The sequence below is a fragment of the Amphiura filiformis genome, chromosome 7 (genome assembly GCF_039555335.1).
Source record: "Amphiura filiformis chromosome 7, Afil_fr2py, whole genome shotgun sequence".
Classification (NCBI taxonomy): domain Eukaryota; kingdom Metazoa; phylum Echinodermata; class Ophiuroidea; order Amphilepidida; family Amphiuridae; genus Amphiura; species Amphiura filiformis.
In genome coordinates, this window is record NC_092634.1 from 19,151,552 (window position 1) to 19,223,640 (window position 72,089).

The 72,089-nt window shown below is 36.9% G+C and overlaps 5 protein-coding genes and 1 long non-coding RNA gene across 6 annotated transcripts; 1 reads left to right on the forward strand and 5 right to left on the reverse strand.

Annotated features, from left to right (window-relative positions):
• Positions 1–3,006: 3,006 nt before the first annotated feature.
• LOC140156292 (cytochrome P450 2U1-like) lies at positions 3,007–10,068 on the reverse strand. The gene is made up of 3 exons (XM_072179274.1): positions 9,639–10,068; positions 6,203–7,147; positions 3,007–3,315 (listed from the first exon to the last, which is right to left on the reverse strand). The coding sequence occupies exons 1-3, from the start codon at positions 9,997–9,999 to the stop codon at positions 3,134–3,136; spliced, it is 1,488 nt and encodes a 495-aa protein (XP_072035375.1). The 5' UTR covers positions 10,000–10,068; the 3' UTR covers positions 3,007–3,133.
• Positions 10,069–23,161: 13,093 nt separating this feature from the next.
• LOC140157694 (uncharacterized) lies at positions 23,162–23,806 on the reverse strand. The gene has a single exon (XM_072180934.1). It carries the CDS (start codon positions 23,804–23,806, stop codon positions 23,162–23,164), a length of 645 nt encoding a protein of 214 aa, XP_072037035.1.
• A 638-nt stretch (positions 23,807–24,444) lies between these two features.
• LOC140157695 (uncharacterized) lies at positions 24,445–25,215 on the reverse strand. Its single transcript, XM_072180935.1, has one exon. The coding sequence runs from the start codon at positions 25,213–25,215 to the stop codon at positions 24,445–24,447; it is 771 nt and encodes a 256-aa protein (XP_072037036.1).
• A 1,937-nt stretch (positions 25,216–27,152) lies between these two features.
• Positions 27,153–33,023, reverse strand: LOC140156842 (cytochrome P450 2U1-like). Its single transcript, XM_072179840.1, has 3 exons — positions 32,020–33,023; positions 29,814–30,758; positions 27,153–28,717 (listed from the first exon to the last, which is right to left on the reverse strand). The coding sequence occupies exons 1-3, from the start codon at positions 32,378–32,380 to the stop codon at positions 28,536–28,538; spliced, it is 1,488 nt and encodes a 495-aa protein (XP_072035941.1). The 5' UTR covers positions 32,381–33,023; the 3' UTR covers positions 27,153–28,535.
• A 4,749-nt stretch (positions 33,024–37,772) lies between these two features.
• On the reverse strand, positions 37,773–41,476 carry LOC140156843 (cytochrome P450 2U1-like). Its single transcript, XM_072179841.1, has 3 exons — positions 40,455–41,476; positions 38,652–39,596; positions 37,773–38,329 (listed from the first exon to the last, which is right to left on the reverse strand). The coding sequence occupies exons 1-3, from the start codon at positions 40,837–40,839 to the stop codon at positions 38,148–38,150; spliced, it is 1,512 nt and encodes a 503-aa protein (XP_072035942.1). The 5' UTR covers positions 40,840–41,476; the 3' UTR covers positions 37,773–38,147.
• Positions 41,477–49,487: 8,011 nt separating this feature from the next.
• LOC140156844 (uncharacterized) lies at positions 49,488–62,706 on the forward strand. The gene is made up of 6 exons (XR_011859598.1): positions 49,488–49,720; positions 51,951–52,049; positions 54,642–54,832; positions 56,712–56,889; positions 58,665–58,776; positions 61,681–62,706. It is a non-coding gene; the product is annotated as an uncharacterized lncRNA (long non-coding RNA).
• The last annotated feature ends 9,383 nt before the right edge of the window (positions 62,707–72,089 follow it).

The following is a 72,089-nucleotide window of genomic DNA, read 5'->3' on the forward strand; positions in this document are numbered from 1 at the left end:
GCAACCAGATAGAGGGCAGAGCAGTACAGTAAACTCACTTCAAAAGAACCAAAGACAAACTAAACAGCCTTAAATAAAATGACCTTTTATTCCAAAAAGAAAAATTATTTATGTTGTCAATAAAAAGAAAGCAAGAAACAATAATGTAAGAAAGTAAGAAACATAATAAAACAAAAAGGCATAAAATAACCGAGAAAACATAAGTAATTTGCAAGTATAGCAAAAGAGGTCCTATCCCACATCAATTTCGCCCAAATTAATGACACTTAACAAAATCCATAACCCATAAGCCCACCGGTGAAGCCCATTCCCTAAAATAAAGTTGTTATTTTATAAAGTTATCATCGAGGAATGTTTTATATTCATGCATGGTATATGCACTTTTCAATCTTTGAAGTATCCAAACCTCCTCCGTGGACAGAGTGAAAAACGGATACATTTCTTTAAAAGGGCATATCGTCAAAAGTTATGAGCCGATTGAAATAATTGTTTCGGTTTATTAAAGCTAACGGGTAAAGGCTTCTTTACATACCAACATATACTTGATCAACTTTTCTAAAATAGGAGAAAAGGAGGACGCAATGAGGGGCCTCTTTTTTTTGGACACCCTGCATTATACCATGTCTGTAAATATGATACTTTTAAATATTGGTACTTTGTTTTTGTATATCCTAATTATGTTGTTGAAGTAATATTTGACTCAATATACTCGTGAATGTAATTTGGTTTTGTATTATCTTGCTTATCTTAAGTTATTATCTTAATATTTTATTCGTTAATTGAATCAACTCCCATCTTGTTTACGTTTTCATGGTGCTGGCCACGCTCTCTTTGTATCTATGATATTTTAACTCTCTCCACGCGGGTGTCGACTGCAGACGACAAGTTTCAAATTTTATTTGAATTTTCAAAATTTCAGAATTGTAAATTTTCATGACCATATTTGAAATCAGCATGAAAAATGCATTAAAAAGAGTACAAACAAGCCTAGTATTGGTTCAGTGGTTCTTCAGATAGCTCTTGTTATTTTGAGAAAATTTCTCAAAACTTGGACTTTTTATGTTGAAGCTTAATATGACTAGCACGCAGAGCATTAAACTATGCGCTTTAATCTTTTATAATGTTTTGCTTGTGTCAGATATTATTATTATTATTATTATTATTATTATTATTATTATTATTATTATTATTATTTATTATTATTATTATTATTATTATTATTATTATTATTATTATTATTATTCATACAGTATTTAATATTACCAGTACGTGCAATTTTAACTTCCTTTTTTTACACCAACTTTCGTAAAAACATTTCATTTTCTAGCATAGCATAACATTAACATCTCAATTTTGAGATGTTTCATTTTCAATGATTTACTCTATATGGATATCATAGAACCATGTTGTAGTGAACGGAGTTCACTGTGCAACCTTGTTCGACGTTCCCGAGCCTGATATTTCATACAGTTTAGTTGTGGACATGCGACCTGAAAACGTTCATTCAAAGACAGAATCGAATCATACTCCAAGAATTGATTATTGCATAGATACAATTGGCAATGCAAAATTTGTTAGCAAATTTGATCTTTTGAATGGGTACTGGTAGATTCCACTCGCAGACCGTGCCAAAGAGATTTCTGCATTTTTGTATTTTGTACGCTTTTGGTTTGTACCAGTACAAAGTTATGCCATTTGGGTTGAAAAATGCGCCTGCAACTTTCCAGGTTTCCAACTTTCCAAGATCATTGTTTATTCAAACCCTACTTTTCAATAAAGATTCTAATTTTGTTAACTCAAACAAAAGTATATTTTTAAATTTAATTAATTAATTAATTAATTAATTAATTAATTAATTAATTAATTAATTAATTAATTAATTAATTAATTAATTATTGTTCAAAATACTTTGGTGGGGGGAATTGGAAAAGTTGGAACCTCGGAAGTCAAAAATGGTCTGTGAGTTCGTAAGTTATGGTATTATAAAATTGGAAATTGAGATATCGGCCTTAAACAAATAATTGCAATTGCACCCAGAGGTGTATTGGACAAAAACACTGTCAATTTATGTGTACGGGGTGGGTCTGTGAGAAGAACAATGAGAGGGGGGTACCTCGACCAACAAAATGCTGATGAAATACCCAAACTGTGCTGGTTTATTTGCAGCAGGATACTAGCTGATACTGAATCACACTGTAATGAACTATTTGGATGTTTGCACCACAAAATTTGGTCATTTTCTTAAAAATGCCATAAAACTTTGACCCAGTTCAACATTTCAGTAGTGCATTGTACTCCTCGAGATGGTCAAACCAGCCTCCTTCATTGACTAATCACAGTCGCTGTAATAAAAGGAAGTATTAGGGAAAGTCTTTGACCCAGTCCAGTAGATGGTAGTGATTATAAACATAGACCCTGGAAAACCTTATCAAAGCAACTGGCCTTATTATACTCCAGTCCCACATGGCTTAGGGATGAAATCAAAACTCGACCGGCGGTTCCGCCCGGTTCCGTCCGGTTCCCATTGTTTACAACAGTAGCAACCGGACGGAACCAGACAGAACCGGTGGTCAACCGCCGGTTGAGTTTTGATTTTATCCCAACCCAGATTTCCCGTTTTTGGGATTTAAACGAAAATGTATGCATGTAAAATATGCAGTTTGTTGGCCAAAAGTAGATTGAGTTTGATGGATATTACGGCATGTATAGCGAATGTAGAATCAACTGTTTAAGGGCAAAAGGAATATTTAATTTGACTGAAAATAAAACCCGAGCTATTAAAGCGAGAGGAAAAATTTGCAATTTATTTACAGATTTTGGTGCAATAATAATTTTAAAAAAAAGATATATGCCCCACCCAATGATCATAGTGACTAAAATATATGGTCAAAATGGCTCCAATCATATTGCTACGATGGCTCATTATGAGACTGACAGAAAAAAGAAGAAAGAACATTACAGAAAGAGACCCTTAGCCAAATGGTTGACGGGAAATGCCCGAAGTACGTCCTTCCGTAGAACAAGGTGGTTTTTTTTATCTTCGTCTCCGTAACATTTTGCTCTGGCATGATCAGCTTGATTTAACGGAGCAATAGTCATTTTCCAGCCTGTTGCCATATAGTTGCTCGATAATTCAATTTCTGGGAAGAAATATAGCCGTAAATGGCTTTGGTGCAAATTGAAATCCGTATGTTCCTTCAAAGGTTACACGTGGCACATCGTCTGGTTTGACAAGTGAAAATCGGTGAAGGAGATGGGAGAAAAAGACATATAGCTCCATTTTGGCAATGTTTTCCCCTGGACATATGCGACGACCTGTTGAAATAAAATGAAACACACAACAGTGGTAATAATCCATTACACATGTTATGTATACTTGCTGATAGGTAAACATATTTTGTGATTATCAGGTATATTTTAAAACTGGTCAACAACACTCACTTTTTGAACCGAATATTTCAGAGAAAAGTGCAAGTTTTGATATTTTCCAAAAATCAAGAGCTATCCGAAGAAGCTCTGAACCAATACTAGGCTTGTTTGTACTCATTGTAATGTATTTTTTATGCAGATTCCAAATATTGTCATGAAAATCTACAATTCTGAACTTTTTTGATTGATTTTAAAAACTCTTGTCGCCTACGGTCGATGATGTGGCATAGCATAGGAGGATTCAACTGGTCATCCAATTGTATGCCTGTTAACATAGTTAAAGCAGCGAAAACGAATTTGTTTGTTAATCGGTCATTTTAAATGTTTAGTTTTAGTTTTGGTTTTGGTCACGTGGTTTCCTATTATCCTGCCTAACCACTTGACTCACAAGATATCGAATTCTTTGTTTCTACCTTTTGTTAAAAACTGAACATTTGTATCAGGCAGATTCGGTTTTCGTTTCAGTTTCTTATAAGTGGTGTGAAGAAGAAAATTATTTGGTTAGAAGTTACCTGATCTAAGTATACAAAAGAAATGTTTAAATTTCGCAGTGCAATATTCACGAGGAGAGAAACCGAGCATGTCGATCTACATTGAAAAGCGTGGTTTAGAAAAACAATAAGCTAGGGCTATTTTAACTGTGAAAAAAAATGTAGACCATCGAAATGTTTGCATTCGACATTACAAAAGCGGCGACTGAGTTGTTATAAACAAAATCGCGACATTTCAAAAGCGGCGACTAAAGTGTTATAAACAAAATCGATCCATGTCCTTAATCCCATGTACCAGAATCAATGGAAAGCTATTATATATGACTTCCAATATAAGCTAATGACTTAAGGGTACTTGCCCATGAATTTCATTCAGGGGCGCGTTTGAAAAACGGCACAGCGTATCAGTAAAAAGAATAAAATATACTAAAATTTACACCAGGGTTCGAACCACTGCCGATACACTATGGATGCTGAACAGTGAACGATGCCACTGTGCCACGGCGGTACCTGTGGTTAATGTCTGACGATTTTCAAAGATATACATATCAACACGTTTCTAGTGTATTGAAAAGCAGATTTTGGTAGGAATACAGTCATAGTTAGATATTGGACTCTACTTGTCTGGTTTTTTTCATTTAATACAAATTAATTTGAATGAATTGAACTGGTATGACTCTTAGGACTCGTAATAAACGACGATTAATTTTCTAATAAATATATTAAAAACGCTGGGTCATGCAAGACGTCCTTGTAATTTATGTCAAAACCAGGGGAGCGACAACACACCCCTACGTGTATAAGCCTACTTGCGCGATCGGTACTCAATGATCCAGACAATAGCATTTGAATATACCGCCCTTATGTATGCATCTGCTTGACATGCCTGGTACCATAGGCCTAATAGCTTCCAATAGCCTACCCCACCGTAAATAGCTCTCTTCATTTCCTCGCTGTGCCAATATATACGTGTCATGTACGTCATTTCGAGGCACATTTTGTTCAAAAATGATATGAAGGGACTGTTTCAGCCAAAATATTGGCTGTCACCAGATGCGCAATGGTACCGGAAAGTGTTGCAGAAAGGTAAGCGTACTCATTATTTATTCAAAATATCATATTTTAATGAATTCGGATGCGAAATCCGAAAAGGGATTGACAGGTCAAAATTCTCACACTAGAAATATTGTGAAATAAAATAAAATCAAATTTAGGCTCCGCAAACAACGTCCAATTATTCCCATTGGTGTTTGCTACACGTGTATATAATAAATTAAGATTTGGGGCTAATTTGAGAAGCGTTATGGCCTCGAATTTCAAAATACACTACCGAGTGACGTTTTTTGATTATAAACCTCGTCAATTCAAGACTCTGTAAAAACAAATCAAGAATTTTCTGGGATAATTGCAACTAAAGTATATGAAAGTTATGATCTAAGCTACCAGATGCAACATTAATTTCCTGACTATGATATTTAGTTGTGGGAAAAGATTACTTTAATATGTGTGTGGGGTTATTTCCCGCCAAAATTTCCCGCCAAAAATTTCAACCAAAAAGAGCATGTAGCCTTAAAGAGAGAAGATAGAGGGGGGGGGAAGAGAGTTTGTGTGTGGGGGGAGAGAGAGGGGGTGTGTGTGTGGGTTTAAGGGCAGGGAGAAAGGGAAACAGATGGGAGAGAGCATTGGAAGTGAAAAGGGAAGAGGAGGAGAGCTCGAGATAGAGGAGATATCGAATATAGGGGAAGGAGGAGGGGAGAAGGAGACACTTGGAGAAGAGGAGGTTATATAAGTGGGGGAGAGGGGAGCCTAGGTAAGAGGTATGGGTTGTGCTTACCGGGGATAATAAACTAATTCATAATCAAATCATCTCCATGCATCGTATATGTTCCATACAAACAAACAAAGCCCCCACCCCACCCCTCAATATACGCGCTTGTGTATATGATTTCTAGGCCTAGAACTCAGAGTGTAATATGCCACCTTCGACAGAGAGCATCAACTGTCGTCCGCGGGGATAGATTTCCGATATTAATCATGATAATAATTATGTTAGCACAATAGGCTATTGTATACTTCTGGTTATATACCCTATACTGTGTCCTCCCAGCATAATAGTGTTATGATTGCAGAGCAGATCTGCTCTACCTTTTAATCCCTTGATTTTTGGTTTCTGAACAAAAGAGAAACCAGAACTAATGATTTGAAATGAGGGAATCTTAAACGTTTACTCACAAACTCTTGTATATTAAATGAAAGTAAAATTTAAATTCGGCAATACTTACCGAGTCCAAAAGGAACAACTCCGTTCTTTTCAAAATACTCTCCATTTTCATCAATGAACCTTTCAGGTCTGAACTGGTTTGGTTCTGGAAATGCAATCGGGTCTCTCATCACGGCATAGCCGTTTGGAACGATCGTCGCACCTTTCGGAATATGGTACCCAGCAAGTGATGTCTCATTACCAGCCGCGTGAAAATCAATGAGTGGAAACAATGCCACATGGCGTTGGATCTCCAGCAAAGCAGCTCTGGTGTATGGCAGGTTGTTTCGATCAGAAAGCCGTGGAAGCCGATTACGGCCAACAACTGAATCCATTTCTTCCTGAATCTTCAGCTGGATATCTGGATATGCCATCATGTATAAGCAACACCATTCTAAGGTAGTAGACACCGTGTCCCCTCCTGCTTTGAACAAGAGATGCACTACAGCTTTCATATTGCGGTTGTGCAGGTACGAGTACGGGTCATCTGGTTTTGGCTTTTCATCCATTTCTTTCAAACATAGATCAATAAAATCAAGTGGGTTTTCGGCATCGAAGTTTTCGCGGTGTTCCTCAATAAGTTTGTCGAGAAAGGCGATTATTTCTTCTTGAAGCTTTAACAATTCCTTGCTGCCTTTACTTGGAAAATAGTATGGGAGAAAAACAGACCAACCTCCTGATCCAGTAAGTTCCATACTTCTGTGATTAAGATCAAGCAGATGACGAAATTTGTCATCATCGTACTCATGACGCTTCCCAAATAAAATCTTAAACAGAACGTTGGCGGAGGTGTTCGCCAAATAATGATGTGGATTACACGCCTTTCCTTCTTGGGCGTCTAACTCATCCCCCAGAGCCTTAGATTCATCCACGATATCGGCTTCATAGCTACGTTTCCCGATACCCAAACTTCGAAAAGCGGTGAAGAGAAATTTCCTTAGCACATCGTTGTGTTTGTAAGAATGCACTTTTAAAACGACGGGAATCAAAAACAAAAAAAACATTAGCAGTTAAAAACAACTGAACATAATTATGTCATTTTAATGTGGAGACATCTTAGCCAATAATTGGGCGTTGGCAAGTTGACAAGGTAAACATAACAGTTACTGGCATAAACAGAATTTTTGATGTTGACGTTGTTTGTAATTTTCTGTTTCTTTCTTTGTTTACGAATTATGAAGTTAGGCCTCGGAGTTAGGCTACAATGGGTTTTTGTATGTATTATATTCCCGTACTTATTTAATGCTAGTAAATTGAACTAAGGATGGCAGTTTTAAAGCAATACATATTATTTGCACATTAAAATCTTGTGACAAATATACATATTATTTGTTTTGTTTACTGTTACGAGTCGTAAAATGACTCAAGACCAAAATCACCTTTTACCCATATTCCTAGGGCGTAAATTGGATGAGAGACAGGGAGACACGCCCTCCACTTTGCAAAGTGGGAGACACAATATCAATGCAGAATAATCATGATTACAAAGTAGGATCTCATGTACAAAGTAAAATCCTATGACATTGTACAACTGTGTGAGTTTACGCAAGTTATTGGCGTTTGAAAGTTTCGGATTGTTTAGTATAAACAATATTAATGCTTTGATGGTGGTAAACCATTCGTTCCGGATTCCAGGATTTGATGGATCATCGGTTGTGAACCCTGGTATCATATGGGTATTGAATGAGGATATCTCGGAGTGTTCCCATGTCCTTGCATTTCGCTGTATGGACCCTTCCGGTGATCCGATGGTGATTTCTGAAAGCATCTAGGAATGAATGGATATGCCTACCATATAAAGTGAAGCGTTAATGATTCATGAGGGTGGATCAATCATTACGGAATTTGGAATCAGTTGATGTGGAACACGCGAGGAAGCTAGATCCATAATGTGAAGGATCATTCGTTGCCAACTCCTCCTGTCACAGTATGTGCCCTTCTGCCAGAGGTTCTGGTGATTCTAGAAACGGGGATGATTGGTATACCTACTACAGGGCACACCGACATCGCCTGGTTAATAATTACTTTGTACAGCAGAGACACTAAAATTAATACCCGGGATCGATACACGTGAATGTGCTATGCACGATTTGATATTCAGACGATAAATCTTTGGATACCGGGGTAGAAAATGATGAATATCTCCGTAATTTGTTTATTCTAAAGAAGCCATATTTTATGCTTGGACTTGAATATATGTGTTGAAAGGATATGATAGTCGTTAGCTTGCGTATTGCGAAAGAACCGTGCGTATTGAGGTCAAAAACTGACAAAAATGTTGATTTTATATGTGCCGAACTATAGCGCAGCGTAGGCCACTCGTGGAGGCAGTCTAAAAGCAGATGACCTCGTGGCGTATACCATGCTCACTCACACACAGAGAGGTCAGTTACCAGGCTATTGTCAATAGCCTTAGTCGGATGTCCCTCGGCCCATTATGCGTCTCAAAAGTATTAAACAGGTCGGAACAAAATGGTCATGCGTGGCTGTGGATTCAACCTACCATGACGATTTCTGCCATGAAGATATCGGGGCGATGACACTGTGCAGGGTGTCCCAGAAAAAAATTACCGAGTGAATAAAATTTAACGTAAGTCGAGAAATAGACATCAGAATCAAAACATTTAAAATGTAGCGCATAGCTTATTTTATTGGGCATCACATACGAAAATTTTATTTTATTCGGTTGACTAGTTGCGAAGACATTAATGATCACATAATGCGCGCATCAATGCGGATTATTCCAAGTTTGATCAACAGACGCTTAAGCGCGCTTTTTCATACTCGATCACCGCACACTGCTTCCTAAAGCCATATTATAACATTTCTGTAAAAATAGATTAGTATTTATTTTCCATAAAATGTTAGCTTTTACTGTCAGATATGTCCCTTTTAATTTTGAGCCGAACAAGTGAGGTAAAGCATAGAAAATTGGAATTTACTACTAGCGCCCATGCATGTTACTCCGGCGGTTGTAATACGGTACGATCCGGGGGAGGGGGGGTGTATGTGTATCCCGCACGCCGTGTACGTACTGTGCATACGTGTTCGACTAATATTTCCATCGTAATAATAAAACGTCGGTTCCATCGTTTTATTCGAAATCTCGGATTTTGACAAAACTACAGCACGTAAAGTCTTGATTTTTGCAGAGTATCTTTATTGACTAAAGTACATTACAATCGTGTAAAAACCAGAATTTAACATTTTTGAGGCCGTTCATCTCAGCAAATGTTATAATATGGCTTAAAGTTTATGTATCTCATCATTTTAGTCCACATTATCTATTTTATAATCCCACGGTGTTATGAATTATGTTATTCATGCTTTCACTGAAGATGAATAACAGTTCGTCCAAGAAAACCTTGATTTCTGCACTTATTTTTTCTGCAAATATTATTTTTATTTTTATTATGAGCTGGTCGGGCTACATTAATCTTATATATCTAATAGCTTACCGTGACTACCCATCAATTGGGATTGCAAGAAGTTATTGTATCCCTTGTTGTTCAACGCAGGGTCATTCAAGCCTTCTTGCATAATGAAGAAATCGTTGATAACCACAACAACCAGTCCGAATAGATTAAAGCTGTAAATCTTTCCATATTTGTGTCCAAGTCGTGTCAATATCATATGCAACTCTTCTCCTTTGTACATATACCACATCAATTGTGGAAAGAAACCCAGTATTGGGAAACGCCATGGTCCTGGTGGCAAATTGCGTGATCTTTGCAGCCACCACGCAACCATAAGGAATACCAACACCAGCAATATGATTGACTTAACATTCAACCAATCGATTAAACTACTAAGTGTCATGTTGAACACTTAATTGTGATAGAACTCCTTATAAAGTTTCATAAAGTATCAACCATAAAGTCTGTAAGTTCGACTTGATACATGATCAGAGAGAAGACATCCTTGAGAGGGCACACTATTCACGTGGTTTCTTTTCCAACGCAAAAAGATTACGAATTTTGATGGTTTGCAAGTGAAAAGTGTCCATGCACACTATCGACTGACTACGTAACTGTTATGAATAATTTATTTGTTTTTCAATCCAATCACCTCGACCCATTAGTACATATTATCTGTATTATCAAAGTACTTGGAATAGCAGTCCGATGAGTTCAATGAACTACGCCCTAATACCGATGGAGTTTCAATGGCGTTCTACTCTCCATACACAGATGAACAAATACAATAGAAGAAGGTCAGCACATAATGACCTGCTTTAGTGACATGTTATATGAATTGTACAAAAAGCTCAATTTCGAAAAGACTAGTATTCGTTTGTGCATATGGAAACAACAGATGGGATTTTATATACGGTAAAAACATGGAATAAAACGACTAATATATTCTGCCATGGCGTCAGGTCAATGGTTCATTATATCCCGTATATTTCTTTTACTTCCTTAATATTCAAGACCAATTGTGACGTGTCGTGCCAAAGACGCTTTGGGCAGGTTATCAATTTTGAGGTTTTTACAAATCTTAAATATAGAGATATTTTGCTCCACAATGCCGTTTTTGCCAATGTAATCAGACATTCCTAAGAGAAGATATTGAGTTCGTAACTTATCATGGAAATTGAGATATCGGCCTTTAAAAATATTATTGACAATGTTGAGAGTAGGCATTACCTTGAAAAATGTCTAAAAAAATACAAGATGCCAGTTATATTTGGGTCTGAAACTACCAGATAATATTTTTAACATTAATAACATCACAAATTCGCAACAAACCCAAATTGTGAAAAAATCACCCCTGGCTGATTTTTGGCTTTTTCTCTATTTACGATCCTGCCCAAAAGTGTCTGCTTTTGACATGACACGTCACAATTTTGCAACCCATTTATATGTACACAGGCGGATCTGTGTTTGTTTGTATTTTCGTTTCTTTTTAAATAACAAGTTCTGGTTTTCCAGTGCAGGGGCCGCCAGGAGTATACTAATTTAATGCTTTTAAAAGGTATTTCTAGTATAATGGTTCTCCATACACAAATGAACAAACACAATGGAGGGGTCATTTTGCCATGCAAATGAGCGAGTGTAGCACGCCTGCATGTATGTACAGACCACAGAGCAGTTCCAACATTATGCAGATTGGCTGGGCAGACTGGGTGGCAGACTGCATTGATGCATTACTAATTACTTGTCTTAATTCTGTGCAAATGTATACGCTTGATTAGACTACATTATGCAGACTGCATTGATTCATTACTTTTCTTAATTCTGTCAAGGAACTTATTATACTATCGGGAATTGCCTGTCACGCCTGGTCGCTCAAATTCACGCGTCCATAGTTCATCAGGAGGGTGAAAGTGCATAGGAACAATGCCGGAAACTACGTCACGCTATTGTTCGACCTAGGCTACATATTTTTTAACGCATGCGTATTCGTCAATACAGCTTTAGTCTCCTCCACCTTCGCAACACGGTACGTGGAGTGTCTGCATGGAATCACACTGACGGCGGAGGAGAATACTAGCTGGTCAGACAGTTTAATTTTATCAAGCATATAATACCTGAACAATCACCGTCATTTGATCGATTTACTACAGAATATATTGTATATTCAAAATATAATTTTAATATTGTAAACCTGTTAACTTATATATTTGTGTACTAAAGTAAAGTCTGCACAAAAAGTAACTCAGCTGTTATAAATACGCCTATAGATTCAGAACAAATAACTGTTTTCACAATGTTTCAACATAGAGAGAAGGATGATTTATTTACACGCATTTTGATACCCCATTCGTCAAATGTCGTTCAATATTAACAACACAGTTAGTAGTGTTTTTACAGAAAAATACCCGAATTTAAAAGTTGCAGTTTACAGCGATCAATGCTTATAATGCCAGCACTGTAAACACGTAAAGCCCGCCATTATCGTCGCGCTCAACGCTCTGCAGGGTCTATTGTTCTATTGTTTCCGATTAGAGCGCTGACATATTGGAAAATGTTGCCAATCAATATTCATGAGAGTGTACATTCAACGTCCGGTTTGCGAAATTGGGTGAGTTGTGTTTGGTAGGTGTGAAATACATCTGACTGGGCGTTTTAATTACGTAAAGAATAAAGGCATTGACATCATCGAATGGCTGCCCAGTGCTGTTATGTGTTTAGTTATTATATAGGCCTAATAATTATTATTAAATGTATTCATCATTCCTTTCTTTTCCCTTCTCTGTACTTATTTATTCTTTCCTAGGCCTACACTTCTCTCATTCTCCATATCCCTCCTCCCTCTTCCTCCCTCCCAAGACTTCTCACAGAGGTGAATCTGTCCTCCCATCCCCTCCCCTCTTTGGGTACGCCACTATTTCTATACCAATCTCCTTCTTAAAATAAAATTAAATGGAAATTTCTTTAAAACAACCTTTATAGGCCTATACTTATACTTACATGTATACGTATAGCGATTACCATTATAGTGTAATATAGATATATGGACTGGACATGGCAGCCTTCATACATTCTAATGTGTAATCGATCAGCAAGAGCATTCAATTTATTTAAATGAAACCCCTAACGTCAGGTGGGTGGTAAAGATGATTGAATCGACAGCTAAAGCCTCCTTATAGACTTCAGACCCACACAAGCACACATTTGGGATACGTGAGTACAATGGTTCCACTTTACACATGACTGCCCTTACACATGACTGTAGTGTGGTCACTTATTGATACTCGCCTGTTGTGTAGAGCGTTAATATGATGCCGGATCAGTGACCAATTTAATGGCGGAACCCTTTATTCGAAACAATGGTACCACTTTTATGAATAGCCTGTCGCAACTTCTAATCGGCATCAAACGAACTAAAGATTATATAATCTATTGCGACTCTATTTCTATTTAAAAGCTCTTTGGTTGCGCTTACTTCAAATCAATACAAATAACTGCAACTTTTAAATTGGGGTATTTTTCTTTCAAAACACTGCTGTATTGTCAATATTGAACAAAATTGAACAAATGGTGTATCAAATTGCGCGTAAATAAATCATCCTTCTTTTTATGTTGAAATATTTTGAAAACAATTATTAGTTCTGAATCTATAGGCGTATATATAACCACTTCTAACGTATCTTGTGAAACAGTGCTTTGTTGATCTTGTTCCTTTGATCAATAAGTCCCGTATGAGTGGTATTGTTCCTATTCAGTTTAAGCGTGCTATTGTTGTACCCATCCGTAAAAAGTCCGGTCTTGATAATAACTGTCTTAAGAACTTTCGGCCAGTTTCTAACTTACCTTTTATTTCTAAAGTTCTTGAAAAGGTCGTCGTTAAACAGCTCCAAAAACACCTCTTTGACAATGATCTTATTGAAGTTCACCAATCCGCGTGTAGAAAAGGCCATAGCGTGGAGACCGCGGTGCTGAGTGTCTTGGACGGCCTTCTTAACAACACCGATGTGAAAAAAGTTTCTCTTGTGGCTCTCCTTGACCTCAGCGCCGCGTTCGATACGCTCGACCATTCTATTCTCATTGAGCGGCTGGCGACCACTTTTGGTGTCCAAGGAGTTGTACTTAAGTGGTTCACTTCATACGTGACTGAGAGGTTTCAATCTGTTAATATTAATGGAGTGGTTTCGGACCCATTTCCATTACAGTACGGAGTCCCTCCAGGTTCCGTACTTGGGCCGGTTTTATTCACTCTTTATTCTCAACCTTTATCTGACATTATTACCATGCACAAATGTAATTTCCACAAGTACGCCGACGACACGGAAGTCTCGCAATCTGACTCTCCCATGAACTTTGAGCTCACCATATCTTCTATTCAAAACTGTATTAGTTCCATCTTGAGTTGGATGAATAGTAACAAACTTATGTTAAACACCGACAAGACTGAGATCTTAACCGTTGGTACGTCCTCTCGCATAAAACAAGTTGACAGAGAAGAAGATGATACCATCCAGATTTTGAATTCTGACATATCTTTCCAACAATCTGTTAAATACCTCGGTGTTCGGCTGGACCAAACGCTGTCCATGTCTGACCATATAAGTGATATATTATGTCGCTCTCTTTATTTATCTTTAAGACAACTTGGCACAATCCGTCCATATTTGTCTGAGAAAGCGACGTCGTGTCTTGTTAACTCTCTTATCACGTCTCGCCTTGATTTCTGTAATTCCACTTTGGCTGGTATCACTTCTGATCAAATTCTCCGCCTCCAGAGGATCCAAAACTCTGCCGCCCGACTCATTGTTAAAAAACGTAAATATGATCACATCACCCCCATACTTTATGAGCTTCATTGGCTACCCATAAAATTCCGGATTCAGTTTAAATTATGTGTGTTTGCATACCGGCACTTTGAGGGTTCCCTTCCGTCTTACCTCTCCGCGGTTCTCTGTACTTATGTTCCTCAACGCTCCCTCCGTTCATCATCTGAAAAGCTACTCAGGACCCCGCGTGTTAATTTATCTTCTGCCGGTATGCGTTCCTTTCGTTATGCTGCCCCTGTAGCTTGGAATTCCCTTCCCAACAACATCCGCAATATGTAGTCTAAAAACTCATTTTTTCCAACATGCTTTCCCTGATTCCTAAGGTTTTTTGTGTTTCACTGTGTGTCCTTTGGTTCTTTTTTGTTTTCGCGCCCTGAGATCTTTTTGATGATTTTTGCGCGGTATAAATACGCTCCATCATTATTATTAGCTGGGTTACTTTTTTGTGCAGACTTTATAAGGACACGTGAATAAAATCAAAAATCAAAATGGCCGCTAATCCGCCTATTGTCTAGACCTAGGATACATATTCCGAATGAGGGCAGCAGACTAGGATGCTTATCCCTTCCTCTAGATCCCTGATATCATGTCTATGAGCTCAATCAGGAACTTCTATTATTATCGGGAATTGCCTGTCACACATGATCGCACACAAGGTCGTAGGCAATTGGTCGGACCTCATCTGCCCAGAACATATTGACCCAGGTCAGCATACCGCCATATCCTTCCCGACATGCTTAGTAGCCAAGTCCGTAGAAGAGTGGATCACACACTATACATTTGGCCACATTTTATTATACGAGTAATACGAAATTATTAAACATGGTAACAAATATTCTCTAGTAAATCGGTTATAGATGGAACTGGTAGGCATATTATAAATTCCGGATATTAAATATCTTCCTGACCAGCCAGATCTGCGCATGGTCAAAGATTAGTATCAGGCCGACGCAAACTGGGTTAGTCTCCACATCAGCCAGTTTAGTTCCGCCCCTCCACAGGGAGCGTAACCTGTGTAGGAGACTCGGTCGGACCTGGTCGGACCTCATCTCTCCCCATCGATTGTGACCTATAATCCCCGACATTGCCCTTATGAACTCACATCCGCCTGGCTCAATTGACATAGGTCAGTCCTTCTTGGCATAGGTGCCATTTTGTTTCCTACATAATGTTATTCCCGTGTTGTAATACTTAGATGTAAAGAAACATTTGTCAACATATTTACCATTTAAAATTATAAGAAGATTATGCAATATGCCTATATGCTATAGTAAATTGATGGGATATGACGGTGATTGTTGAGGTATTATATGCTTGAAATAATCAGAACCCTGCATCAGACCGTGATCAACGGATCTTGAAGATAGTGTGTTCACATTGTCGGACGTACGCCCGGCGGAACTTGATCGGCGTTAAGTTGCTAGGAGTAGCGGTAGGCGCTGCTAGGAGTAGGTGCAGTGTGAACGATGGGCAGCGTAAGTTCCGCCAGGCGTACGTCCGACGATTTACTCCTGACATTTTGTCAGGAGTAAATCGAATGTTAAGTATTCAATTGTGTACTCTCAACAAACTGTGCGCACTTAAGATGTAACACTATTACTCCAATGAGTATTATAAATAAATCCAAACGGTAATTTTTAGCTAATGAGTTAATGACCATAGGTGTAGATCCTGGGGGATGGGGGATAAATGTTGACGCCTGTATATGGGTTTCTGACCAAAATTAACCCCATTTTAAACTAAAAAGTGGCAATTTCATAGCCCTTCGCGCAAATTCATTCCAGTTTTGTACCATATTTCACCAGTTTAGCTTCAATATGGCAAAATTGTTTGCATTTAAAGGTGCTGGATTTACTGGACTTCAAGACATTTTCTCCAATCCCAATGTCAAAAAGAAATCTATGCCACTGTTAATGACGTATATTTTTGGTTTCTTTTTTAGGACATGAAAGGGGGGTGGGTAAAAAATAATAAAAAAATTTAGACCATAAAAAGGCTATAAAAAATCCACCATTTTTAAAAGGGAATAAAAATTTTGTATCGAATACTTTCAGACAAATTTCATGAACCTGCAAAAATCTATGGCGATCTATGGATGACGGTCGATGACCCCAAAATGATCTTAACATTTTTGTCTCGCTTCGGGGGTTGTTTCTACCAAATGTCATGAACCTGCAATTATCAAGATCATGTCGAGGTCATCCTGGGTCAAATTGCCATAGATTGTTGCAGGTTCATGAAATTTGATGGGACGGTCCCCAAAGCGAGACAAAAATTTCATGGTCCCTTCGGCGTCATCTGGGGTCTAATTTTCATAGATTGTTGCTGGTTCATGAAAATTGGTGTAAATGATCCATAGGAATAGACACTGGATGGTTAAAAGTTGTAAGTGAGACATGACAAATCATAGAGATCATAAAGACTAACCCTATCACAGATACAACACACACTCTTAGAAAAAAGGTTCTTCAAGGGTTCTTCAAAATGATATAGGGTTCGTTCACGAACCATGTGCGCTTGATGAACATTGAAAGTCTGAATGGGGTTCTCGCAGTGAAAATAAGGTTCTTCGCAGCTTTAGGTTTCCACAAGGAACCCCTAATTTACTTGAAAAGGGTTCCAAGTGCACGTATTACATACTGCTGAAACGCAGGGAAAACGCTATTTAACACCGCGGATTTTATATTTTCAAGCAAATACATAGAATACGGTATTCTGCCCGTTCACCTTCAAGGCCGTACTTTTAAAGATAATTTCTAGAGTACGTGTCAACATGCTTTAAAGAACCTTATTGCAAAGGATCTTTGAAGAACCATAGGGTGCCATCATGGGGACAAACTCGAAGAACCTTTAAAAGTTCAAAAAAGAACCTTTTTGATAGGGTTCTTCAAAGAACCCTATGAAGGTTTTTTGTATAACCGTAGGGTTCCATATACGGGACAAAATTGGAGACCATTTAGAGATTCCTTTTAGGAACCTTTTTGATAGGGTTCTTCAAAGAACCAAACTGCAAAGGTTCCTTGGAAGAACCCTTGAGGGTTCCATATACGGGACAAGGTCAAGAACCCTTGGGGGTTCCAACTTGCACCGCTTTTTTTTTATAAGAGTGTATGGCTGAGTTAGCAACAGATGTATTACCCTTGGTCTCCCACTTCTTGTGACTTTGTTGGTCACAGAAAATATTATATTGAACTTGTCATGTTTCACAATTATTATCACTAATGTGAATAATGAACAGTTTTATTGATTCGCGCATGTTTTGACCTTCTCAAAAATCCCAAAACAAAAAAGAATAGTCCAATGAGAGCCGAACACAAGTTCTTCGCTACTGCTCTTGCCCTTTGAATTATTCCCCAAGTTTCGTTATAAGAGTATTTATTTATTTTTTATTTTATTTATTTATTTATTTAATTATTTATTTATTTATTTATTTATTTATTTATTTATTTATTTATTTATTTATTTATCTATTTATTTATTTATTTATTTATTTATTTATTTATTTATTTATTTATTTATTTATTTATTTATTTATTTATTTATTTATTTATTTATTTATTTATTTTTTATTTATTTGTTTATTTATCACCGCGCGAAGGCCTTGTTACGCTTTGAATTTTGATTGGAAGTTCGCGGCACATTGCGATTTTAAAACTTCTACGTTGTTGTCAATGCTTGCTTTATTTCGAACGTGTTGAAAATGTTTACAATGCTTTGCCATCCAATTTACCGAAGAGTATTTAAGCAGGAACAGTAGATGTATATCAGACGACTAATATGCATTATAGTTATTACGAACGGAAACTAAATCTTGTGTTCGCAAAAGTCATCTGATTTACAAAGGCATTACATACAGCTACATACCGTTATTATGAAGCTAAATTGGGGAATTAGCAGAGCGAGGCACCGGATTTGGAGTCCCAATGGATGAGGGAATGAACGGGAACGGGAATAACTAACACAAAATGAACCAGGTGAACAGAAATACATTTAAGAAATTTATTATGAATTTATATCATCATACAAACGGATCAAACTAACATAATGTATGAGTTAAATAATTCTTACCAGAGTCACATTGCAGCATAATAAGTATAATTGAATATAATTTACGTGCAAGACATGATAGCAATATATTCGCCATCATGTTGACCAATCTAAACCATTACATCAGGAGATGAGGCTGAACACGTCTGTACCTGTAAGAGTGAAGTCTTTAACGCACAAAATATCGCTTCATGGATAAAACGTTCACTTCATGAATGGGTATCATGGCTTACTGCATGATGAATATTCAATTATCAAATGAATTATCGTTACAACACCGTCTATAAAGTTGTCAGAAAACATAGTCTTACAATGCAGAAAAGCATTTTTTCGTTCACATAATTACTAGTTCAAGGGATTTATACAACGTCTATATCGAGGGTTCAGTGCAACAAACTCTCATGATTTGATATTATCTCCATTAGCTCCTCTGGTTAAGGAATCGGATAGCACCGTTTGCACAGTATTTTTGTGGGACCTGAGAACACATCAGACATATCGAATAGCATTCTGAATGCGAGGAATGTCCTTCTGATATCTTGGTGGGTTTTTTTTGTTTTTTGTTTTTTAATTCGCAACATATTTCAAATTTTATGGAAAATTATTACTTTGCCGAACTTGAAAAGTACGTCCTCCCGTAAAACAGGATTATTAGAGAGTTTGCGGAATGAAGTTACTTTAACCACAAACTTTAACGTCTAGAGGATTATAGAGGATTATGATCATTATGTATTCAAAACCACTCTGCCATTAAAGCCGCTTGAAGTTAAAGTTAACGCGAGAATATATAGTGTGCCGTAAATTATGATGAAATACGTCATAATTTAGAACAATAGTTTGCCTATTTCCTCATAGACTACATAATTACCACTTATGTATTATCCAGTTAATAGACCAATTATTGGAAATCTAAGTTGGTTGGGTAAAAAACATGCTACATGTTGCTGAAAATTATTGATTGATTTAGATCAAAATAATTTTTGTTCCAAACGTCACACTTGATATATACTTTTGTGTGTGCTCATGGCGTACACCAAATCAGTTTGTGGAACCAAGTTTTGAGCTTGACTTCAACGCCAAGGGGATTAAGTTCCCGTAAAATGGTCTGGTTTTACTTGAGCCAGCAGTATACGATACTTCTGGAAGAGTAAAGCAGGTGCATAACATTTTTATATATAACATGTCATAGGTTGTGCCTGGTAAGAGAGGGGGTAAGGAGGAGGAGAGGGAGGGCATTGGAAGCGGACAGGGAGGTGTTTTGGTGGTAGCCAAGGGGGGGGGGGCTCCCCCGTGGGACATCTTGTCTTCCTTCTTGACCCTCCCCTTTTGGATGCTGGCCGCCGTGATATTTTACGCTTTTAGGCCTTTTTCTGCCATTTTAAGCCCATTTTTGTAAAAACCTTTCCCTTTGAGAATCGGCCCACGCCCTCCTAACAGAAAAACCCTGACAAAATCACTGGGGAGGGGAAAACAGGAGTGCGAGTGGGTAATTATAGGAGGGTCAAGTTTGAGAGAGCGAGTACAGATAGAGGGGAGAAGGTTGGGAAAATAAGGAAAAGGTAGGGAAGGGGGAACAGGAGGGGAAGGGGGAGAGAGATTCAGAAGGAGGGGAAAGAAATAAAGAATATGTATTTCATTAGGCTTTGCGAAGTAAATTGGAATATGAAATTGACCAAGCTGACGAGCCTTTATTAAATAATATTATATAGGCCTATAACTATCGTAAGAATATTAATTGAAATGTATAGCTAGTTTCAAAATAATATGATAAGGAGATTAACGCTGGGTCCCGACATAATCCATGTTGAGTGGTATCGCGAGTTCATTCATGTTTACTCAAACGAAGCTCTTAAGGTAGAGTCTTTTGTCTTGAAGTGGGACTAATAACCACTTGACTAAACAAAAGAGAGACATTTGGATGTAGTCGTTACAAGCTCTTACACATGCCCTTCTTTTGAACGCACATTGATACACATGTCCCGAGTTTAAGCGACAAGACGCTGTTGTTGCAATAACCAACCATACGTTCGCGTTGGAGTAAATTTGAGCAAGAAATCCAATCGATATTTCTGAAGTTGCCGTTCCAGTTGAAGTAACTTCATTCCGCAAGCTCTCTATTATCTTGGTCTCCCATACTGCAGTTACTGTCCGTTTTCCTATACACAATACACAGTGCTCTTTCCCATTGACGCGTGACCTTTACAAATAGCCCTACGTTAAAAGTATGGGGATATGACTAGTTAACGTCGCTGTGTGAAAAATAACCGGCCAATATTAAAAGTACTCTTCTAAAATTCTAGACAATATAGTTTTGTAACATGTCCTAAATTTTTAGCTAATTTAGATGTTTGGAAATATTCGTACTTTGGTGTTTTAGGAAGGATATGTAAACGACAGATAACACCAAAAATATGAAGAAATTATTTCCAAACCGTGTTAAGTCAAAAATCATTATGTTGCTCATTTTCAAGAATGCTGGTTTACAAAAAGCAGGCAATTGTCTCATTTCGTGAACAAAGCTACACATACCATTGTTTCCTTTCGTTTCCTTTATTATTCCCAACTGAAGCTATAATACCAGCTTTATTGTGATATCGCACATGAAAACAGACACTTGTGCACAACCAGAGAAGATCCGATTTAATCAGTTGAGCTGTTTCAATGAGTGTTATCTTGGTTTAATAGCTTTTAATGGGGTTAAGTCCTGCAAAGGTCGAGATGAATTCTACTGTAGACATGACTGCATCATGCGTAAGGCACAACATCTGTTTTGGTCCTATCGGTGCCTGAAGAGGTACCGATGACACTTTTTATCGTGCCTTGAACATTTGTATAGTGCATTCGTTTTTAAATGAAAAATAATAACACTATGCAATTGTCAATTATTATGCTTGATACAATTTACTATATCTCCAGGGAGTGATCTTAAGAATCATCGGTACCTAACCGGGCACCGATAGTTATATAGGACCAAATTCGATGTGATGCCTAACATCCCAGGCTGAAATTTGATACACTTTTGATACATATGAAAAATGTATGAAATAAAAAGTATTTGAATTGGAACCCTCATTTCATACACTTTTACGTATCAAAACTGTATCAAATTAACATTGCATACACATTTTATACATATCAAAAGTGTATTAAATGCCAAGATGATGTATCAAAAAAGTATCAAATAAGTTGGGTGTATGAAATGTATGAAATGGATCATATCAAAACTGTATCAAATGAAATGTATCCTTTCATTTCATACATATTTATATCAAAAGTGTATCAAATATGTCACTGTATCAAATCAGCGTTCCAATTTCAACTGTATCAAATTAGCGTTGAAATTTTATCCTTTCATTTCATACACATTTCATATATAATTATATCAAAAGTGTATCAAATATGTTACTGTATCAAATCAGCGTTCCAATTTAAACTGTATAAAATTAGCGTTGAAATTCTTATCCTTTCATTTCATACACATTTCATACATAATTATATCAAAAGTTTATCAAATATGTTACTCTATCAAATCAGCGTTCCAATTTAAACTGTATCAAATTAGCGTTGAAATTCTTATCCTTTCATTTCATACACATTTCATACATAATTATATCAAAAGTGTATCAAATATGTTACTGTATCAAATCAGCGTTCCAATTTAAACTGTATCAAATTAGCGTTGAAATTTTATCCTTTCATTTCATACACATTTCATACATAATTATATCAAGAATGTATCAAATATTCTATCAAATCAGCGTTCCAATTTCAACTGTATCAAATTAGAGTTGAAATTCTTATCCTTTTATTTCATACACATTTCATACATAATTATATCAAAAGTGTATCAAATATGTTACTGTATCAAATCAGCGTTCCAATTTAAACTGTATCAAATTAGCGTTGAAATTCTTATCCTTTCATTTCATACACATTTCATACATAATTATATCAAAAATGTATCAAATATGTTACTCTATCAAATCAGCGTTCCAATTTAAACTGTATCAAATTAGCGTTGAAATTCTTATCCTTTCATTTCATACACATTTCATACATAATTATATCAAAAGTTTATTAAATATGTTACTGTATCAAATCAGCGTTCCAATTTAAACTGTATCAAATTAGAGTTTTTGATTATGTAGTCAAATCCAATGAAATTCTACTCACTTAGACAGTTTCGTCTTCCTGGTCGGAAGACTTCTTCAGTAATGCGATGATCCACTGGTTTTCCCGCGAGACTTCTCATCCCTAGGGTGCACAGTTCTTAGTAGTGGATCATATATGTGATTTAGAGAATATACACCTTCATCGCGATTTAGCGTCTCCTGCCCCCTCTTTCTGATCCATAATGCCTCGCGTATCCATCTTGTGTGTTTATTTGAGTCCTTTTCGAGAATCTTTGCCCCCTCCCAGTCAATGACATGGTTCTCCTGTGCTACATGGTCGGTGATGGCCGACTTATGCTGTTCAGTGACGGATTCTTTTCTTTTGCTCTGGTATATTTAACATCTTTGATTTTTTCAGTGTCTTTTCTGTGTTCATTCAGTCTTGTTTGGAATTTTCTCCCTGTCTCGCCGATATATGATTTATTACAAGTTTGGCAAGGGATTTCGTATACACAGTCGCAGGATTGTGAGGAGTCGATCTTGTCCTTAGGATGCACAAGCAATCTCTTGAGGGTGTTGTGGGGCTTCATGGCCGTGCTGATACCATACTTTTGAAAGATCTTTGCAACCTTTCAGAGACTCCTTGCACATAGGGAATGACAACCATTCCTTTGCACCGATCCGCACTGTCTTTACTATTCCTGCTCACCTTAGTCTGTTTATTTTGAATTTGTTGTTTTGCCTTATCGATGGACCATTTAGGGTAGCTACACTGCGCTAACGCTGATCTTATTTTGTTTTCTTCCTCTTGTTTGTCCTCCTCCTCAGTGACAATGTTTTCCATCCTGTCAAGTAAGGTTCTAACCACCCCTATTTTTTGATGGAGAGGGTGCTGCGACGAAAAGTTCAGATATTGATCTGTGTGAGTCTTTTTCCTGTAGATTAACAGTTTCACAGATCCATCGTCCTTCCTTATAATGAGGGTGTCAAGGAACGGTATCTGGTTGTTTTCTTCCTCTTCGTGCGTGAACTTGATGTTCTTAGTGGGGTCGACTGTGTTGAGATGTTCCGTGAGTTGTTGCGTAGTCCCTTTTTTGATGATTTCCAGGATGTCGTCAACATATCTCTTCCACATCTTAGGCTTGCACTCCATGGGTGCTGTGGCAATAGCTTCTTGTTCGAGCCATTCCATGAATATGTTGGCGATGATTGCACTACATGGGCTCCCCATGGCGGCTCCGAACTTTTGTTTCTATATAGTCCCCCTGAACGAAAAGTATGTTGTCGTTAACACAAACTCCAGTAACTCCATTATGTCATCAACGTTCAAATTAGTTCTGTTCTTCAATGTCTTGTCATCTGACAGGCGGTTCTTGATGATACTAAGTGTCTTGTCAATCGGGGTGTTGGTAAATAAGGACACGACATCGTGTGAATTAAAGATGTCCCCTCTTCGATGAAAACCCTGCTAGATCCTCCGCTAATTGGCGGAATTCACAACATGGTGCTCCGTTTTTCCAACCATTGGGGCAAGGATTTCACCGAGTGCCTTAGAAGTTTGGTATGCTATTGATCCGGTGTAGTCTACAATGGGGCGAACTGGGTTGCCCTCTTTGTGAATCTTGGTTGTACAATAAAGGCGTGGAGTGACCTCTGCAGTAGGATACAGCAGTTTGTATTGGCTGTCATTGATCTTAGAATCCTCTTTCAGTCTTTGCAAAATTCCAACAAGTTTTCTTTTGTAAGAGCCAGTTGGGTCCCCTTTAAGCTTTTCATACGTTCTTGTATCACTTAACATGTTCTTCACTTTTTCTTCATAGGTGTCTTTTTCTGTGACCACAGTACTTCTCCCCTTGTCAGCTCCCATTATTATGAGCGATTGATCTTTTGAAGCTCTCTGAGGGCTTTCCTTTCATCATAACTAATATTAGGAGGGGGGATTTTGGCGGATTTCAGAACACCTGCTACTTCTGCACGCAAGTTTTGAGCTTCAGCATTAGGAATAGCCCAACAGGCTTTCTCGCAAGCAACTATAAACTCGTCATTGGGAATCTTATCAACAGACACCGCGAAGTTTAGCCCTTTAGCCAACAAGGTGGTTTGTGGTTTGGTAAGCTTACGATCGGAAGTATTGATAACCCAACGTTTTAGCTGTGTACCTGATAGATCTGGCTCAGCCGAAGCTGCATTACTCACTTTTTTACTCCATTCTTTGTTCTTGAGCCGTTCAAACTTGTCCTTATGCCTTTTCTTGGTCTTTTCATGTTCCGATTTCCCTTTGTTTTCACAATGAATTTCAACATGGCGCCGTAGCTCTGTGTCGTCGTTCGTCAGTGTTTCTAGATCTTTTTTCAACACCGCTCTTTCCTTTTCATATGACTTGATTTGGTTGCTAATGACGCGGATACGTTCTCTCGCTAGCTCTTTTTGCGCTTTTTCAACGATGTTTTTGGCTTTGATCGTCTTGATCGGGCAGCGAATTCGGAGGCTTGATGGTGTGACTCCATGTTGTTTACACCGGTGCGTGAATGTAAGGTGGTTGCGATGGCGAGCAATTTTCCTCTCTATATTCTCTAAATCACGTATATTTTTCACTGCATCGTTTCCATAATTTCTTCTTACATCTTGAAACAAATTCATCAGGATTGTGAAGTAAACTAAAGTTTTTGATTATGTAGTCAAATCCGATGAAATTCTACTCACTTAGACAGTTTCGTCTTCCTGGTCGGAAGACTTCTTCAGTAATGCGATGATCCACTGGTTTTCCCGCGAGACTTCTCATCCCTAGGGTGCACAGTTCTTAGTAGTGGATCATATATGTGATTTAGAGAATATACACCTTCCTGTGCACCCTAGGGATGAGAAGTCTCGCGGGAAAACCAGTGGATCATCGCATTACTGAAGAAGTCTTCCGACCAGGAAGACGAAACTGTCTAAGTGAGTAGAATTTCATTGGATTTGACTACATAATCAAAAACTTTAGTTTACTTCACAATCCTGATGAATTTGTTTCAAGATGTATCAAATTAGCGTTGAAATTCTTATCCTTTCATTTCATACACATTTCATACATAATTATATCAAAAGTGTATCAAATATGTTACTGTATCAAATCAGCGTTCCAATTTAAACTGTATCAAATTAGCATTGAAATTGTTATCCTTTCATTTCATACACATTTCATACATAATTATATCAAAAGTGTATCAAATATGTAACTGTATCAAATCAGCGTTCAAATTTAAACTGTATCAAATTAGCGTTGAAATTCTTATCCTTTCATTTCATACACATTTCATACATAATTATATCAAAAGTTTATCAAATATGTTACTGTATCAAATCAGCGTTCCAATTTAAACTGTATCAAATTAGCGTTGAAATTTTTTCCTTTCATTTCATACACATTTCATACATAATTATATCAAAAATGTATCAAATATGTTACTCTATCAAATCAGCGTTCCAATTTAAACTGTATCAAATTAGCGTTGAAATTATTATCCTTTCATTTCATACACATTTCATACATAATTATATCAAAAGTTTATCAAATATGTTACTCTATCAAATCAGCGTTCCAATTTAAATTGTATCAAATTAGCGTTGAAATTCTTATCCTTTCATTTCATACACATTTCATACATAATTATATCAAGAATGTATCAAATATTCTATCAAATCAGCGTTCCAATTTAAACTGTATCAAATTAGCGTTGAAATTCTTATCCTTTCATTTCATACACATTTCATACATAATTATATCAAAAGTTTATCAAATATGTTACTCTATCAAATCAGCGTTCCAATTTAAACTGTATCAAATTAGCGTTGAAATTCTTATCCTTTCATTTCATACACATTTCATACATAATTATATCAAAAGTTTATTAAATATGTTACTGTATCAAATCAGCGTTCCAATTTAAACTGTATCAAATTAGCGTTGAAATTCTTATCCTTTCATTTCATGCACATTTCATACATAATTATATCAAAAGTGTATCAAATATGTTACTGTATCAAATCAGCGTTCCAATTTAAACTGTATCAAATTAGCATTGAAATTATTATCCTTTCATTTCATACACATTTCATACATAATTATATCAAAAGTGTATCAAATATGTCACTGTATCAAATCAGCGTTCTGATTTAAACTATCAAATTAGCGTTGAAATTCTTATCCTTTCATTTCATACACATTTCATACATAATTATATCAAAGGTGTATCAAATATGTTACTGTATCAAATCAGCGTTCCAATATAAACTGTATCAAATTAGCATTGAAATTCTTATCCTTTCATTTCATACACATTTCATACATAATTATATCAAATCAGCGTTCCAATTTAAACTGTATCAAATTAGCATTGAAATTCATATCATTTTATACACATTTCATACATATCAAAAGTGTATCGCATGGAATGTATCAAAAAAGTGTATCAAATGGTATATATCAAAAATAGGGCGGTCCCGCTGGCCAGCGTGCCCCCCCCCCCATACTGCCCAATACTGCCATGAATATTTTCAACATGTTAATTTGTTAAGAATATTGTAAGGATCATTTCTGTTGAATTTGATTGAACCAATTTCAAAATTTGACCTTTGACCCCTTAACTTTAAACTTTGGGGTCATTAATGTTTGTAAACATGTTTAGATTGTGTAAGGATCATTCTTGTTGAATTTGAGCTAGTTTGGACAAATTTTGAGATTTGGCCTTTGACCCCGGAACTTTGACCTTTGGGGTCATAATATTTTAAACATGTTAAGAATGTTGTAAGGATCATTACTGTTGAATTTGGGCTTGATTGGACTGAAAATGTCCTTGCGTTTAGCATATTTTGCACCAAAAATCTAATCAGGTCGAGAACCTCTGGCCGCACCACTCCCCACCAAGTTTTGTCCCTGTACCCCATACCGATCTCCAGATATCTGTTCACAAGGTATTTTGCTTGAAACGCATAAATTATACACATTAGGTGCTTAATTACCATGTATTTTGCCCTGAAAATCTAATTGGATCGAGAACCTCTGGCCACGCTACTCCCCACCAATGTCATGCGCATATTTGTGGGGGGGGGGGGTCTTTGGGTTGGCAAAATTAACCTTTTCGGCAGCCCCATGGGTAGGAGCGGTATGCCACTAAAGTTACGTCACTGTACCCCATACGGATCTCTAGATAATCTGCGTATACACCCCAACACCCCCAACACACTCCCACACCATAGTGATTATAGACAAAAAGGCTACCAATAACAAAATGATTCAGCAGGTTTTTTTTTTACTATACAGGCTGTGCTACGCTTAATACATACATGGAGGCCCTATATATAATATACTTACTTTATCAGAACAAAGTCAATAAAATATCCTCTTTAATCACAGTCCCTGATTACAACTACATTGTAACCTAATGTGGAGTCTACAAGCAATGTATGTATCTTCATCATGATAAATAAAACACCATAATTTGCTCTAAAATACAGTACATTTCCAAATGCAAATCCTGGTGTTAAATGCATGCATGCCACATGGGCAAATTTGGAAATGATGAGTCATGATCTAGTCATGTGATCAGTTTGATACAGTTTACATATACTAAAAAACTGGCAAAGTCCAATTTGATACACTTTTGATACACCACAAGCAGTGCCAAAATTAACTAAGTTCAAATTTGATACACTGTTGATATATTTTTGATACAGTTAGGTGGTATTTGATAAAGTTTTGATACCCTATATTTTCAGTTGATACATTTTCAATTCACCTTCGTATATCAAAACTGTATCAAATTGCTATTTGATATAGTTTTAATACACTTTGATACACTTTTAATACACTTCTTGCTGTATAGAATTTCTGCTAGGGATTTTTGTTCGGGCATGATCAGCATCTTGAGCAAGCAATAGTTATTTTGCAGCCTATTGTCATACGGTAGTTGCCAGGCAACTCAATTTCTGGGCAGAAATATAACCGTGAATGGCTTTGGTACAAAAATAGCCCCGTATGTTCCTTCAAAGGTTACACATGGTACATCGTCTGGTTTGACAAGTGAAAATCGGTGAAGAAGATGGGTGAAAAAGACAAATAGCTCCATTTTGCCAATGTTTTCCCCTGGACACATGCGACGACCTGTTGAAACAATACGAAACACACAATATAGTAAAAATCCTTTGTTGACCTGTTGAAAGGTAAACATTATCGTTACATACTGCAGTTACTGTTCATTTTTCTATACACAATACACAGTGCTCTCACCATTGACGTGTGACCTCTACAAACAGTGTATGTTAGAGGTATAGGGCATTGCCTAGTTAACGTCACTGTGTGTAAAATAACCAGCCAATATTTTTGTACTCTCTGAAATTCTAGAAAATATAGTTTTGTAACATGTCCTAAATTTTTAGCTAATTTAGATGTTTGGAAATATTTTTAGTAAGGAAGGGCACGGCATGGCCTGCAAAATTCCCTGTGTAAATCGAATGCAACTTTTAGTGACTATCACTCACTTGTGGACCGCTCTCTTCTGAAGGGCATTAAAGCTAAATCACTTGACGGACATTTTTTGTACTTGCTGTCAATCAAGAATAATGTATACATTACATGTAGGCTAAAAACTGAGTAGGTGGGGCATCTGCAAATGTTCGTACCTCCCTGATATGTAAATGACAGATAACAGCAAAAACAACTCCCATATTTGTCCATAACTTTGGTCAGTGGAGCGAGTCAGGGGATTTCAAGTGGGTGATTATTGATTGGCAAATGCCATTTTTGGGCATAAGTGCAGTCCACCATTCAATGTGCAGGATGGGAATAGACTTTATCGATTGATTTTGCTGGAGTAATTTCCTGTTAACCAGGTTTAAGTACTGCAAAGGGCGAATCATGTTTGCTATGCAGCATAACTGCACTATGAATATTTTGTGACTATCAAACCTATCATGTACATGCAAGAATTCAATATGCTCTTGACCTCCTGAGGTGCATGACGGCGTATCTTCTGATGGGTAGATAGGAAGATTTAACTGGTCATATAATATTATGCAACGAAAACTAACTTTTCAGATTTGTTTGCCAATCTTAAACTCGCAAGTTGTTGTATAATTGCTGTGCAATAATTATGTGTACCCCGGGGTGGTGAATTATAGGAGGGGGAGCAAATTCACCACCCCGGGGTACACATAATTATTGCACAGCCCCTAATGTAAGTAAATTCGGCAATACTTACCGAGTCCAAAAGGAATAACTTCGCTCTTTTCAAAATACTCTCCATTTTCATCAATGAACCTTTCAGGTCTGAACTGCTCTGGTTCTGGAAATGCAATCGGGTCTCTCATCACGGCGTAAGCGTTTGAAACGAGTGTCGCACCTTTCGGAATATGGTACCCAGAGAGTGATGTCTCATTACCAGCCGCATGAAAATCAAGGAGTGGTGCTAATGTCACATGACGTTGAACCTCCAGCAAAGCAGCTCTGGTGTATGGCAGATTGTTTTGATCGGAAAGCCGTGGAAGCCGATTACGGCCAACAACTGAATCCGTTTCTTCCTGAACCATCTGCTGGATATCTGGATGTGCCATCATGTATAAGCAACACCATTCTAAGGTAGTAGACACCGTATCAATTCCTGCTAAAGACAACAAATTCAATGCAGCTTTCATATTGCGTTCATGCAGGTACGAGTAAGGGTCATCTGGTGTTGGCTTTTCATCCATTTCCTTCAAATAAACATCAATGAAATCAAGTGGGTTTTCGGCGTCGAAGTGTTCGCGATGTTCATCAATAAGTTTGTCGAGAGAGGCGATTATATCTTCTTGAAGCTTTAACATTACCTTGCTGTCTTTGTTTGGAAAATAATACGGAAGTAGCAGAGACCAGCCTCCATTTCCAGCAAGTTCCAAACGTCTGTGATTAAGATCAAGCAGATGACTAAACTTGTCATCATCGTACTCATGACGTTTCCGAAACAAGATCTTCGACATAACGTTAGCGGATGTGTTCGCCAAATACCGACGTGGACTGCATGCCTTTTCCTTTTGCGTGTTTAACTCATCCACTAGAACCTTAGATTCTTCCACAATATCAGCTTCAAAGCTACGTTTCCCGATTTCCAAACCTCGAAAAGTGGTGAGGAGAAACCTCCTTAGCTCGGCGTTGTGCTTGTAAGAATGCACTGTTAAAATCGGAAAACAAAAGACAACATAAATAACAGTTATTTAGACAACTGCACATAATTATGACAAGTTGACTAGCTAACATAACAAGAGGAACTGACATAAAAAGGAATATTTGATGTTGTTGTTGACGTTGTTTGCGTTTGGTTCTTTGTTGTTGTTGTTGTTGTTGTTTTGGGTTTTTTCAGTGTGAAGTTAGGCCACGGTGCACACCGACACCGCCTGGCTAATAATTACTTTGTTAGCAGAGATACTAAAATAAATACCCGGGATCGATACACGTGAATTTGCTATGCACGAGTTTGATATGAGAAGAAAATCTTTGGATACCGGTGTAGAAAATGATGAATATCTCCCGTAAATGATTTCGTATAAAGAAACCAGATGTGGTTCCTTGCACATGAATATATATTTTGAACAGATATGATAGTCGTTAGCTTGCGCTTTGAGACAGTAGCTTGCGTCTTGAGTCAAAAACTGACAATAATTCCGCAATAGTTCTGATTAATGTGCCGAATTATATAGCGCAGTGTATAGGCCAATCGTGAAGGTTGTCTAAAAGAATATGACCTATGGCATACCATGCTTGACTGACACACCGCGAGGTTAGTCACCGAGCTAATCGGGGCTATTGTCAGTAGCCTTAGTCAGATGTCCTTCGGCCTATTATGCGACTGTATAATGGCCATGCGTGGCGGTGGATTCAATCTACCATGGCGATTTCTGCCATGAAGATATCGGGGCGATGTCACTGTGCGGTGTTAGGCTACAATGGGTTACTTTCCTAAAATTTTTGTTGTAACTAATTTATAAACATGCAAAATGCTGATTAAAGATGTTTAGAAATTTGACGGCTTTTTATTTAGAAACATGTCTTGGAATTTGACATTGGTGTTAGGTTGTTAACAATGTTTAAAATCGATCACAAAACAAGAACATCGATGGTGCTGTCGCCTCGTCGGAATTAAATATTCACAACAGAAAATGCATTATTCCATCTTGCATACGGCCATGCGTTTTGAATTCGCCACCCAAGAAGGTGGCACCATTGCATTGGCCGAAACCTTCGACCAATAAAATAAAATAACTTGACATCCACATGCACACCAGAAAGAGTTTTGCTGTCAATTTAAAGCTGCAACTATACTACATACTGTGCGAAAATCATGAATGCGTGTTTTAGGGGGTTGGGGGAAAATGTCATTTAAAAATTATTAGCTGGTCGTTCTATATTAATTTTATGCATATTTAATAGCTTACCGTGACTACCCATCAATTCGGATTGCAAGAAGTTATTGTATCCTTTGTTGTTCAACGCAGGGTTATTCAAGCCTTCTTGCAAAATGGAGAAATCGTTGATAACCACAACAACCAGTCCGAATAGATTAAAGCTGTAAATCTTTCCATATTTGTGTCCAAGTCGTGTCAATATCATATGCAACTCTTCTCCTTTGTACATATACCACATCAATTGAGGAAAGAAACCCAGTATTGGGAAACCCCATGGTCCTGGTGGCAAATTGCGTGATCTTTGTATCCACCACCCAACCATAGTGAATACCAACAAAAGGAATACGATTGACTTAACATTCAACCAATCGATTAAACTACCAAGTGTCATCTTGATAGATATCCTGATTAAGTTTCATAAAGCATGTCAACTACAAAGTATATAACTTGCTACTTGATGCTATCCAATATAACCAAAATACCCGGCCAAAGTTTAGCTTTAGCATGCATGTTCATTGTATATATTACATGTATAATCATGTACGAAAGTAAAAAAATATTATCTCCCCGACCTTTTTGTGCAAAGTACACATGCATGTAAATAAGAGAAGAGGGCATGTTCATGTTCAAGTTCATTCATCGTGACCTGGTGTTTAAAGCAGCACCATTATTTTTTTATTATTTTCATGAACTCCATGCGGTCTTAAATGTCCCGTGTACAAACGTTAAGGTATAATGCTCAAGTGCTACCAGCAGTTTGTCCATTCAGGGGATTGTAGTTGCTTTATTACTGAGTAACGGCCGGCCGGCCCTGGCAGTGGCGTAGCCAGTAAGGGGGGGGGGGGGGCAGGGGCCGGTGCCCCCCGCTCATCATTGCCGTCGGTTCGTCTTAGGCCGTCGGTAGACGACGAGCCTTGCCTAAAAACAATTGGGGGTCAACAAAAGACAATTTTGTGTGTATATGGTGAATAAACCGAGAACATGTTTGTATTTGAATACATGTACTTTTGGATATGATTCTACCTTTTTTGAAAATTTTGAGGATTTTTGAGGACCGCATTGGCCACAAAAATGATTTTCGTCGGTACATTTAAAAGTTGTGCCCCCCGTTCCGAAAACCTGGCTACGCCACTGGGCCATGGAGCCCTAATATGTGACATACGACGTATGGGGGGGCTCATATATACATATAACAACATAATGCTCAAGTGCTATCCTTGCCCCAAATTTGAGCCCTAAAGCTTTTTTTATTTTGGGCGCTGGGGCCATTATATTTGACGTTTGCGGCTCATGTACATATGATAAGGTATAATGCTCAAGCGCCATCAGTATAATAACGTAGAACACTTTAGGTGCTTTATTTACTGGGCCTTGGGCCAATTTATGTTTGACCTATGTAGCTCATGTACACATGTTAACCCTAACACTGGACCCTGCTTTTTGGGATCGGAAGTCAAAGAAGATCCGAAAAGTCAAGGAGAAGAAGACTTTTTGACTTGGCACCCCCGGGATTCGAACCTTTGACCCCTCGCATGCCAAGCACACGATCACGGACCGGTAGCTACACGGGTTATTGCTGCCCGGCCAGCAATTCCGTGCGCATATAACACTTAGGGTGATTGCGTCATCGCAGACCCTGGGATTCATGCATGCGCAGATTTTTCATCGTTAAAGATGCATTATCTGTTATTTTGGAGAATTTTTAAAAAATGTTTGCCACGGTCAAAAAATGGATTTCCTTTAAACTTTCATATTTGATGCACCTTGACCTGAAACAAACACACATGAAATAAATTTGGGAAAAATATCCCTGTTGCCATGGTAACAGCCAAATTTTCATTTTAGGCCTATTTTCACAATTTTGCATTTTCAGCAGTCAATTTGTCAAGTTTTGAAGCCAGTGTTACTAATATACACAATATATATATAATTTTTTCTTTATAAGGTATGAATAGGTCAAACCTTAGATGCCGCATTGAAAGTTTAAAAATAATCACCAGATGTCAGGGTGGGTTATACCATTTATTTGAAATAGGGTGTTTTTCAATTTTTCAAAGTATGAAAATATACCAACTTTGTATAGCTCATAAACCATATGGTAGTGCTCCGATTTCAACATCGACCACAGCATGTTGAGATGATACATTGGTCTTATGAAAAATTTACATTTGAGCTCGGGGAAAAACATCTGTTTATACAGTGTTGCCAGACATTTTCCTATTTTGTTCGAAATTCAGCACAAGTATAACCTTAAGTTAAATGATGTGAAAATAAAACCTCACCCTTTCAAGGAACATTTTTTAGAAAGAAAGTTAATTTCATATCAAATTTGATCAGTTATTAGGTCAGTGTTGTTCCAAACCACATGGGTGTTGCCAAAATTGGGGTTTAATTGTAAGATATGAACATTTGTCAGCTATTTTTCAGTCTTAAAAATACCAAAATACAATGACATGCATTCCTAAAATAAAGATGTGAAAATGAAACATCGACCTCATCATGTTGAGATGATACATCGGTCTTATGAAAAATGTACATTTGAGCTTGGGGAAAAAACATCTGTTTATACAGTGTTGCCAGACATTTTCCTATTTTTTCGAAATTCAACACAAGTCTCACCTTAACCCTAACGCCCTAAGGGCTTTTCGGCGACGGTAAAGGAAAGAAGGAAATAATAAAGAGAGAAAAGAAGGAAAGAAGTTGTTTGCTCTGGGTGGGATTCGAACCCGAGACCCCTCGCATGCCAAGCACTCGGTCGGGGTTTAATTGTAAGATGTGAATATTTTCAGCTTTTTCAGCTATTTTTCAGCTTTTTCAGCTATTTTTCAGTTTTAAAAATGCCAAAATACAATGGCATGCATTCCTAAAATAAAGATATGAAAATGAAACATTGACCTCATCATGTTGAGATGATACATCGGTCTTATGAAAAATTTACATTTGAGCTTGGGGAAAAACATCTGTTTATACAGTGTTGCCAGATATTTCCTATTTTTTCGAAATTCAGCACTAGTCTCACCTGAAATTGACATATTCGGTCTAGCCCGGTAGGTGCTGCCAGGAGTAGGTGCAGTGTGAACGATGGTCAGCGTAAGTTCCGCCAGGCGTACGTCCGACGATTTACTCCTGACAAAAGTCAGGAGTAGCGAGCTGGGTGTAACCTCCGCCAGGCGTAAGTTGCAATGCAAACGCAGATTACGCCTGGTAAGTTTGAGTATTGTTATTCCCGTGTTGTAATACTTAGATGTAAAGAAACATTTGTCAACATATTTACCATTTAAAATTATAAGAAGATTATGTAATAGGCCTATATGCTATAATAAATTGATGGGATATGACGGTGCTTGTTGAGGTATTATATGCTTAAAATAATCAGAACCCTGTATCAGACCGTGATCGATAATATGTTACGTATAATATCTGGTAGAAATATATTATCGATTTTACGTCATCAAACATTCGTTAGAACTTAAACATTACTGGAAATAGAATGGCGATAGATTAAATAACGTAGATATGTTACATACAATATTGTACGTCAAATAAAAAGTCTGCATACTGCTTAATACCCTTGAACATAGGCGCTATGGCTACAGAGCGCATAGCTCTGTAACCACGGCGCACCTATACATCCTAATCCGAAACCACCGCTGCTCACCACAACTCCAAAAACCATTGCTCATCTGGGTCTGCACCAAACTGGTGTTGTTACTGCCCAATCGGGTGGAATAAATCCGCTTAAAACTCGATGTTGATTGTATTGTGTTGTAAACTTTCATCATTCTTTTGTCCACGTATAACACGGGTGATGAAATGCAGTTTAATATCCCCGCCAAGGCTACATCATTTCAAATTTTAGGTGGGATATACCTTTTTGCAAATTATTTGCGGGCTCTGAGAGCATGAATGTTTTAAAAGTATTCAATTTTGTACTCTCAACAAACTGTGCGCACTTTAGATGTAACACTATGACTCCAAGTATTATAAATAAATCCAAACGGTAATTTTTAGCTAATGAGTTAATGACCATAGGTGTAGATCCTGGGGGATGGGGGATAAATGTTGACGCCTGTATATGGGTTTCTGACCAAAATTAACCCCATATTTGGCCATTTTAAACTGAAAAGTAGCAATTTTCATAGCCCTTCGCGCAAATTCATTCCAGTTTTGTACCATATTTCACCAGGTGCTGGATTTACTGGACTTCAAGACATTTTCTCCAACCCCAATCTATGCCACTGTTAATGACGTATATTTTTGGTTTCTTTTTTTAGGACATGAAAGGGGGGGGGGGTAAAAAATAATAAAACAATTTAAACCATAAAAAGGCCATAAAAAATCCACCCTTTTTAAAAGGGATTAAAAATTCTGTATCGGATACTTTCAGACAAATTTCATGAACCTGCAAAAATCTATGGCGATCTATGGATGACGGCCGATGACCCCAAAATGATCTTAACATTTTTGTCTCGCTTCGGGGGTTGTTTCTACCAAATGTCATGAACCTGCAATTATCAAGATCATGTCGAGGTCATCCTGGGTCAAATTTCCATTGTTGCAGGTTCATGAAATTTGATGGGACGGTCCCCAAAGCGAGACAAAATTTCAAGGTCACTTGGGGTCATCTGAGGTCAAATTTTCTTAGATTGTTACTGGTTCATGAAAATTGGTGTAAATGATCCATAGGAATAGGCACTGGATGGTTAAAAGTTGTAAGTAAATGAGGCATGACAAATCATAGAGATCATAAAGACTAACCCTATCACAGATACAACACACACTCTTAAAAAAAAGGTTCTTCAAGGGTTCTTCAAAATGATATAGGGTTCGTTCACGAACCATGTGCGCTTGATGAACATTGAAAGTCTGAATGGGGTTCTCGCAGTGAAAATAAGGTTCTTCGCAGCTTTAGGTTTCCACAAGGAACCCCTAATTTACTTGAAAAGGGTTCCAAGTGCACGTATTACATACTGCTGAAACGCAGGGCAAACGCTATTTAACACCGCGGATTATATATTTTCAAGCAAATTCATAGAATTTTTTGCCCGTTCACCTTCAAGGCATGATACGAGGAACATGAAAAAAATAAAAGAAAAATGCCCCCCTCTACAAAGACGAGAGCCGAAAACAAGTTCTTCTCTACTGCTCTTGCCCTTTGAATTATCCCTTCGTTTCCTTATAAGAGTATTAATTAATTAATTAATTAATTAATTAATTTTTTTATATTATTTATTTGTATATATTTATTTATTCATTTATTTATTATTTTTTAATTATTTTTTATTTATTTGTATATTTACTTATTTATTTATTTATTTATTTATTTATTTATTTATTTATTTATTTATTTATTTATTTATTTATTTATTTTTTATTTATTTTTTTATTTATTTGTTTGTTTATTTATCATCGCGCGAAGGCCTTTTTACGCTTTGATTGGAAGTTCTCACGATACATTACAAAAGAAAGCAGCACTATCTGTGCCCGAAGCTGCGAAGTGGTACATTTTGTACCGATGATACTTTTAAGGGGGTACTACACCCCTCAATAAATTTGTGACTATTTTTGCATTTTTCTCAAAGACTAATAACACCCTGGTAACAAAAGTTATGTATATTATAGGGGCAAGGAATCCAATTACTACCCTGAAATTTCAGTGACCAAGAGAAGCGGTTCGATACTTATGATAGAAAATGAGGTACCGCTAGGATGTACCTCATTTCCTATCATATTTACTGAACCGGTTGTCTTGAGTCACTGAAATTTCAGTGTAGTAATTGTATTCCTTGCCCCAATAATATACATAACTTTTTTTACCAGTGTGTTATTACTTTTTGAGAAAAATGCAAAAATAGTCACAAATTTACCACAGGGGTGTAGTACCCCCTTAACGTACCTTGAACATTTGTATAGTGCATTCGTTTTTTATTTAAATGAAAAATAATAACACTATACTATTGTCAATTATTATGCTTGATACAATTTACTATATCTCCAGTGAGTGATGTTAAGAGTCATCGGTACCTAAGATAGTTCTATAGGACCAAATTCGATGTGGTGCCTAACATTTTTGTTCTGGCATAATCAGCATCTTGATTTGAATGGAGCAAGCAAAATTTAGTTTGCAGCCTATTGTCATACGGTAGTTGCTCGGCAACTCAATTTCTGGGCAGAAATATAGCCGTGTATGACTTTGGTACAAAAATAGCCCCGTATGTTCCTTCAAAGGTTACACATGGTACATCGTCTGGTTTGACCAGTGAATATTGATGAAGAAGATGGGTGAAAAAGACAAATAGCTCCATTTTGCCAATGTTTTCCCCTGGACACATGCGACGACCTGTTGAAACAATACGAAACACACAACATAGTAACAATCCTGTAAACATGTTGATCTGTAAACATAATCTTTGTGAGTATCAAAACTATCAAGTACATGCGAGATTTCAATTTGCCCCTGACCTCCAGTGCACAACAATGGAGCTGAGGTACACGACGGCGTATCTTCTGATGGGTAGATAGGAAGACTTAACTGGTCATCCAATTTTATGCAACACAACTAAAACTAAATTATTCAGATTTGTTTGCCAATCTTAAACTCGCAAGCTCTTGTATAATGTAAGTAAATGTAAGTAAATGTAAGTAAATTATGTAATACATACCGAGTCCGAAAGGAATAACTTCGCTCTTTTCAAAATACTCTCCATTTTCATCAATGAACCTTTCAGGTCTGAACTGCTCTGGTTCTGGAAATGCAGTCGGGTTTCTCATCACGGCGTAAGCGTTTGAAACGATTGTTGCACTTTTCGGAATATGGTACCCAGCAAGTGATGTCTCATTACCAGCCGCATGGAAATCAAGGAGTGGTACAAGTGTCGCATGGCGTTGTATCTCCAGCAAAGCAGCTCTGGTGTATGGAAGGTTGTTTTGATCGGAAAGCCGTGGAAGCCGATTACGGCCAACAACTGAATCCATTTCTTCCTGAATCTTCAGCTGGATATCTGGATGTGCCATCATGTATAAGCAACACCATTCTAAGGTAGTAGATACCGTATCAATTCCTGCTAAAGACAAGGAATTCAATGCAGCTTTCATATTGTGTTTTTGCAGGTACGAGTAAGGGTCATCTGGTGTTGGCTTTCCATCCATTTCCGTCAAATAAATATCAATGAAATCAAGTGGGTTTTCGGCGTCGAAGTGTTCGCGGTGTTCATCAATAAGTTTGTCGAGAGAGGCGATTATATCTTCTTGAAGCTTCAACATTTCTTTGCTGTCTTTGCTTGGAAAATAGTACGGAAGTAGCAGAGACCAGCCTCCATTTCCAGCAAGTTCCAAACGTCTGTGATTAAGATCGAGCAGATGACTAAACTTGTCATCATCGTACTCATGACGTTTCCGAAACAAGATCTTCGACATAACGTTGGCGGATGTGTTCGCCAAATAAAGACGTGGATCACACGCCTTTTCCTTTTGTGTGTTTAACACATCCACTAGAGCCATAGATTCTTCCACAATATCGGCTTCAAAGGTACGTTTCCCGATACCCAAACCTCGAAAAGTGGTGAGGAGAAACTTCCTTAGTTCGGCGTTGTGTTTGTAAGAATGCACTGTTAAAAATCGGAAAACAAAAGACAACATAAATAACAGTTATTTAGACAACTGCACATAATTATGACAAGTTGACTAGCTAACATAACAAGAGGTACTGACATAAAAAGGAATTTTTGATGTTGTTGTTGACGTTATTTGCGTTTGTTTGTTGTTGTTGTTGTTGTTTTGGTTTTTTTCAGTATGAAGTTAGGCCACGGTGTTAGGCTAATGGGTACACGGGTTTGTGTAAACATGCAAAATGCTAATTAAAGATGTTTAGGAAAATGACGGCTTTTCTTTAGAAACACGTATTGGTAATTTGACATTGGTGTTAGGTTGTTAACAATTTTTAAAATCGATCACAAAACAAGAACATCGATGAAATACTTTCCTAAAATCTTTGTTGTAACTAATTTGTAAACATGCAAAATTTTAATTAAAGATGTTTAGGAATTTGACGGCTTTTATTTAGAAACATGTCTTGGAATTTGACATTGGTGTTAGGTTGTTAACAATGTTTAAAATCGATCACAAAACAAGAACATCGATGGTGCTGTCGCCTCGTCGGAATTAAGCATTCACAACAGAAAATGCATTATTCGATCTTGTATTTTGGCCATGCGTTTTGAATTCGTCACCCACGAAGAAAGGGGGCAGCATTGCATTGGCCGAAACCTTCGACCAATAAAATAAAATAACTTGGACAACCACATGTACAACAGAAAGAGTTTTGCTGTCAATTTAAAGCTGCAACTCCTTACTACATACTGTGCGAAAATCATGAATGCGTGTTTTAGGGGGTTTGGGGGAAAATGTCATTTAAAAATTATTAGCTGGTCGTTCTATATTAATTTTATGCATATTTAATAGCTTACCGTGACTACCCATCAATTCGGATTGCAAGAAGTTGTTGTATCCCTTATTGTTTAGCGCAGGGTCATTCAAGCCTTCTTGCAAAATGGAGAAATCGTTGATAACCACAACAACCAGTCCGAATAGATTAAAGCTGTAAATCTTTCCATATTTGTGTCCAAGTCGTGTCAATATCACATGTAACTCTTCTCCTTTGTACATATACCACATCAATTGAGGAAAGAAACCCAGTATTGGGAAACCCCATGGTCCTGGTGGCAAATTGCGTGATCTTTGCATCCACCACGCAACCATAAAAAATACCAACAAAATGAATACGATTGACTTAACATTCAAGTAATCGATTAAACTATTAAGTGTCATCTTGATATGCTGATAAAGTTTCATAAAGCATGTCAACTACAAAGTATATAACTTCCTACTTGGTGCTATATAATATGACCAAAATACCCGGCCAAAGTTTAGCTTTAGCATGCATGTTCATTGTATATATTACACGTATAATCATGTACGGAAGTAAAAAAATATTATCTCCCCGACCTTTTTGTGCAAAGTACACATGCATGTAAATAAGAGAAGAGGGCATGTTCATGTTCAAGTTCATTCATCGTGACCTGGTGTTTAAAGCAGCACCATTATTATTTTATTATTTTCATGAACTCCATGCGGTCTTAAATGCCCCGTGTACAAACGTTAAGGTATAATGCTCAATTGCTACCAGCAGTACATGTATATCCATTCAGGGGATTGTAGTTGCTTTATTTACTGAGTAACGGCCGGCCCTGCGTTTTAGCGTTTGGGGCCCTGGCAGTGGCGTAGCCAGTAAGGGGGGGGGGGCAGGGCCGGTGCCCCCCGCTTATCATTGCCGTCGGTTCGTCTTAGGCCGTCGGTAGACGACGGGCCTTGCCTAAAAACAATTGGAGGTCAACAAAAGACAATTTTGTGTGTACATGGTGAATAAACCGAGAACATGTCTGTATTTGAATACATGTACTTTAAATCTACCAAAAAAACGTTGACAACGTAAAGAAATCAGCAAGTTTTAAAAACCCACCTCGGCTCACTTTTTGAAACTTGGTCCCATTTGTAAAAGGTATTAATTTAAACTTCATCATATTTATATAAATTTAAAACATTTCCAGAAGTGTAGTAGGCTTGTAATCTTGTTGGAAACGCTGTATTCTGTTGAAATAAAATAAAAACACTGATTTCCTGTTGGTATTCAAAATGGGACCAAGTTTAAAAAAGTGAGCCGAGGTGGGTTTTTTAAACTTGCTGATTTCTTTACGTTGTCAACGTTTTTTGGTAGATTTTTTTTCTTTTATGAATGTAACCAAGTAGCTCCAAGCTTGGAAAGTCATCAGGTTACAAAGTGCTCCATAAAACGAAAAATAGATGTTTGGAGTTGCTGTTCATGATTGATGACAATAAATAATTAAACAAAACTTTATCAGTCGTTTATTTTAAAACTTGCTCGTCAATAACGCGTGACTGAGGCGTACACAATGATCAATATATATTTTAATATACTTTAATTATTCAAGGCAACGTAAATATGTACAGAAAATGTAAATATAAACAGCACACACCCAATGTTGACAATGCCAGAGAGATACGGAGAGTAAGTCCGATTTACTTCCAAGTTGGAACTGGTAAATGCGCATATATTTAAGCCTATGCTACGGAAGCGTCTAAATGCCCTGACTAGGCAAGATAATAATCGTGTTTGAATGTTTGTGGTTCTTTATAGCTCTGCGGGCCAACCTAGTTGGATATGCCTATTAAGCGGCGGTTATCTGCGATCTTTCGTGGTTTGTGGTTTTAATTTCCCTTATCAAGCACTGGCCTCTATCGGGAGCTAATTTATAGTTTAAGCTTGTTGGATATCCATATTTCGTGGTTTGTGGTTCTTCGTAGCCCTGTGGGGCAATCTAGTTGCAAATACAAATTTCGCGGTTTGTGGCTCTTCATTTCGTTTCATTTCGTTTATCGCGGTTTGTGGTCTTAATTTATTGGATATCCATATTTCGCGGTTTGTGGTTCTTTATAATCTATAGGCCTGTGGGCAATCTAGTTGGATATCCAAATTTCGCGGTTTGTGGTTCTTTGTAGTTCTGCGGGCCAACCTAGTTGGATATGCCTAGTAAGCGGCGGTTATCTGCGATCTTTCGTGGTTTGTGGTTTTAATTTCCTTATCAAGCCTGCCCTCTATCGGGAGCTAATTTATAGTTTAAGCTTGTTGGATATCCATATTTCGTGGTTTGTGGTTCTTTGTAGCCCTGCGGGGCAATCTAGTTGGATATCCAAATTTCGCGGTTTGTGGCTCTTCATTTCATGTAATTTCATTTTATCGCGGTTTGTGGTCTTAATTTGTTGGATATCCACATTTCGCGGTTTTTGTTCTTTGTAGCCCTGCGGGCAATCTAGTTGGATATCCCTATTAAGCGGAGGTTGTCGGCGATCTTTCGCGGTTTGTGATTTTAATTTCCTTATCAAGCCCTCTATCGGCAGTTAATTAGTTTAAGCTTGTTGGATATCCAAATTTCGCGGTTTGTGGTTCTTTATAGCCCTGCGAGGCAATCTAGTTGGATATCCAAATTTAACGGCAGTTGTTGGCGATCTTTCGCGGTTTGTGGTCTTAATTTGTTGGATATCCATATTTCACGGTTTGTGGTTCTTTATAATCGATAAGCCTGCGGGCAATCTTGTTGGATATGCAAATTTCGCGGTTTGTGGTTCTTTGTATTTGCGGGGCAATCTAGTTGGATATCCCTATTAAGCGGCGGTTGTCAGCGATCTTTCGCGGTTTGTGATTTTAATTACCCTTATCAGGCCCTGCCTCTATCGGGAGCTAATTTATAGTTTAAGCCTGTTGGATATCCATATTTCGTGGTGTGTGATTCTTTGTAGCCCTGCTGGGCTATCTAGTTGGATATCCAAATGTCGCGGTTTGTGGTTCTTTATAGCCCTGCGGTGAAATCTAGTTTGATATCAATATTCAGCGGCAGTTGTTGGCGATCTTTCGCGGTTTGTGATTTTAATTTGTGACAATTTATAATATTTATTGCAAATATAATTTCAGATTGAACTGTGAACAGAGCCAATGATAAATGTGTTTTAAATAACGAAGATGTCATGATAGTCAGGCATGGTGAAAGCATCTGGATGGTGAAAGTAGGCTCAGGCCTAGGCCTAGATGAGAATAAAAAATCAGACATGTTTGTTTGATGGAAAAAAAAAATATCATAATAGCAATGGATGTTCGAGATGGTGTTATTCTTGATTTATGACAATACATTGGTTAATAAAACATTAAGAAAAAAAAGTGGTGGGAAGTTTCGAACCTGAGCAAAAATTCATAAATGGATTAGTCCAGGACCTTAACCGCTTCGCCACGGGGACGACCCATTATAACGACGTGTGAAAGTGGAGTATTTATTAATATGAATGTATGCTGTGGTCCGGAAAGAATAAAAGAATTGCGAAAAACTTGATTTTTTGGCGAATGGGATCCAGAATTTGTATGTAGGGTATCCAGGAATATACTAGGGTATATTTGAAAGTGAATCTCAAAAGGTAGTGTGACAGTGACAGCCATGTATGGCTGTAGCAGTGACGAAAGATTGTGGATATCAGTATGATTAGCTATGATTTTCCACTAATTTTGGCTATGAAATACCGCGTGAAATAAAGCAAGAATGTTTATTTATTATCAAACAATCGGATTGACTGTATGATTGGTGTAACTTTTTGAATTAATGAGTTATTAAAATATTACACTTTGGATAGTAAATACGATTTAGCATGGTTTTAGATATATTTTGTACCCAGCGAAAAATATCATAGAACAATAGCGTTTTGTTTCGTGTAAATATAGTCCCGCGGTGCATCTTCTTATTCTTCTTTATCAGTCGTTTTTTTAAAAACTTGCTGGTCATGCTACCGCGTGACTCTAATTTTGGATATGACTGTACCTTTTTTGAAAATTTTGCCCTACCCCCCACCCAATTTTTAGATTTTTGAGGACCGCATTGGACACAAAAATGATTTTCGTCGCTACATTTAAAAGTTGTGCCCCCCGTTCCGAAAACCTGGCTACGCCACTGGGCCATGGAGCCCTGTGACATACGACGTATGGGGGGGGCTCATATACGGTATACATATGGTCGAATCCAACCAAAAGTGTACACGGCATGTTCAGGGCCATAACTTAAAAGTATTAATCAATTGGCATTCGTTTTTGTATTGTGTTTATTCGCCTTGATCATACGCTTCACGCCATATATAAAAAGACCCCTTTCTTTGATAAGCTCAGTGTCAGAGACCTCAAAACATGCTATTTTTACCCTTTTTTTCAAAATATTTCTTAAAGTATTTTTAAAAACATCTAAATCAGTTATGAAAAGAAGTCATTGGATTGAATCTAAATTGATTTCCTGAAAGGTGTGTATTCAAAGATTGCCTGTTAAATGTTTCACATATTTGTACATAATTATGAATTTTTTGTGATAATTTTTTGAGTGGTATTTTTTACATTACCTACGAATACAATTTTTCATAGCACTAGATATATCTTTAAAAATGGAAATCACTAATAAATGCGCAATTGATACAAGCTTTGATATGTCCAATACTGAAATGCATTGCATTCGGACATCTTTATTATTGTGTTTAGCTGCCAGAAATTCTAAATGGCACAAAGGTAGGTTTGGTAAAAATATGCATTACCTCCGAATACATGTTAAAAGCTGTGTCATTTCCACAAAGTGAGAGAATAGTAAACAATAGTTAAGCAATAGGTGCAGGGTAATACACTCTTTATTTCTACCAAGTTTCAATAGCCTGCGTTTAAATATTTCTGAGATGTCAACAATAAAAGCAAGTATTCGTAGGTAAATTTCGGTAACCGAATGTTACCTACGAATACAATTTGACATCATGACAGTATTGTGAAACACCGCCATTCATGCCAATGCCCATATTGGTACATAACGAAGGCCTGAATGTTTGCTATCAAATCATATGTCAATGAAAGTTGCGAATTCACATACATGCCCACCATGCAAAAGTAAATACGGCTTAATTGTTGAAAAATATGTACTGAAATAGACGACGGTCTGCCAATTTGAAAGAAAAATCAGATTCAAAGAAGATTAGAAGGGAATAAATACTTGGATTTGTCAACTATCATGTGTGCTTCATTTTAAATGTTTACCGACCTTCTGGTTTCTGAGTAATTTTTGTCCAAATTGATTTATTCGAAGGTAACTTTTGACGTTTTCGCTAAGGTTACCTGCGAATAAAATGGAAAAAACGACTGTCCTCATTGTCTCATGATCTAGATAACACAGTGATGGACCCTGGTATAAAGCTAATTATAGTTGCCCTCAAACGAAAGGCCACAAGACGTAACTGACTCCAAGATGGACTTCACAAGTCTGCAATAACGGTTTTAAGCGATTTGTGTGCAATTAAGCAAATTAAAGTCACTTTAGTGCCTTTGTTTCTTACTTCAATCCTCTTTCAACCGCTGTGAACCGACATTATTAATACATGATAGGGTCTAAAGTATCAATAAACGCACATAGAGAAAATAATACATTCAAAGTGCTTTATAAAATGAAGTTTTGATTGCGATATCCACCAAAAGTCTAATTCTTACCTACAAATACTGAAATGTTACTTACGAATACAGCATAATACATGACATGTGTAATGAAGTGTCCCTACCAATGGAAATTAATTGTCAAAAACTTTAAGCGGTACCCCAGGAAACTATTATTACCCATATACGGATTCATTCAACAATTATTTATTATGTAAAATTGCTGATTAACTACTTGTATATCAAAATGAAGTGGTCAAAATCTTGCTAAAAGCAGCAAAATTTTTTTGATCTAAGGTAATAGCATTTATTCAATTCGATATACCATCTGAAAGAAAAATAAAAACTACCATTTTATTAATTCATTACCATAATAGCAAAATTTAAACCTCTAAACTCAATATAGATATTGTTAAATCGCTCATGTTACCTACGAATACCCGGGTTTCTTCACCTTTTCATTGTATAAAGCGTTAGGTGTATGCGTATAATTCCTAATATTCTTGAAAACATATATCCTACTCGTTCTTATACAATGTGTAAATTGATTCATACTCATTTGATAAATAAAATACAGAAACTGACCTAAACTTCATTTTCAAAAATAAACTAGCATAAATTGACTAAGATCATATTGATCGCGTTATAAAAATAAAAACAAATATTTTCTGGTTGAGCTAGCATTTTCCTGACACCCTGTGGTCTACATTACACGAAAAAAGCGTTAATGGGAATATTCCATTTGTTTTAGGTTGATTAGTATTGCGATAGTGAAAGCATCCTAGTGGTATTCGTAGGTAACATTGGGTTTTGATATCACATTTACTATCACACGTACTGGATTTATTTTTCAAGATTAGTAATGGCACTTTTGGTTCCTATAAGGCCAATATGTCATCAATCAATGGGCAAAAGGAAAAAATTGTAGAGACATTTTTATTTCGGACTTTTATTTTTGGCCCGTGGACACTTTTGGTTGGATTCGACCATATAACAATATTATGCTCAAGTGCTATCCTTGCCCCAAATTTGAGCCCCAAAGCTTTTTTTATTTTGGGCGCTGGGGGCCATTATATTTGACGTTTGCGGCTCATGTACATACTATGATAAGGTATAATGCTCAAGCGCCATCACTTTAGGTGCTTTATTTACTGGGCCTTGGGCCAATTTATGTTTGACCTATGTAGCTCATGTACACATGTTAAGGTATAATGATCATACCGTAAAAACTCGATAGTTAGCAGAATGTGTTTACTATCAAGCGCTTTCAAAACATGCAAACATGAAGAGTCCCATCCACACAGATGTAAAGCTGTAACGGCTGACCTTGAATCACACCAAACACATTGTTGTGTGTTCATTACGTGTCTGAATTTCATTATTGTCTGAATTCAACAATATTAAGAGTAGACGAGGTATTGTTGGTCGACGCAACCTAAAAATCGATTTTCATTATCTAGATCAATATATTATTGAAAAATAACACCTTGATGTTTTGCAAAAGTTCATTCTGCAAATCTTACACTTTACAAACTTGCTTAATTTATTGTTGTTAATGAGTTATGTACGTTTTACAAAAGTGTTGTTGTTTCAGCCCTCTTTACAACGTAACTCAAGAACCGCAGCACGTATAAAAGTATATCTGTGATATTTTAGTTCTTCTACACACTCGCTATGAATTGAGCAATACAGTTTTTGCCAAAGCTCACTACCATTCGTAAGATGCTGTGAACTACCAAATCACAACAGTTTAAAATAATTTATAACCTTAAGGGATCTAAAATGAGCGTTTATTGCGTTTCGACAGTATTTTTATGGCACATGAGAGCACCTCAGACCTATCGAATTGTATTCTGAATACGAAGCATGTCTTTCTGATATCAAATAATTTTCATTTTTTGAAAATCACAATATAATACAAATTTATGACAAATTATAAAAATTTGATATTTTTCGAATTTTTGATATATAACAGTCCTCGAAGTAATTATATAAATCTAATGATATATTTTAAAGTGTATGTAGTAGGAGGAGGAAAGCCGACGGTCAATTGAAAATTTTGACCTTTCATATTGAAGATATGGATTTTTTCCCAAAAAGACCTAATTTTTTTTGGTGTTTTGGAAAAAAAATCCATATCTTCAATACGAAAGGTCAAAACTTGCAATTGATCGTCGGCTTTTCAACCCACCTACATACACTTTAAGTATAAATCATCAGATTTATAAAGTTTACTTCAAGTACTGTTAAATATCAAAAATATCAATTTTTAATGATTTGCCATAAAATGTGTATTAAATTGCGAATTTCAAAAATTCAAAATTATTTGATATCAGAATGACATTCTTCGTATTCAGAATGCAATTCGATATGTCTGATGTGCTCTAATGTCCCAAAATAAATACTGTCCAAACGTTCATACCCCAGCCCTTAATAGTGGTAGCTCTATTATAATACACATTAATGTTTTTAAGGTAAATTCAGAAAATATTGTACGTTTTCTGTCTTTATATTGTTAATTCTATACCCAATATGTTGAGGAATATGTACATAGCTTCTAATTTCAAAATGGCTACTTAACACTCAGTGGGCGAACGGGCTAGCGCATCGGAACCATACATTGACGTTTTTAGTTCGATAGCCATGCAGGCGGCGTGGATGGGTTCGAGGCCCACCTCTGCCAAGTTTAATTTTAAGGAAATAGGGCTAAGTAAAATTTATGTATGGCGTTGGGAGGAGTGGTGTTTGCCTCTGTGGAGTAACACGGGACCTTATTACAATTGAAATTCCTGTGTCCCCCAACACATCCAATACGTCGGCCACCTTTTAGTGTTATTTTCGCTCAAGCACAATTTTCGTACAACCTTCTCCCGTAACCCTTTATCCTGATACCTTACAGAAACCATTTGGTGACCATTCTAAAGGCATTTGGACATACATGTATTTTTTGGCAGCCTAAAGTTTTCTTTGTGTCTGCGTTGAAACGAATTTCCATTAAAATCACCTGAACAATTTATTTACAGATTTTGGTGCCACGGTTTTTAGAGTCACTAGCTAAAATATCATAATAATAATAATAATAATAATTACAAATAGCGAGTTAGGGCATACGCCCTAAATGGGCAGGCAACACTGTACTCAAAACTGTTTCATATTAGCTAATTTCAGAGATTAAGTACGCTAAAGGTATTTTAGTGTCATACAGATAACTATTGTGTAATATAAGTATTTTTTGTGAAGTTAATTTAAATTTTTTATCATGCATGTTTTTTCAAAAATGCCCTAACTTTGTGGGGATGAGATTATTAGTATAAATTAGGACTTAGGGCATCCAAATGACCCAGGGTCACCTGTGTTAAAAGTTCCATTGCCTCAAACCCAGCTATATGACTGGCAACTTCTGACTTCCGGGCCGAAGACCTTGTTTATCAATCAATCGATTTCATCAGCTGTGTCACCGCTGTGTACATGGTGTAGCTCTATTTTTGGCCCTACTGATTTATATCTGGTGTTTCAATTTCAACAAAAACCCGCGTCCGTGGTTCGTGGAAAATGAATCGTCATGACAGTTTACATGTTTAGGAACGTCTTCAATCGATCTAATTCGTAATGTATAGACGAGGTGCAAGTTGAATGATGTTACAATTCTACATTGCAATTCAGGTAAGCTTAAATTTTCTTTAATGCTGCATGATGATGTTGTATTGGTACTAGGCTTAATCTTCTCATGTATAACTGTGCGCTACTGTGGATCATTTGCAAGGTCTTGATGAAAATAAAAACTTTAATCGGTATTCAGTTGCAGGCTTTGCAGCCTGGGCTGTGCATGTGTGTTAACATTTTGCCCCTGCATTTTGCAATCTATACTAAAATGCAGTAAAGTAAACCTTTGACGAGCGCGTATTGTAAGGATATATACATCACGTATTTACTGCGTTGCACACACTTGTCTCTGATTGGCTGCTAAGGCGATATGTTGTTGCTGAGTGGAAATTTATGAATGAACTGTGCGCCGTGCGCGTTGTTAGCGCCGAATTTGCAACATCACGGTAGTCGCGCTCATCAAAGGTTTGCTGCATTTGACTATAGCAAAAAACTATAGAAGTTTCCCGATCCTGGCACCATTTGGCATGCAATGATATTGATAATCATATAATGCAATGACAACCATGTCATGACAACTGTGACTGTCAGGCTTACAGTAATGCAACAGTAACCTATGCGTGACCAATCAATCGCGATATTTGTGCCGTTACACCACATAAATTGCACCACGCGGTACGTAATCTCAGTTCCAAGAAACTATTTCTTGGCCAAGCTCGAACATACCTGTTGCATCCATGTAGCGTACTATCGTGTACCGTACGCAATCATGTAACACGAGTGCATGCTTTCTACTCATGTCTGGAACCTCACTTAGCGCACTATGTTCCAGCTTGGCCAAGAATTTAATACTTGGATAATAGGCGAATATTTTAGCTGCAACTCTATGTCTTAGTATAACGGACTAGATTAGGCGTATAGTTTCTGCAAAGGCATAGGCCTAGATATAAAATTGTTAATTCTGATCTTAGTCAGTGGCTGTGGTCTAGCTTGTACATGTATAAGCAAGTGCTGCATTTCATTGAGTTCCTGTATGTCGTTTAAAACACGGTAGAGGATATGGTGCGCGTACATGCATCGTTACGCAACACGCTTGTCAAGAGATGCGCACTAGCTGCGTGAAGTACCGCGAAGTAATACGCCACACAGTATACGCGCAACTGAATTTTTTCATTTTAGAATAAGGGGAGTTTTCATGGCTGTTAGTTTTATAGTTAATTAATTTTTCCCTAAATAAAACTAGTTTTAGTTAAAATCAAAATAATAATTTACGGTAACTGACTAAAGAATGAGAACAAATGATAGGAATATTTGTTTTTAGTTACTATCCTCTACCTATGATAGACGACAGGCAGGTCCAATATTTTTATCGTAGTGTGTGGCATCCACTACGCAAAATATTGGTCTTGCCTGTCGTCTCTCATACGGTAAGCAAAACTCTTGCCAACTCCCAACCCCACCCTGCTGCCACCCCCACTCCCCCACCCTGTAAAAAGGCAAAATTACGAAAATGTCACCTTTTTTGGTTTTGCCCCCCCACCAAATAATTCACTTTGCCCGCTCAATGCCCCTTCCCCGAAAAATTCAAACACAATGTTATTGCTCAAACGCAATCAACACAGTTCTGAAAATGTTGCAGTTGCGCTGTATGCATGTGAATTTGCTACCCGCAAAGTTGCTGGTGTATCAAGAGTTCCTTGATGAACACAAATTTGTGGTGCAAACATCTTGCAATTATTAGACCTACTGTTGGTTTAGTAATTCTGAGACAGAGGTAAGGTTTCTTCTAAAAAATGTGATAAAAACACACAAAAACAACAATTCCATTGGTTTATTATGGTCAATGTTAATCCTTTGATGCTAGGCAAGTTTCATTGTTGTACCTAAATTTTCAGACAAAATTCTACAGAGGTCCTATGGAAAATTAGCAGTCACACATTGCCTGAAAGATTTAACTTGTGTAAGGGGGTACTACACCCCTGCTCAATTTTGTGCCAATTTTTGCATTTTTATCAAAAATTATATGACCAAATCTCATCAAATATGTTTGTGTAACTCCTAATGTGACATCAAACATATAAAAACTCTCCAAATATCTTCCCCACTCCCTGTCTAGCAGGAAGGGCATCCACCAATGCCGATCTCAATTAATTGATTAATTTGAATTAATAAAAATAGTACTACTTTTCTTGCTGAGTTCCAAAGATAGACCATTGTCCAGCCCATGATACAATAGTAATATGCTTTTATTTATTTTGTATGTTTTGCATTATGTTTGCTTTACACTTAGAATGGCTGAGAAATCTATTGTACTGGTCCACCAATTTTTTGAATGGGAATTATGACAGCGACAAGAGATACTGAATTTTGATTGCATCTGCAAAACAAGGTAAATCAACATTTGCATTGGCTTAGGAAGATTTTTTACATTTGGGGAGCTGAAAGTTTAAAACTCTTTAGTGGGCCACCCTGGGGTGGCAGACAGGGTTTTCCACCCCAGAGTTTTTTTGCAAAATATAGGTCACAAACACTCTTCCCTCTTTTGTTAACTCCACCTAGGATTATTGGGGTGGGAGGGAGGGTGGCTGAAAGGTATTCAGGCTCCCACACCAAAATTAATATTCCCCCCCCCCCAGTTCTTAAGCATATGATTTATGTGCTCTTTGACATCTGTGGTTCAATGCAGTACGTACCGCATGAGCGTACTAGTGTGGCGCATATATTAAAAAATTGTGCACCTATTGCTATGGTAGCTAGTTAATCCGATTATTACTACACTACGAATAGTAATTTCACATCAAGTTCAGGGGTAGCGCTAGGTTGCTTTTTGGGGTCCCGGACCCACCAAAATCAGAGTTCGGACCCCCTGTTTTTAAATTTTCTGCAAGTTCAGGGGTCCCTACGGACACAGCAGTGTTTAGTTCTAGCGCTACCCCTGATCAAGTTATGCCGAGTCCACTGTAGCTAGGTTTCAAAAAGCGGTATTATATTCAATCAATGATTGAGCAAATACACTAGGTGGTGAGTGTGGCCTGATTATAGTGAAGGACAATTATTACATTCAAAAATAGTGTAACTTTGCTATGGTAATTAATCCTCATTATGTTTCACTACCTACAATGTATACCTACATACATACATACACATTTAGCATTTATAAAGTGCTGCTACATTAAGAGCGTAGTGCTGTACACAATATTGAAGGTGGCAAAAGGCCAAAATACAAAAGCAAAATATATATAGAGCAATTAGAAAGAATTATACAAATGTGTCTTAAGGTTACTGCCTCTTTCAAGGTTTTGAGCAAAAAAATGGGATGAATTTGCCACATTAAGTATCAAATTTAGCCCAGAAATAATCATCGGAAAAATAAAAGTTATACCTCATCTTAAAGGCAAAGGCTTATATATTATTATTTTCCCATTGTTATTTTTATAGCCTTAATCAGATTTTCACTGGAAGCCTATGACTTGGGTCGCTCTCACCACTCGCTACTTTATTTTTGGACCGTTGATATCATACCATATACTTCACACCGATTTCTCTACCAAATTGTAGGCATATGTCAAACATTCCAGAATTACATTCTTGCTATCAAACTGTGGTATATGAACCTCCGAAATATAATTTACAAGTTCTAGAAAACGTAAATTTTCAGTGCTCCACATTTGGCCATAAGCTTATTCATTAAAGTTCTTCTATTTTCTTTCTTGACCCATATTTTTGTATTTTAAACTAGCTGCAATATATCACTGAATCCTACTTAAGCCATAGGTACAAAGATTGTATGTCCAAACTACAGCAGTGATGAAAAATAGTAACATTTCTTGCCACCATTCTGCCAAATCACACACTTTCTCAAAAGCTTCTGTTTCAATCATTTTTGTGATTCAGGTACCTGTTTTGCCATTATGTGTCCAATCAGTTTTAAGTTTACTATCTCAATTGTACTCACCATTTATATCCCAAGCAAAATGTATACATCCTTTATATTATATCCAAATTCAGGTCCAAGAACAGGTTAAATAGACCAAATCTCAAGTGTCTCCAGTCATATAAAAAGCACATTCTTTTCAAAATGGTGCCCAGAATTGACCTCAAGTATTTGACCCACACAAAAGCCTCATTTACAAGTCACACTATTGACAACTAGCCATGCATACAACAGTATAGTAATGAATTCTTTTGAAGGTTGGTGAAGAGCCTAATCTTTCAAGTCAAAGCACTTCCCACAAATCAATGCAGTCAATACATGTGTGCTGATGTGTGACAAACTAACATGTATTATAATACATTTAGATCAAGAGTTGTCAAAAGCAGGTGAATTGTGGGATGGTGTTCAATAATGCTGAAACAGGGCTGGTGTTATGTCATTGTCTGAATATATTGATTTTTATGGATTTTCTCTGCCTTGTGATAATATATATTGTGAATGAGAGGGATTTTTATGCCCAGCTGTCTTAGAAATGTTTATGGCTGGGTCTGGCAATCCCAATTGCCATCACCTAGCAACTGTAAACAACATATATGTAGGGTAAAATGAATATACTACAATCATTTTTAAAAGCACTTTTTAGTCACAAATTTTGCCAATTAAATATCTGAAGTGTTGAATACATTTATGTACTTCATAAATATGCAAAAATGTAAAACATGGACAAGTTGGATGGAATTCAAGAGTATGTATCCTTAAGAGCATTCTTAAAAACAGCAAGTGACATAGATTCACGGATATTGATTGGTAAACGATTCCACATATTCCGGGAGCATTATAGTAGAAGGCCCTGCGCTCCGCAGACTTCAGCAGTTTAGATGTACAATGTATTGTGCTCTGTCAGTCATGTTGTGTCAGATGCTGAGCACAGTCCAGCTCTACCAGGTTGATTGAGAGTGATACAAGAGGAGATGTAATTAGGAGCCATATGATTCATGCATTTGTAAATGATTAAAACTACTTTAAAACAAATTCTTTTTCCCACAGGCAACCAATGCAGTTCTTTCAAACATGGAGTGACATGATCTTGTATGTTTACGGACTTGACGTATCATCTTCGCAGCCCAGTTCGGCGATTCGTTGAATATACACTAAATGTCAGTTTTGTTTGACCCTATTGGAGGTAGACCATTGCCATAGTCAATTTTAGACAAGATGAGGGCACGGATGACAAGATGGCAAGTATCACAAAGAGAATTGATCAAAAAATTAATTCCCTCCTGAGGTTGGTATCTGTCAGTGAGTTGACCACATCACCACTGCATGGCTGATTGGCTGTCATTATAGCAGTTATAGCTAAAGGCAGTATATGGCACACATGGGTCAATGAGTTGCATAAAAATGACCTTGTGTGGTATTTAGTTCCCAGGATGTGAGTTTTGCCTGAGGCAATTTATGGTTAAATGTTGATCCCTCACTACAAGTGTTATTACCATCGATTTGGTTGAAAAGGAGGTGAGACATGATCAAATCTCTCCAGGTTACAAAACGTAATGTGTATAACATCACTACTTCTATGCAAATATCAAACACTTCCTTCACCTTTTATAGTCAGTCTACTCTGAAGTACAAAAGTACCGACGCGGACGCACACATTGTGCCGACGTTGAAGGCACGCATACCTGCAGCAGAGACGCAGCACTATGCACTGTTAACACGCGGTATACATGTGCATTGGCACTTTGTACTTCAGAGTGGACAACTGTAGGAGACAAAATGATGTACCGTGATTGTATATACTTGTAACTCTTAAAATAGATGTCTAAACAGCTCTAGTCTGAACCCCATTATCTATAGTATGTAGATCAGTGCCAAAAGTGGGACTTAATCCCAGGGACCTAATTATAGGTTAATAAACGCATATCACTTGTTGGGAGTGAAATTGTACAAAATAATGCACGCGTACTGAGATGTTGATGCGTCTAATGCACGATCCCCCGGTCTCACTGATGATGTGTACGCATGATGGTTCCAATTAGGGGTACTTTTCAAGAAATGTCCGCGGAATTTTCGAGGACAAAATTGTTCGCGATTGTCCAAATTAGGGGTGTTTTGGAGCAAAATTGTCCTTGAAATAGGGTGTACTTCTAGGACTTTCGTCCGTGTTTTACCGCTACAGTTTTCATTTTTTGTATTTTTTCTGTCCGTTTTTTAGTAGTTCCACACAAAAATTTATAGGGTATTTTTTCCGATAAAAATTGTCCTCATTTCCCTGTGAAATAGGGGAAAAATTCAAAAGCGTCCTTGAAATGGTAAAAATAGGGGTATTTATTTCGGAAAATGTCCTTGATTCCTCGTGATAAGGGGTGAAATGAAAATGCGTCCTCAAAATGATAAAAATAGGGGAGGAAATTGCGGGCCAAACGGTCCTTGATATCGCGCAAAATAGGGGGTAAAATTGCTGCAAATGTCCTCGATTCCCCGTGAAAAGGGGGTCATTTTCAAATCCTGGAACGGTCATACGACCTACCTTTATATACAAACTGAACCTACCGGGCACGATCCCCAAATGGGGGAGTGCATTAGACGCATCAACATCTCAGTAGTGCATTGTTTTTTACAATTTCTCGAGTAATGTGATATACTTATTTATTAAAACCTATTTCATACATGACTAAAGAAACCTGTGATTTTTGCAATTTTATAACAAAATTGTCAGTAAAAATGTTGGAAAATGCAAACAAATATAAATGCATCCACCCGAAAAAAAAATGAACGTGTCCGAAAACACTACGCGGAGTGCACACCAGTGCAATTATACAATATTTAATGCTGATGGTTCTCACTATCTACAGTACATTGTAGGAGTGTATGAATGCTTTTTATCATAACACCTAAAATGTTGGCTGATTTAGATTTGTCAATTAAGGTAAAGCAATGTTGTAAAATAGTTCATAGGGACACCCTCGATGTTTTTTCAAACTCTACGATACGTACACACATTTACCAGGACCAGGAAAAAGAATACTCGGATTATAGGGATTTACTTAGTATGAAAAAGTTATTCTTTCAACTCCTATAAAATGATTATTCTGTTATGCAATTTTTTTTCCTCAGGGATTTGTTCCTCACTTCAATCTGGTTTTGCATGGCACAACACAGGCTACATAGCTTGATAACTGGTGAAAAAGTGCTTCAACGATTCTCTTTTACAGACACAGATCATCCAACCTGGTATGTTCCGCAAATCTCGACCAGCACTGCACCGTATGAAACATTATATGGGTCAGATAAAGTGAGTGCTAGCACTGGACTATTAAAGCCATATATGTGTGATTTTCATAAAATAGATTATCACATTGCCCCCTTTTAATTTTGAGCCAAACAAATGAGGTAATATGAAGTAAATTGTGATTTCAGTGCATGTTATTTCAAACTTTTGTGTTTTCATAGTAATTTTCATGTTTTTTTAATTATTAGCTGGTCTTGTCTAGTAAAATGAAACAAAAGTGCCGATACAACTTACTTTCTTGCAATAACATAGCGATTCAAGAAATTATATGTGAAAAACAGTATTTCAATCCCCAAAGATCTTAGATAACTCATTAAATTGTGTAATTAAAACATTCTCAGATTGCAATGTTCATTCATGTAGTCACAACAGCACAGACAATGGTGGCGCCCAAAATGACAAAAATTTACTTTTTTCCCCTGTGCTTGTCTATGCTATAATGCCAGCAAATAACACCCTAATAGGGGGCCTATTATAAATTAGGATTTGAAAAAAACGTGGGCATAAATAAGTTTGCATTTTTATCTCAAAAGCTTGTTTGGTTTTGAGTTTTGATTTTTTTTTTCAAAATACCAATACTTTTTACACGCTTTAGTTGATTACCTAAAAATGATAAAAATAGTTTTTAAATTGTTAACAAAATAAGGGCAAAAATAAACAAGTTATACTTAAAGTAATTGTTTTAATGGAATAAACATACTATTGTCTAATAATTTAGATTACAAAATTAACAATATTTAATAGTTTAATAGGTACAGTGAGCATATTTGAAATCTACTGTGAAAAAAATTGTCACCAAAAATATGCCAATTTTCAGTAAAAAAAGACCCCAAAACCATTTTTTTCTCTAAAAACACATGAGATGTCAGGTTTTTAGCTCTAAAAAATGATTCTACACATAATTTAACCTATATGATAAACATAAACTTTATCACTGTTTTCACCCCTAAATACTTTTTACAAACTTTTGGCCATGTTGCCAAGATCTTGAACACTGTCTTAATAGTTTGGCTTTAAAGGCATGAATTTTGCAAAAAGCTTAATTGAAATGTGCGTGCTACTGTCGTACATTCCCCATTGATCTCCAACACAACTCACGAAGAAGGCAAATGAGTAACGTGTGGCACTTCTCAAAAGTAGTGCGCCACAATGGCAGTGCATGAGTGATGCATGTTCAAGAAATGATCAAGAAATTTGCAGCACTTATCCAAAGCATGAAAGGGTGTTCACTGCGCAGTTTACTTTAGGGTGCAAATAATTAGCCAAACAATTCACTAATACATTTTGAATTTGATCAGACCCACCTCCCATGTAACTTTGAAGCTAGGATTCTTTTACATGTATTAAAGGAGGATTTCATGATCCTATAGCATCCTCTTTTTATGACATTTTTCAGTAGATATCCACGAAAAAAGCTTATTCCCAAAATTTCAGTTGATTGCGATTTTGCGTTGGCGCGTTATGCATGATTATGTGTATTACACTGCTCCATTGGCCACTGTTGTAATACCAGAACAAAATTCAAATTTGACGATATTTTTGCTAAACAAATTAATATGCAAGAAATTTTTGGTACATAAACATTATGTAGCCAGAGGTTTGCAGTGGTATAAAATCTCAACTTTTTAAAAAAAGTGGGGATGAGGCTGTGGATCACTTAAATGCCTTTTAAGTGCAGAATGGAGAATCCCTATTTCAGAAACCTGGAGGATAAATGCTTGTTCTTGTAAAAGGTTGCTCCATTTTATAAAATCTTATTTCTTGAATTTCCACACTAGGTGATATCAGTGATGTCAACTTGAAGTGAACTGTTTGGTAATGCAGCAACTGGCTTACAAATCAGAATGTTTACTGTTTTAGTGATGAACTCAACTGAACATCAAAAGTCTGGTATGTACATGCAATTGCTTTATTGGATGATAAAAAGGATTAGGTCACACGGCAAATAGACTTCATAAATGTATACCTCAAAATGGTCCAGAATGATTAATAAATGATACCTCAAACAATGGTCCAGAATAATACCTAGTTTTTGTTCACGGAGTGAACTTCTAATTTCACTTCCACTCACATCTCCTATGCACAATTTATCCCTTACCATGTGTCTTTGAATAGCTATTGTTGCCCACTAACCCTGTGGTTAAGAGACTAGGAAATATTTCCTAATATCTCATACCCTTGTTTGAATGTCTTTTTCTAATCCTGCCTCACATGTCAAGAACAATTTAGCCCATTTAATCTAGCAATGTGACTGTACAGTGTATGAAATAGCCTTTTTTCTAATCATATTTACTATTGGATTCTGGCCATCACATGATTATAACAGGCTTTACTGATTGGTGAGTAATTATTTACAAAGTAATGAGGCAGGGCATGTAGGAGAAATACACTGGACTTTTCACTAAGCCAATTTACTACCAAAAGCCGGGGCCACTGTGAGGCGGGGCCAAATAAAAATTAGTTTATATTCTTGAACATGATTAAACCATAACCTTCATGCTTCATAGAAATTGATACATCTACCCAGTAATGTTGCTTATATTTTCTGTTAATAATTGGGGCACTATATAATGACAAATTTGGACATTAAATTCTCTCATCTTCCCCTGGTTAGGTTAGGCTATAGTATGATAGTTGTTCCATTATATGACCTATGACACATGTGACATATGACACATAACATGCTCTGTTATGTGACCAATGACACATAACACACCCTGTTATGTGACCTATGACACATAATGCGCCCTGTTATGCGACCTATGACACATAACGCGCCCAGTTATGTGACCTGTGACACATAACACGCCCCGTTATGTGACCTATGACACATGTGCCTCGTTATATGACCTATGACACATAACATGCTCTGTTATGTGACCAATGACCAGGGACAGGCGATTTGCGTGGAACTTTTTTTCCGCGCAATTGGCTATTTTTTTCCTATGGGCAGGGATACATGAAATAAAGTTCCGCGCAATCTCCGCGCAATTTGCTATTTTTTTCGCGCAAATCGCCTGTCCCTGCCAATGACACATAACACGCCCTGTTATGTGACCTATGACACATAACGTGCCTGTTATATGACCTATGACACATAACGCACCCCATTATGTAACCTATGACACATAATGCGCCCTGTTATGCGACATATGACACATAACGCACCCGGTTATGTGACCTGTGACACATAACATGCCCCGTTATGTGACCTATGACACATAACGTGCCTCGTTATATGACCTATGACACATAACATGCCCCGTTATATGACCTATGGCACATAACGCACCCGTTATGTAATGTACGTCACATATTGCTCCCCGTTACGTGACCTATGACACATAACGCTCCCTGTTATGTTACCTATGACACATAACGTGCCCGTTATGTGACCTATGACACAATACACCCCGTTATGTGACCTATGACACATAACGTGCCCCATTATATGACCTATGACACATAACGCGCCCGTGTATGACCTATGACACATAATGCACCCGTTCTATGACAGATATATGACTTATGATACGTTGCATGCTTTTGCGATTATGCAATAGACCATGAAAATATGGGTTAATTGCATAGCAGTCTCGCCTGTCGCATTTCATGGAACAATCGGCCCTCATTATTGGATGATGCGGAGACTTTGACTGGTGGTACAGGCTCTGTTTGTGGCATCTCACCTGAAGCATCTTGGTACTCGTGTGCAGGTCGCATCAAGCGCGCCCCTCAAATGCGCCCTAGCTTCATCCATGTCGCGCTTGCATGACAACGAATGCCTCGAGTGCATTCCGAGGGAAACCGAATACCCCCAATTGCTCCATGCCTGTATTAATATGGTCAAGTCCCTATTCACTGTCTTTAATTCTGTGCCTATGACACATAATGCGCCCAGTTATGTGACCTATCACATGTGACCTATGACATGTCACAACGCGCCCTGTTATATGACCTATGACACATAATGCACCCTGTTATGTGACCTGACACATAATGCGCCCGTTTATGTGACCTATGACACATAACACGCCCGTTGTATGACCTATGACACATAACGCATCCTGTTATGTCCAGTCATGTCCATAATCATTTTGCTACAGCCTGTATACCTGATCCATGAACTTTGTCTTTAATGCCTTTTTAAAGACAATTCTTGTTTCAAGTTACACTTGCAGCTACCTTCTTACAGATGAATTGTAGCTCTGTAAAATCAACTACTATGTAAATTTCAGCTACTGGATAATTGAGAATCATAAAACAAATCAAATTTCATGGAATCATTCCAGGTTTCGTGATTTAAATCATGTTGAATCAAATCGCAATTTAAATCACATGGCTTGTTTCAAAAAAACAATTTTTGATAAATGTAAGTTAATTTCTTTCTTAAATTGATGGTTTTACCTCATTCCTAATGCTTCTACAACTTTTGGATACAATTAAAATACCTCTATGATGTCATTTTATCTATTGCTAAAAATTCACCTTCAAGATGTAAAATGCAACAGGTTTTTCCCATAATTTTACCAAATATTTTCTTTGTAAAAACATGTTTCGAATATTTGTAAATACCTGATAGGATTGCGTATTATGTCTAGCTTTCCACTGGTCTCTTTTGACTTTATCATCGGGTATAGTTCTTGGAATAAAAAAAATTAAACAAATCAATATAAATAAAAAAGAATCAGATTTAAATTTTTAAAAATCTGATTTAAATTTTGAACAATCTGATTTTTAAAAATTTAATTTTATAGATAATTAATATTTATATTTTGGTTTATTTCTTTACAGATGAAATTTGAACTTGTACTTGAAGGAATCATCTGCATCAACAAGCTAAATCAAGAGATGGATCGAGATGATGATACTGTAGTGATGAGTGATGACGATGTGTAAAGTAAATGCAAACACCTGTGCCATATAGCATGTTGGCACTTCAACTTCAAGCGAATTAAAATTCGGGGAAAACAATTGACAGAAATAGACAACTTGTCAACAAAATGGCTGGTAGGACCTACATGTAAACATGTACATGTACGGTAGGCCTACCTATCAATTAGGCTTAGAGGACTTTAGCTAGTAGTACGTAGTCACCTGCTGTTAAACTTTTAACCCAAGGCTGAGTACAAAGAAACGTTAACAGAACTATTATAACTCTTCTTCCATTTATAAGAGAATCATACTGATCTCAATAATATACATGTATAAGTGCAATCTGAGATTATATGACATTTATAATCTAGATGATTATGTAGTTTTTAATGGAATTAACAAAGACCGTCCCACCGTACCACCAGATTTTCATTTATCCTTCGTTACTGGTAAATCAGCTTTCTAAAACTGAATGCCACAAGATGGGCTTTTAATTTACAGCATAGGCCTATTGTGCCCATTTGGAACCAGCTCGCTAGTATTAATTATTAGATCCACAAATTCTGTTGCTTCATTTAAGGGTATATGGTGTATTGTTGGTCGAAGCAGCAAAAAAATGTAGTTCACAGCATCTTGCGAATGGTAGTGAGCTTTCGCAAAAATTGCATTGCTCAATTCATAGGGCCGGGCGTGTAGAAGAATTCAAATTACTACGTTGTGTCCTCATTTAAATAAAATTTTGTCAACCATAAGGTACCATAGGCATAGGGCAATTCGAAAGAATGGTTGCGGAATCGAACTAAAGACCTTTCCCTCTGTCCACCAACATGTCTGCTATTTCAATTGTTATACCCTTCCAGGTGAGGTTGTTCGATAGGGTCTATACAAGGAACTTATTAGGTCTAGCAGAGATAGATGTGTTGTAGGTTATTCACGAACCTGTAATGGATGCTGGACAATATTAATTATAAAATGTACAAATATACTGATGTTTGATATAATGCAGAAATGACCTTAAAATAACAACATACATGTATGTAAGCAAGAGCTCATTTTGAGGCCACCCCACCACGTATGCCACATCCGCAACCCAAAAAATGCTATTTCTGTTATTATTTTGAGATTTAACATCTTTGAAAGCTTTAATTAGAAATACAATGTACATCTTTGGCCCACCATCAAATTTTTAAAAAATGGCTAGCCCTCTTTGGTCATAATTTTTTAGGGTTGCGTATGTGACAAAAGTTGCGGATGTGACCATGTTTTAGGTTGCCCGACCTAGATTTTGCGTTTCGAAAGATTTTTATTTTTAATCTTGCTGAGTTACTCAATTAATTTTTTGGCCAAAATGTATTGATTTTGACTGAAAATAATTCCGAACATTTTCAAAATTTGTTTTCAAAAATCAAATGTTTATTTGGGGTTTTTTTTTGCCAGCAATATTAGTATCAAGAAAGTTTTAAATGTGTTCTCATGACCCTGGACATGAAGTTTTAAAATGGTCTGATGGTAGTGCATACAGGAAAATTGCAACAGTTGTGCACACTGCTAAAAATCTCTACTTTGGCATAATAGTAGTCAAGACCACAAAGAATATTTTCAGGATAGAAACCAATCAACCAAGCTGGTTAGACCCCTGGGTTAAGTTGGGGAAAAAATTGAATACCTGAGTGGAAGAAGGGCCCAACTCCAATTTTTTACAAAAATGAGTTAGACCCAGCATTTTATTGCCAGCAGACTGTTCTTCCATGTGTGTGAAAGATGAGCCAAAATCCACTCTCTAAATAGTCTTCCACGTACACTTAATCATGAGTTTTCATGGAAGAAAGGCCCAACTCCATGGAGTTGGGCCCTTCTTCCATAAATATTGGGTTAAAGAGGAATTTTGTTCATCCATGAAATCTGCTTTTCACTGCAATAAACTTTCTTGCTAACCTATTACATGCTTCTACTTGTGCAATTAATGGATAATTACCAAATTTCTGTAGCTATTTATAACACATCTGCTAGAACTGGCACTTGCAGTATATTAGTGGAAGAAGGGCCCAACTCCAGCTCGTATTAAGACCTGTACCGTTGCCATGGAAACATCATTCGAATGTATGTAATATTGTATGTTCATGTATTAAAGGTCCCCTGAAGATGAAAACATTCTATCTATAAAACTTTTCCAAATATTAAGTTTTTTCTTAATATCTCAAAAACAGTTTTGATGGAGTTGGGCCCTTCTTCCACTCAGGTATTCAATTGTATATGTTGGATGGTTACGTAATAATCGGATTAACTACTATAGCAATAGGTTAAAACAATTTTTGAATATACCGCGATGCACTGATACATTCACACGGTACCTCTGCATTGAACCACATGCTGATCACATGCACCTGTAAGATTAGTATCTTTGAAAAGACCAGTATTGTATTCAGTGATGAGTGTAACCTGCTTTGTAGTGCAGCGCAATATGTTCAAAATTGTTTTCATCTATTGCTATGGTAATCCGTAATCCGATTAATTACGTAAATTCGTCAGCGTATAGTGGTCAAAATATCCTCCTTTGTTCCTCTAGTCCTGTGAATTAAAAAAGGATGGTATAATCAACGGCATCTCCACTTCTCCCCATCAAAATGGAGATTTTTGTATCAGCGGAAAGTGCATATTTCCTAGTTTCCTATTGACACTGATTTTAAAAATAACATTTTTAATATAAAAATGTATCACTTGTTTTAGGTTTGGCAAACTTGTGTATTTTGTGTCTGAATTATACACTGACTACAATTTTGGAATAGTTACTTTTGTGGGTGTTTTTGTATGTTAGAAAAATAAAATGACATTGAATAGAATACAAAGGAGCATGTATGCCCGCATGTATGTATGTGTTTGTTTTCATGGTGACTGGTGTTTAGGCAGTATGCAGACTCCGAGTATTAGACGTATAATATTTGATGTATCTACGTTATTTAATCTAGTCCCATTCATATTTCCAGTAATGTTTAAATTCTAACGAATGTTTGATGACGTAAAATCGATAATATGTTACGTATAATATCTGGTAGAAATATATCGCTTTTACGTCATCAAACATTTGTTAAACATTACTGGAAATAGAATGCCGATATGTTACGTCAAATATTTTACGTCTAATAAAAAGTCTGCATACGGCCTACAGGACTGATCAATTATTAGACAATTTTATGGGTGAGCTTTTTTTTTCACTGGAAAGGTGTGATCGAACATGAAAGAAAACGCAAATTGAAAATTGATAGAAGGATCTTTTTCTGTGGAGGCATGGGTGTAAAATTCAGCAATTTTTTTGCCCGAAATTGTGTAGTTTTCAGTGAAGGTTTGTTCTGATGGGGGTTGGGGGCCCGGGGTGGCAAGTTTTTAGGAAAATATCCAAATTCGAAAATGATTGGTCCAATAAAATTGTCAAGGTGTCAGGAGGAATGGACACAATGATGACGCTAGACGGCTACGGAGTGAGCATTTCCCTCAATCATGGGCTTTGCCACCAAGCAAGCAGCAGCGAATTAGCCAGGACTTTTTCAGATGGGGGAAGGGGACATTTCGAATGTTTTTTGGATTCACCCTCACCCCCCACCCAAAAAAAAATAATAATCCTGGTGCCACCACTGGACACATCAAATTCAAAATGGTTTTTGTTGCAGAACCATGAAATGGTCTCAGCCTATTATTCTTATTTACGTTCTTCCTTACTGACGTAGTCAACAATGGTCTGAAATGGACATATCTCCAAATCCGGGAGGGGAGCACTCCCACTTTGGAGGTGACGCGTATGTAGGCCTGTTAAGAGCCTCTTTTTCAGCATCGCTGTCACCCAAAGACCCCGGGTCAGTATTCATAGGCCTATGGGTCCTTTTGATATCTCCAAATGCGGCCAAGAATTGAGTCAAATTTGACACCCAAGGTGTGTCAAATGAAAGAGAAAAAGTAAAGAATATAATAAAACTATATCACCGGCCGGGGTGACAGTCATCATAAGACCCGGGTTAACTATGTTCATATTTTGGGTTCTTTTCATGTATGACCCCCCGAGTGGTGTCACACTAGAAAAAAGTAAAAAATATAATAAAAATATTTTCACCATCAGAAGTGACGCTCCTCATAAGACCTGGGTCAATAACATTCCTTTAAAAGAGGTCAATATTCATATTTTGGGTCTTTTCTACATCAAATATCTCGAAAACAAAACAAAAGTGTGACCCGGGTGGTGTCACAAGAGGAAACGTGTGAAAGTGCAGTGGTATACAACAATATACTGCGGAAGCCCCATGCATGGTTCAGCTATTGTGCGGTAACCGCTCTAGTTTTCTCATGTAGATCGCCCAACATTTTTATAGAAAAAAACCTGCATAATTATTTAGGCCTATTTCAAGAGCGTATAGAACACCCGACAAACACAATACTATAGTACTATTATTAACATGATGCGTCCATTAAGTGACATTTGACCTTGTAACTTAATTCTTTTAAAAGCACATCTATTCTAATCACTGGTGTCTCAAAATAAATATTGATATTTTTTCATTTTCGCCAGCCCATAGGGCTGGTACCTAATTCTGAGATGGGATTTGTCCTGGGGGCACTCAACACAAATGACCATACGGGTATGCTCCCCGGAAAGACCCCCTTTTGGGTTTCGCAGCTCTGAAAGACCCCTATATTTGACCAAAATAAAGCTCCGAAAGACCCTTGATTTTGATAATTTCAGCTCTAAAAGACCCAAAATTGCTCATTCCTCATATTTCTTGTTTTTTCAGGCGATTTTCAACCAAAAAGCCAAGAAAGACCCTTGATTTTGACTTTTCGCCGCTCCAAAAGACCCCATTTTACTTGTTCACAGCCCGGTTCGCAGCTCCGAAAGACCCCTTTTACCGGTACGCCGTCAGCTCCCAAAATTTTTGATGTGCCCCCCCGGGGGATTTGTGTACACTAAAGATTAGCTAAAATTATAGCCTTCTTCTATTGGTATGAATTTTTTTTTACTTCTTGTGGTGGAAATGTTTTTGAAAAGAAAGTATGTTTTGCCGTTTCAACGAACGAAAACGATTGAGTATTGCCAAAGTTATGTTTGAATTAATTATGACTTAAAAGTTATCATAGGTTAGGCCTACACACAAACATAAACTTGTTCAGCAATCAGCATATCAAAAAAATGACATGGTCAACAATTAGTAATTAGCGGGGAATGATCACTGGAACAAGGTCATATCAGTGGACTACTGAGCATAGCATGATGTTTGGTTGCCTGTGAGTGCATAATTGATGTTGATAACAGATCTAATAATGTTGTAGAATCAAAATCTTCATTATATGGACCACATTGAAGTCAAAGTAATTATTTATCCTATCCTGTATCGTTTTATGGATAAAATTGACTCAAAATTTTATTGATGATATTATTGCTATCTTTAACATTAGTTTTGTCTTTTCAACGGGAAAAATCCGATGGAAAATAAAGTTTTTAGGTGTTAGCTATAATATTGAACAATATATCCCATATTTTGGCATGCACTTATAGAAAATAAATAAATTATTGTCTTACTTTATAAATTATAAATACTGTAAAATAACACATACCTAAAGTGAGGCCACTTTCTATCTTTTTTTATTTGATTCATAAAATTACATTCAACAAAATGATTGAAGACTGAGAAAACACACAATGCAGATTAAGTACAGAGTAGGTAAGATGCCATGTCCATAGCTTTGCAGGAGTTTCGGACTAACAATCAACACATTCAAAAAATACAGTTTAAAAGTGAAGATTGTAGTGAATGATCAGTCCTTTTATCATGTGCTTGCCACTATCTACTTTATAGTAAACTATACATTATGAAATAATATAAAATCATTTTAAAATAAAATATGCATGTAAGTTGAGTTTACATAGCGAATTAACTAACAACTGCAGTGTATTTCTTGATTTTAATAATAAGCATGGGTAAAAAGCAGTAAAGACAAAAATACAGAACAATTTGGGGTAATGAATTAAAGAGTTGACAGGAGTTATAGGAGTTAATGCTTTTTGCTGTTTCAGTGTACATGTTCTCACCATTGATGGTTTGGTGAACTGTCATGTAACATGGAAGTAAGCGTGATCCTAAAAAATGCCTTTCACGGTGACCCAAACTATTTACAAGACCTCTTCTGCATTGAGGCTGGCCTTCCCTTTTAAAGGGAATTTTTATTGATATTTAGCCTAACAGTCCTCGAAGTAAACTACAAATTTAATTATATGTACTTAAAATACTTAAAAAATCTTGACATTTCATATTGAAGTATTATGTGCAAACGTTGCTATTCGATCCCTTAAGGGGGTACTACACCCCTGGCAAATTTTGTGCCTATTTTTGCATTTTTCTCAAAAATTGTAGCGCATTGGTGACAAGTAAGATATGTATATTATAGGGGCAAGGACTACAACTACTGCACTGAAAATTCAGCAACTCAAGGCAAGTAGTATTATTGATTTATTGATCAAATACTGGTTTTCCCTCATTTTTGACTGTAACTCCACAACTGTTGTCTGTGCTGAAATAAAATTGCCAGTGCAGTAGTTGTAGTCCTTGCCCCTATAATATACATATCGTACTTGCCACCAATGCGCTATAATTTTTGAGAAAAAAGCAACAATAGGCACAAAATTGGGCAGGGGTGTAGTACCCCCTTAAGTACGGTGAATCAAGTGTTTTCGCTCATAGCCTAACTTTACAAACAAATGCGCACATACTTATTACCATGACCAATTCGAAACTAAAATATGACGAGAAATGGAACTTTTCCTCCCAGCTACACAGGCCTATATCGATAGATTGATAAAGTTTTATACTTCGAGGACTGTTTAAATCTCAAAAATAAAAAAATATATAATTTGCCATAAAATTTGTATTATGTCGCGAATTAAAAAAAAACAGTCTCCTATGTTTTAACCATGCCTGATGCTATTTAGAAAATAGCACACAGTCACCATTTTTAACCTTTGGTCTTATTTTCAAATTGGCATGGCTACTTGAAATGCCCACTTTCTCTATTCGCCAGCTGTATGGCAAGTATGATAGAGTATAGGGACCTATGCCAGATGATACGCTACAAAACATCGTCTCAAAAATTACAATGTTGTCCCAGCAAACACAAAAGCGTTTCAAAACGTTTTAAACAAGTTATATTTTGGGGGGTTTGGTTTATTAGATAAAAACGTTTTAATAACATTTATATAATGTCGGACCAGGGGTCATGAAACGTTTCGTTTGAAATTCCGATGATACACTAGACCTATATACAACAATGTTTTCAAAATGTTATGTTATTGCAGAATAGTTTTGCAAACATTTGTTGCCAAATATTTTGCCAACACTTAATTAAATAACATTTTTCTAACCTTTTGTGGATGAAGTCGCAAACAGGTAGGTAAATAACATGTTAACTGGGTGGGCAAATGCCCACCCAGTAAATTATTTTGCCCACCCAGTAAATTCAACTTGCCCATTGCCCAAAAGTGTCCACCCAGTAAATTATTTTGCCCGCAAAAAAATGGGCACCATATAATAATTATCATAAAACTAGTACCAACGTGCATCTCTTGAAATCAACATTTTGAAAGTGATGTTGAATACTATGAAAGTGATGCATCTTTTCTTAACATCTGCAAATTTGGTACAATTACCGAATAGGGTGCAACTTGCTAGACTTTAGTCCAGTCCTCGTTTCATTTAACATGTATACAACTTCGGAGTAGGAATAACTATCACACAGTACAAAATGGTATAGGAAGCCAAAAATTATTTAAAATATTATTTTGAGCAATTTCCACACAAAACCTGAAATAATTCTTAGGAGCCCATAAATTTGGATATTCTTGAAAAAGGCGTGATTTTATTTTTATTTTTTGAAACTTAATCCAGATATACATTGCTCATTTCTAGTCTTTGAGCATGCACTAGGTAATAATATTACAAAAATGATTTCCTATCAACCTAAACTTTAAATGTTGAAAGAAAACATCTTATCTGACATTATCATTACTTTTTACACTTTTCGACTGTAATTCTACATGGGTCTTAATTGTTTTGTGCAACATTGGGGCCTATTTATTTAATTAATTTAATAATTGACAAAAAAACAACATTTAAATTATAGCTGGGAAATAGGTCAATATAATTGCCAAATTCTTTTGTTATGTTATTCTTTTTGTTCATTACTTTTTACACCTTTCGACTGTGATTCTATATTGGGCTTAATTATTTTGTGCAACATTGGGCCTATAAAAAATATAAGAATGTGCAAAATCAACATTTTAATTCTAGTTGGTCAATATAATTCAGAGTTGTCCATATATTGCCAAATTCTAGTAAATTCATTTACCGGCTTGGAAATATCAGGGAATACCAACATACCGCAAAGAGGTCACGTTGGGCCACTCGAAAACCCTGAAACTTTGTGAAAAATTGCCTGTAATAATGTGTAAATTTGGATAAAAAGTCTCCAAAATATGCTGACATTTTGACTTAATAAAAGAAGGAATTCAGGTATCAGAAGGAAAAGTGGCATCTCTGATACTGGAAATTACAGAGAAATACTTGTAAACATTAAAATCACTAGTAAATACCTGGTCAAATACTGCTTGGCAAACATTTTTTATAAATGTTAGAAATATAGTTTTGTTCATGTTTTTAACACATTTTCATTTCTTATCAAAACATTTCAATACACTTTAGAAAATCACCCGTCCAAAACAGGTATAATTTAATTTACATTTCTTTAATCTGTGAGTGATATGCATCTATGACAAGAAGTAAAAATCAAAACATTATTTCGCTGTAATATCAAATAAAAACATTATCCTCCCCATGTAACTTTACTGCTTTTCCCCTACCTAGGACTAATAGTGAGTGATAATTATAGTGCAAGATTTTTAAATGTCCAAAGTGAAATATAATACGATATACAATTTTTCTTAAGTTGCAATAGGTATATGCTAATAGGCCTATCTATATAGATGCATTTTAAGGGGAAGGGTAAAGTCCACTTTTTACATCAAAGTCAACTTCCATGCACGCAAAACCATTGTAAACCAGGTCTACATTTCTGAAAATCCAACGCCTGGATGCCATTATCGCTGCCCACCCAGTAAATTATTGTCCCTGATTTGAGGGCAAAAATATATTAAATTGCAGTAAGTTATCCTTATTTACCTCCCTGGTCGAAAATGTTTTGTGTTTGCTGGGATAGGCCTAAATGCAACATAATCTAAACTTTTAAACCCGACAACGGTTTATTCGCGCTCGCGCTGCATTAAAAGTAGGCCCTACAGAGAAATTGTTGTGTTATACGTAGCATAGCATACGGGATGTAGGCTTACGGCTCGTTTAGGGTATCTTGTCGTGTTGCATAGCATTTATACGGGATATATAGGTCCTAGGCACGTTCATTCAGCGGCGGCGCCACAGGGCAGGGGGGGGGCGGCCGCCCCCCTATTATTTGCAAAAAAGAGGGAAAAGGGAGGAAAAAGAGAAAGAGAAGAGGGAGGAGAGAGAAAAGGGAAGGGGAGAGAAAGAGAGGAGGGGAAGAAGAAGAAAAGGAGCCATTGCCATGGTTAGGCGAAGGGGGAATCCCCCACCCCCTTCGGACATCTTGCCCACTGTGGAATGCTGACCGACACGGTTTTTAAGTTGTTGGTTTTTGTATTTTGGGCCGATTTTCCGCACATTTTCCCCCATGAAAGTCACCTGGCCTCTCCTGCCTTTTCTCCCAACCACTTTGGAAAAATCCTGGCTACGCCACTGTCCTGGCGCGGCAACACACGCAACGGTCTGTGTCATGCCAGCTATACATGTATTTAATCATTATAAAGTTTACTTTCAGTCTGATATCTGTATTAAACACACAATTTTTACTTTTATCACATTGTTTGAATATGCTACCTCTCTGAAATAGTATCAAAATTATTTAGCAATAATAAGCAATTGGCTTCATATACGGCTAGGGGTATAGCCAGGATTTATGGGGCTGATGGATCATTATTCCTATACATAGGCCACTGTGCTGTAAGTTTCTTTGACGTTATTTTGCTTAGAAGGCCTAAATGAATCTGCAAGTAAAGTCGCTGAATGAACCCTAAACATAAAATGACTTTGTTTTTATGAATAGGTAAAACAATAAGTGATAAATGAAAGTTGCTATCAAGATGCAAATTATGTTCGACTTATAGGAGCAGTGGCGTAGCCAAGCCCTTTGTTGTACTTTTAGCCCATTTTGAATTATGACCATTTTTGTCAATGTTTACACCCCCCCTTACAATTGTTCTTGAC

Excerpts from the sequence above, each read along its gene's own strand:
- LOC140157695 (XM_072180935.1), bottom strand. The coding sequence starts at position 25,215 with ATGAATTTGTTTCAAGATGTAAGAAGAAATTATGGAAACGATGCAGTG.
- LOC140157694 (XM_072180934.1), bottom strand. The coding sequence starts at position 23,806 with ATGGGGAGCCCATGTAGTGCAATCATCGCCAACATATTCATGGAATGG.
- LOC140156843 (XM_072179841.1), bottom strand. The coding sequence starts at position 40,839 with ATGAAACTTTATCAGCATATCAAGATGACACTTAATAGTTTAATCGAT. Across the intron at positions 39,597-40,454 it reads CGAATTGATGGGTAGTCACG|TGCATTCTTACAAACACAAC; the intron begins GTAAGCTATTAA and ends GATTTTTAACAG. Across the intron at positions 38,330-38,651 it reads AGTTATTCCTTTCGGACTCG|GTCGTCGCATGTGTCCAGGG; the intron begins GTATGTATTACA and ends TTGTTTCAACAG.
- LOC140156842 (XM_072179840.1), bottom strand. The coding sequence starts at position 32,380 with ATGACACTTGGTAGTTTAATCGATTGGTTGAATGTTAAGTCAATCGTA. Across the intron at positions 30,759-32,019 it reads CGAATTGATGGGTAGTCACG|TGCATTCTTACAAGCACAAC; the intron begins GTAAGCTATTAA and ends CGATTTTAACAG. Across the intron at positions 28,718-29,813 it reads AGTTATTCCTTTTGGACTCG|GTCGTCGCATGTGTCCAGGG; the intron begins GTAAGTATTGCC and ends TTGTTTCAACAG.
- LOC140156292 (XM_072179274.1), bottom strand. The coding sequence starts at position 9,999 with ATGACACTTAGTAGTTTAATCGATTGGTTGAATGTTAAGTCAATCATA. Across the intron at positions 7,148-9,638 it reads CCAATTGATGGGTAGTCACG|TGCATTCTTACAAACACAAC; the intron begins GTAAGCTATTAG and ends TCGTTTTAAAAG. Across the intron at positions 3,316-6,202 it reads AGTTGTTCCTTTTGGACTCG|GTCGTCGCATATGTCCAGGG; the intron begins GTAAGTATTGCC and ends TTATTTCAACAG.